Source organism: Lutra lutra, chromosome 18, assembly GCF_902655055.1.
Source record: "Lutra lutra chromosome 18, mLutLut1.2, whole genome shotgun sequence".
In the NCBI taxonomy this organism is placed as follows: domain Eukaryota; kingdom Metazoa; phylum Chordata; class Mammalia; order Carnivora; family Mustelidae; genus Lutra; species Lutra lutra.
The window spans coordinates 22570679-22632812 of record NC_062295.1 but is presented as its reverse complement, the minus strand read 5'-3'; the positions used below and the strand labels follow the sequence as shown (position 1 = coordinate 22632812).

The 62134-nt window shown below is 55.8% G+C and overlaps 4 protein-coding genes and 1 long non-coding RNA gene across 17 annotated transcripts; 3 read left to right on the top strand and 2 right to left on the bottom strand.

Annotated features, from left to right (window-relative positions):
• The first annotated feature begins 10112 nt into the window (after positions 1 to 10112).
• On the top strand, positions 10113 to 18520 carry SH2B1 (SH2B adaptor protein 1). 8 transcript variants are annotated; one of them, XM_047712625.1, is made up of 10 exons: positions 10179 to 10239; positions 11965 to 12041; positions 12224 to 13251; positions 13550 to 13651; positions 13902 to 13993; positions 14104 to 14279; positions 16073 to 16285; positions 16471 to 16682; positions 16819 to 16990; positions 17738 to 18520. In XM_047712625.1, exons 3-10 carry the CDS (start codon positions 12313 to 12315, stop codon positions 18112 to 18114), a joined length of 2283 nt encoding a protein of 760 aa, XP_047568581.1. In that variant the 5' UTR covers positions 10179 to 10239; positions 11965 to 12041; positions 12224 to 12312; the 3' UTR covers positions 18115 to 18520. The 8 variants fall into 8 exon arrangements, with proteins under 8 accessions (XP_047568579.1, XP_047568586.1, XP_047568581.1 ...); XM_047712627.1 differs by lacking the exon at positions 10179 to 10239 and adding an exon at positions 17457 to 17556 and having other exon boundaries at positions 10262 to 12041; positions 16819 to 17046; positions 17738 to 17936; XM_047712628.1 differs by lacking the exon at positions 10179 to 10239 and adding an exon at positions 17457 to 17556 and having other exon boundaries at positions 10263 to 12041; positions 17738 to 17936.
• LOC125090157 (uncharacterized) lies at positions 18496 to 23213 on the bottom strand. The gene is made up of 2 exons (XR_007124222.1): positions 23094 to 23213; positions 18496 to 19219 (listed from the first exon to the last, which is right to left on the bottom strand). It is a non-coding gene; the product is annotated as an uncharacterized LOC125090157 (long non-coding RNA).
• Positions 22515 to 37571, top strand: ATP2A1 (ATPase sarcoplasmic/endoplasmic reticulum Ca2+ transporting 1). 2 transcript variants are annotated; one of them, XM_047712622.1, is made up of 23 exons: positions 22515 to 22829; positions 23177 to 23194; positions 23601 to 23683; positions 25096 to 25200; positions 25891 to 26029; positions 27920 to 28000; positions 28871 to 28956; positions 29112 to 29409; positions 29526 to 29692; positions 31196 to 31284; positions 31555 to 31657; positions 31871 to 32002; positions 33375 to 33497; positions 33607 to 33825; positions 34531 to 34866; positions 35006 to 35226; positions 35328 to 35530; positions 35726 to 35811; positions 35904 to 36037; positions 36152 to 36269; positions 36434 to 36551; positions 36803 to 36847; positions 37278 to 37571. In XM_047712622.1, exons 1-22 carry the CDS (start codon positions 22712 to 22714, stop codon positions 36805 to 36807), a joined length of 2982 nt encoding a protein of 993 aa, XP_047568578.1. In that variant the 5' UTR covers positions 22515 to 22711; the 3' UTR covers positions 36808 to 36847; positions 37278 to 37571. The 2 variants fall into 2 exon arrangements, with proteins under 2 accessions (XP_047568578.1, XP_047568577.1); XM_047712621.1 differs by lacking the exon at positions 36803 to 36847.
• Positions 37525 to 49390, bottom strand: RABEP2 (rabaptin, RAB GTPase binding effector protein 2). The gene is made up of 13 exons (XM_047712631.1): positions 48774 to 49390; positions 48102 to 48311; positions 44466 to 44623; positions 42187 to 42297; positions 41752 to 42099; positions 41435 to 41530; positions 41223 to 41321; positions 40225 to 40380; positions 39287 to 39464; positions 39121 to 39132; positions 38982 to 39037; positions 38635 to 38751; positions 37525 to 38207 (listed from the first exon to the last, which is right to left on the bottom strand). The coding sequence occupies exons 1-13, from the start codon at positions 48832 to 48834 to the stop codon at positions 38106 to 38108; spliced, it is 1704 nt and encodes a 567-aa protein (XP_047568587.1). The 5' UTR covers positions 48835 to 49390; the 3' UTR covers positions 37525 to 38105.
• Positions 49391 to 53396: 4006 nt separating this feature from the next.
• On the top strand, positions 53397 to 59384 carry CD19 (CD19 molecule). Of its 5 annotated transcripts, none has more exons than XM_047714493.1 (15): positions 53397 to 53528; positions 53773 to 54021; positions 54319 to 54522; positions 54652 to 54945; positions 55967 to 56077; positions 56309 to 56357; positions 56618 to 56706; positions 57140 to 57253; positions 57389 to 57493; positions 57582 to 57650; positions 57760 to 57816; positions 57912 to 57968; positions 58728 to 58820; positions 58922 to 59029; positions 59186 to 59384. In XM_047714493.1, the coding sequence occupies exons 1-14, from the start codon at positions 53441 to 53443 to the stop codon at positions 59017 to 59019; spliced, it is 1677 nt and encodes a 558-aa protein (XP_047570449.1). In that variant the 5' UTR covers positions 53397 to 53440; the 3' UTR covers positions 59020 to 59029; positions 59186 to 59384. The 5 variants fall into 5 exon arrangements, with proteins under 5 accessions (XP_047570449.1, XP_047570448.1, XP_047570447.1 ...); XM_047714492.1 differs by having other exon boundaries at positions 57757 to 57816; XM_047714491.1 differs by having other exon boundaries at positions 54631 to 54945; positions 55970 to 56077; positions 57757 to 57816.
• Positions 59385 to 62134: the final 2750 nt, after the last annotated feature.

Genomic DNA, 62134 nt, shown 5'->3' with positions numbered 1-62134 from the left:
ATTTATTGGAATGTGTATTGTTTGAAACAGAAAACTGGGGTGGCAAATACTGAGATTAAACAATGAGTCAACTTAGGGGCACTTGGGTGCCTCGGTTAAGCAGCAGCCTTCTGCTCAGGTCATGATCTCAGGGGCCTGAGATGGAGCCCCACATCAGGCTTCCTGCTCAGTGGGGAGTCTTCTTCTCCCTCTCCCTCTGCTTCTCCTCCTGCCTCTGCTATCTTGCTTGTGCGCACTCCCTCTCAAGTAAATAAAATCTTCTTTAAAATATTAATAAATAAAAAGTAAGTCCATTTAAGAAGCAGTATGTGGTAGATAATATTACGGGAAGTATAAACATGGCAGATTTGGGGGCAGGTGGTACACGAATGACTGAAGTTGGAGAAACATAGCACTCAGAAGAGTCTGAAGGGAGAAGATTTTTTGTAGAGCTGTTGACTGTTTCTTGTAGAGCTATTGCTGTTGACTGTAGTATCATCTGTAATCGAAGTCTTATTTTTTTTTAAAGATTTTATTTATTTATTTGACAGATCACGAGTGTGCAGAGAAGCAGGTGGGCGGGGGGTGGGGGGAAGCAGGCTCCCTGCTGAGCAGAGAGCCCAATGTGGGGCTCCATCCCAGGACCCTGAGATCATGACCTGAGCTGAAGGTAGAGGCTTAGCCCACTGAGCCACCCAGGCGCCCCAGTGGTTGGAATTCTTGATTTCCAGACAACAGAATTTCCATTGGCTGGTTTACGCAGAAGAAGGATTTGTTGAAGGGTTTGAGTTAGCTTACAGAACTGTGGGACCAGCCAGACAAACAGCTCCCAAGCCATGGAACTGATCTGATATGGGAAGAAAAGTGGGGTTCCCGCCACCGCCACCACCACCAAACACTAAGGGCCAGGCCTTAGACTCATCCGCGACACCTACTGCTCATGGCACTGAAGCTGCTTCTGCCTCCAAAAGGTGGCCTTCCCTCCCTCCCAACCCTCCGGCCCCCAAAGCCAGGTCGATTCAAAGCCTCCCTTGAATGCATCTGATTGGAGAAGCCTAGATCGTCCTGTGTCCATATCAGTATCAGAGGAGCCTAAGAGAGGCCGCATAACTTTAACTTTGGGAGAGCAGACGTGCTAGCGGGGATTCTCCCTGGAGGTCCAGCCACAGGGAATACAGACATCCAGCATGTGGCTATGGGAGCATCAGTTTGGCACGGCTGCTAGTGAGGTAGTAATAGGGTGGGCTCAGAGTTGCCGAGACTTGTGGGCAGTGCCAGATGAAAAAGGAAGGCTGGCTGCCAGAGAAACATAGCAGGTGGGGTGGCGGGCGGACGACAAAGGAAGTGGAAAACAATCAGGACTTTAGGAGGCTGTGAATTTGCTTGGAGAAAGGTTTTTCTCTTTCAGACATGCATTTTGAGTGACTGTAGTTAAAGACATGTTCTTGGTGCAGAATCTGGAACTCTTTTTATTTTTATTTTTTTTTATTTCTTTGTTTGACCGACAGATTACAAGTAGGCAGAGAGGCAGGCAGAGAGAGAGAGAGGAGGAAGCAGGCTCCCTGCTGAGCAGGGAGCCCAATGTGGGGCTCAATCCCAGGACCCTGGGACCATGACCTGAACTGAAGGCAGAGGCCTTAACCCACTGCCACCCAGGTGCCCCTGGAACTCTTTTTAAAAAGATGCTCTTGAAATCAAATGGGTCCCCCCCCCCCAAGCAGTCTGTGAGCTCCTGCTTAACACCCATGTTTCCATCTTCCTACAGACAGGGCCCTGATTTTGTTCAAGGTGGTCCTTTCCCCAGTTCCGGGAATAAATCCTGACAGGCCTCATCCACTTCTGGTGGGCCTATTCTCCTTGCCAGGGGCTTTGTTTAGGGTTGAGTGTGTGACTTCTTTGGGGCCCGTGATGGGTCAGTGGTGATCTGCTTTGGGGGGGCTTCCAGGAAAGGGTCTCTCACCCTCCAGGAGACACCAGAGAGATGGACTGCCTTCTGACTCTGGGTGTGGCTGGGTCTGGATGCAAAGCCTGGAGCTTCTGCCTGTCATATCTGATCAGTGATGAAGCCAAAATCCAGAAGAGGGCAAAACAGAGGAGTTTAGAAGACTGGACTCCTTACGCCAGACTGTCACAGTTGTCTGTTTGCATCCAGATACCTCCTAAAAGAGAACCTGTCCCATAGCACTTAATACCCTAAGACATATTTCTTGGTTTCACTTGTCTGAGACCGAGTGGTCTGAGTGGGACCAGGACTGGACTTCCTTTATGTCTGTACCCTCTGCCTGGGCCACTGTCGGGCTCTGTATGATTGTGCCTGAACTACTAATGAGCCTTCCAAATTGAAGGGTACCGCCAAGTGGTGTTACAGACCTAACGTGTCCAAAACAGGACCCTCATTCTCTTCCAGGCTCTGCTTCCACCTCTGAATAAGCAATGCTGCCTTTCTCCCTTCCCCTCAACCCTGGTGTCTAATCCACTTACCCAGTCCTGCTGGTTTTCTGTCCAAAATATGTCTTGGATGTCATCATTTGTCTTCACTGCTGACCCTGTGGTTCAGTCTGGGATCTTCTATCACCTAGGCTAGCTCACAACCTCTACAATGGCTCTCCCAGCTCCTGTTCTTCTCAATACCTGGCAAACCCATGCCCACACAGTAGTCAAGATCAGCCCTGAAAATGTGGATCAGAGGGGCACCTGGCCGGCTCAGTCTGTAGAGCATGCAACTTTTTTTTTTTTTTAAGATTTTTAATTTTTATTTATTTGAGAGCAAGAGAGCATGAGCCAGGGGATTGGAGGGAGGAAGGAGCAGAAGGAGTGGGAGAAGCAGGGTCCTCACTCGATTCCGGGACTCTGGGATCATGACCTGAGCCAAAGGCAGACACTTAACCAACAGAGCCACCCAAGCACCCCAAGCATGTGACTCTTGATCTTAGGGTTATGAAATTGAGGTTCTCATTGGGTGTAGAGATTAATGAAATAAATAGATAAATAAAAATAAAGATTACCTTTCAATTTTTAATTAGTTAAGCTTGAATCAGAAATTAACACACACACACACACACACACACACACACACACACACACACACACACACACCACCCCTCCCGTGACTCCTTACTACACTTAGAATAAAATCCCAACTCCTACTTTAAATGGGCAAACTGTATGGCAGGGGAATGATACCTTGTAAAGCTGTTACATAAAAATCCAAACTCCTCCCTGTGGCCCACCTCTTTGACCCCATCTAGCATGATTCTCCTCTTAACTCGCTGCCAACCATGCCGGCCATTGTGGTCTGCAGACATTCCCCCAGTGGTTTCTACCTCAGGATCTTTGTAGATGCTCTTCCCTCTCCCTGGCATGTTCTTCCTTGTAGCTTTCCCCAGGGCTGTTTGTCCCCTCATTCAGCCCCACCTCCGATATCCATGTCACCTCTTCTATCTAAAGTAGCCGCCCCATCACCCTCTCCTCACTGGTCCTCTTTGGTTTTCCTCATAGCACCTAAAACAATTTTTTTAGGGTCGCCTGGGTGGCTCAGTGGGTTAAGCCTCTGCCTTCGGCTCAGGTCATGATCTCAGGGTCCTGGGATCAAGTCCCGCATGGGTCCCTCTGCTCAGCGGGGAGCCTGCTTCCCCTGCTCTCTCTCTCCCTCTCTCTGCCTGCCTCTGCCTACTTGTGATCTCTGCCTGTCAAATAAATAAATAAATAATAAATAAATAAAATCTTTTAAAAATTTTTTTTAAGATTTTATTTATTTATTTGACAGAGAGAGGCAGGCAGAGAGAGAGAGAGAGGCGGAAGCAGGCTCCCTGTTGAGCAGAGGGACCCATGCGGGACTCGATCCCAGGACCCTGAGATCATGACCTGAGCCGAAGGCAGAGGCTTAACCCATTGAGCCACCCAGGTGCCCCGATAGCACCTAAATTTCTAAAATTATCTTATTTGTTTGCTTGTTGGCTGGTTTGTGAGTTGTTGATGTTCCCTGTCTCACCAGGTCATGACAGTAAGAGGTTGTTTTTGTAACTCTGAGCAGTGCCTAACCGACACTCAGGTGAAGAAGTATTTGTTGAAGGAATTATGTGTTGAATTATCTCAGTTGAGCATATGTGTCGGGCTTGTTAAGTATCCTGATGTTTTCAGTGGAAAGCAAATTTCGTATTCACAATCACGTTGAAAATAAAGGTGAACCACCGTAACTTTTGAGGTCTCTGCTTTATTTTCTTTCTTTTTTTTTTAAGATTTTATTTATTCATTTTACAGACAGAGATCACAAGTAGGCAGAGAGGCAGGCAGAGAGAGAGGAGGAAGCAGGCTCCCTGGTGAGCAGAGAGCCCGACGTGGGGCTCGATCCCAGGACCCCGGGACCATGACCCGAGCCGAAGGCAGCGGCTTTAACCCACTGAGCCACCCAGGCGCCCCAAACACAGAGAGGGGTGCTTGGCTGGCGTGGTCAGTAGAGCAGGCAACTCTTTTTTATTTTATTTATTTATTTGACAGACAGAGATCACAAGTAGGCAGAGAGGCAGGCAGAGAGAGAGGAGGACTCAGGCTCCCTGCTGAGCAGAGAGCCTGTCTGCTTTATTTTCTATAAAATGGGGATTGGAGTGAGGAAGTTAAACTTTATGATTTCTAAGATTTCTTGCCGCTCTTTAGAGGATGGGGTCTGGTGTCGTTGAAATGAGTACTAGGCTGGTCAGCAACTTAGTAGATGGGGCACTAGGGCTCAGAACTTTGTCCTCAATGCCCCTCAACAGATGTACTGGAAGCTCAAGGGCATTCTTCACTCTTCCCCCACAAGCCAACCTTGGCAGTGTCTTCTCAGAAATCTCACCAGCTATTGTCCTTGCTACTAACCCCACCGTACTGCCCGGGCCAGGTCAGCATCAGCCCCTCCTGGACCACAACCCCAGTCTCTTCTCTGCTGCCTGTCCCCACCCGCCCCCATACCAGCCCCGGATTTGGGGTAGGGGATCCTGACCAAAGCACCAAAGCTGGATTTGACATCCCAGAAGACAAAAGAGGAGAAATCCCCATCTCTTGGGGATGGAGTAGGGTGAGCCTTCAGTAGAATCCCACAAGCAACCACTTCCCCTTCTGTCAGAGACCCTGGTTATCCTCTGAAGAGCTGCCTGTGCTGTGCTCCGCCCATCCCGGTCTCAGACGTCAGGTCTCTGAGCCAGTGTTTACCAGTCAGCAAAATCTATCCCTTGTGATCACACTTGTTGAGTACTAGTGTACTCAAGTTCAGTTCTGGCACTAAGTGCCTGAAGTTAACTCAGACCCCACAGATTAAGGGCTCAGTCCTCCCCAGACTGCTCCCATTTCAGATGAGAGATGCAAGTGGGGTCCCCCAGTCATTTTCACTTCTGACCAACCTGCTTCAGATCAGGGAGTTTCCCATGAGCCCCCAACCCCCTCAGGTGTGATAATTTGCTAGAACAACTCACAGAATGCAGGATAATACTATACTTAGGATTACAGTTAGAGTAGAGAATACAAGTCAGGAACAGCTAAACGAAGAGAGACACAGAGTGAGGTTCGGGAGACCTGGTTTCATGTTTTAGGTGTGATTGATTAAGTCATTGCCATGTGACTGAACTCAATCTCTAGATCCCCCTCCTCTCCTGGACATCCAGCTGCTTCAAGATCCCAACCCTCGGGGGTGCCTGGCTGGCTCAGTCAGGAGAACATGTGACTTTTGGTCTCAGGGGTTGTGAGTTCAAGCCCCGTGATAGGTGCAGAGATTAACATACATGCATACATAAATCTTTTTAAAAATCCCAACCCTCTGTATTATGCCGAGCATAGTAAGTCAATCAGAGAAAGACAATTATCATATGATCTCCCTGATATGAAGAATTTGAGAGGCAATGTGGGGGGTTTGGGGGGTAGGGAAGGAAAAAATGAAACAAGATGGGATCGGGAGGGAGACAAACCATAAGAGACTCTTAATCTCACAAAACAAACTGAGGGTTGCTGGGGATGGGGGGAGGATAAGGTGGCTGGGTGATGGACATTGGGGAGGGTATGTGCTATGGGGAGTGCTGTGAAATGTATAGACCTGGCGATTCACAGACCTGTACCCCTCGGGCTAATGATACATTATATGTCAATAAATAAATCAGTAAAATAAAAATCGCAACCCTCTAGTCACCAGGATAGTCTTTCTGGTGACCAGCCCTTATCCTGAAGCTATCTACAGGCTTGCCATTAGTAACCTCATTAGCTAAAACTTCGGTGGGATCTAAAGGGCACTTTTCTATTACTTGGTAAATTCCAAGTACTTTTAAAGTTCTGTGCCAGGAAGTTGGGACAAAACCCAAATTCTTCATTATACCTGGTGACCCAGGCAGAGCTGATGAGACTCAGTCCTGTTGTGTTTGCCAGAGCCATTGGGAAAGCTATGATCTTTTTCCACTACGACTGTGAAGCTAGTAGGATGTATGCTTGGGGCTGCTGGTAGCCATCTTGCCACCTGTGAGGGGACAATCTGGAAAGCAGAAGAAAGCAGAGCTTAGAGACGGGGACCAAGTTCAAATGCTCGAAGTCATTCTACCCCTGATTTTTCAATTCTGTGAGCCAGAAAACGCCCCCTCTTTTCACGCTGAAGCTCCCTTACATTGGGAGTGGTTTGAGGGTTTCATTACTGATAGCTAAAAGCATCCTGACTGTCACATACCCTGTTCCTGAGAAGCAAGTATTTCTCCCTTTTATGTTAATACCTTGGCTTAATGTGGGCCCTGGATCCTACCATTCCCACCTTCCCCAAACCTCACTCCTTCAAATACTATCCTCTGTACTGGCTCCTTTCCCTTTAGGCTTTCCTCATGATCAGGTCCCCCTCAGGCCAGCACTCCATACTCCTCCTCCCGTTTCTTCACCTTCCATTTATTCCGCAGCCCACTACCATTTGGCTTCTGCTTCTACCACTTCCTTATTTTTTTTTAAAGATTTTATTTATTTATCTGACAGACAGAGATCACAAGTAGGTAGAGAGGCAGGCAGAGAGAGAGGAAGGGAAGCAGGCCTCCTGCTGAGCAGAGAGCCTGATGCGGGGCTTGATCCCAGGACCCTGGGACCATGACCCGAGCTGAAGGTAGAGGGTTTAACCCACCGAGTCACCCAGGCGCCCCTTCTACCACTTCCTTAAAATCACTCTCACCATAGGGCGCCTGGGTGGCTCAACTGGTTAAGCATCTGCTTTTGGCTCAGGTCATGGTCCCAGGGTCCTGGCATCAAGCCCCGCATCGGGCTCCCTGCTCAGCAGGGAGCCTGCTTCTCCCTCTCCCACTCCCCTTGTGTTCCCTCTCTCGCTGTGTCTGTCAAATAAACAAAATCTTTAAACAGCTACTCTCACGAAAGTCCCTAAACAGTATTAGTTGATAGGGATAGAAGCAGAAAAATATTCACCTTTAGCCCAGAAAACTGACCTAAATCCTGCATAGCTCTGATAAGGATCAAATACGTGCTGGCTGCTACACTGTAAAGCATCTCATGACTGTCTGTACGTGTCACCAATAGTTAACATCCAACTGAATGATAAGCACCAGAGAAATCTTGCGAAAGTAGTTTTACAGGCAGAAATTCGAAGAAAACATCTATGATCTAATATTCCCCGCACGTCCCCTCCACTTTGAACACGATGCATATAACCACCAGCTTCATACAGCAAAGTTAAGGCTCTTTCTGCTCATGAGTCTTGTCGCCATGCAACAATAAATGCACTTCTTGGCACGAAAAACATCTCAAGAATTTTTTTTTGAACGTCCACTCGCGACCCCACAGCATCAGTCACCGATGTTTTAAACAGGAGACAATGGCAATGCCATGGATCCCTTTTTAATCATTTGCTCGTGAGGTGTCTGACCAAGTGCCCCCACGCGCATGTTCTATAGTCCCATACCCCATTGTCTTTGTTGTGTGGTTCCTCTTCCAACGCAGTGTCCAGATTTTTTTTTTTTTTTTTCTGGTTTGGAGGGATGCCCTCAGGCTACAGGAGGCTTTGCCTTGATGAACTGACATCTCCAGGAGTGTCGCTTGGTGAACAGCTTGTAGGTATAGGGAATGCCCCGCTCCCTTGTTTCTGGGCAAATCTGACACATATCTTTCATCCAGAGCTCCCCTGTAGGATCAAGATGAACTTCTCTCTGCCTGAGATCACTCGTTTGTTTGGTTTTCTCTCCTTCCCTCTCCTGCTTCTCCCACTCTCTTACCGATTTCTTCTGGTAGCACTGTTTGACGAAGTCACTTGCACACACATCATCTCAAGGTCTGCTTCTGGGAAACCTGACCCAAGACATCATCTCAGCACTTTCTACTCCTCTTTTGCTGCCTACCTGATAAGTGTGGATTGTTTTCTAGAATTAGGTCCTGGGCCCTATTCCCTCTACAGATAATTGCCTGGACAATCTCGTTCATGTCCATGGTTTCAACCAGTAGCTTCAATTCTCACTTCTGATAATCCCCAAACTGTTTTATGCAGCTCAGACTGCAGCTCTCTCTGCTGGACAGCTCCAGCTAGCTGTCCACAGACAACCCCTGCACTAACACAATAGTCACTAGCCACATGTGGCTATTTTAATTAATTAAAATTTAAATCCCTAGTCCCACCAGCACATTTCAAGTGCCCAGGAGCTACCTATAGCTAGTGGCTACCACCCTGGATAGTGTCAATATAGAACATCTGTTTTATTGGACAGCTTAGACACATTTCCAAACCTAACTCATCATCCCCAGAATGTTGCCTTTCTATAGTCCTCACTGTGTCTCTCTCTTAGAAACAGTGGGCAGAAATTATAGAAACTAGAAACTACAGAGAAAGGGTGTGTAAGGGCTTCAGGGAGGAGGGAGGGGACTACAGAATTAGAGTCTTTTACATGTATATCTTCCCTGGAACTGGGAAGATGGATGGACAAAGATGTTGACGAAGACCTTAACAAAGGCCATCTGTGAGTGATCTTAGATTGGTTAGAACAGGGGGAGAGCTGGGGAGGAGGGCTGGCTAGGCCAGAACTTGCCCTCCTCAATGAAGTTTTCAAACTCCACCTGGCAGCCTCAGCCTTGAATAAACGTTCTTGTGTGAGTCAGGGCATTTATCCATCTCCAGTCAATAGTGTTCCAGGATGAGTATTTGCTTGAAGCCAACCAGTCGGGGTCAGTTCTGGAAATTTTACTGCAAATCTCAGAAAAGAAGCAGGTTCCTTCTTGAATTCTAAGCTGTTAGGACTTCAGTTTGGCGCCATGGAAAGCCATTTTGCCACTGAGATGGGCCTACCTGCAAGTGAAGCCAAATGCATGGGGAAAGAAGAGGCTAGAGAAGGTGAGCCAGAGGTTCCTCACAGCTTTTGGCTTTTTATTCACCTGTTCCTGAAAAAGCTCGATCCGTTTTTTCCAACTGCTTCAGCCAAGATTCCCCTATTCCTTAGGGCGGTTGGAGTTGGGTCACTGACAGACCTTACTGATCTCATCGTGCTAATGATTTCAACGACTCTCTATACCTTAACGATTCCCAATGTCTGTATCTGGCCTTGATGCCTTTACTGAGCTCCACCCGTGTGTCCACCTGCCCCCTGACGTCCCACAGGCACGTCCAAAGTGATCTCCTTATTTCTGCCCTCTTGTCTTTATTTCCCGTCTCAGACGAAACCTCCTGGACCTCCAGTCCCTTTGCTCAGAGACGCCAAGGTCGTAAGTTCTGGCTCCGCCTCTTCGCGGGGCCTCAACCAAGGTCATCCGCGTCTTCCCTCGCGCGGCTCGTTGGGGGCGGTGTCCCGCGAACCCCACGGCCGCAGGGCCAGGCGCTCTAGGCGGCGGCGGGCCCCGCAAAGAGCCTCATCTCGCTGGTTTCCGGTACCCGGTGGCTACTCTAGCCTACAACGGGGGGGCCTCGGGACTCTATCCCCTAAGCGGGCTTCTCTTCGCCAGGTTTTCTCCGGGAGGGCACCTGGGGGAACCCCTTGCCACGGTGGCTTCTGCGGTCTCTTTTAGGTGCAACCGGAGAAACCCCTGAGCCCCCAGAGACTCCCCGCCTCTGGGCGCTCCAAGGGTTTGCACGGACTAGGAGGATGGCGGAAGTGAGTGTGTAGGCGCCCTTCTCTCTCACCGCTCTTCTCTATGGTCGCTTCCTTCGGTGACGGGAAAAGGGGTACCGGCGCCTGCGCAGAAGACGGTCTGGGAGGTAGTCGCGGAGTGCCGGGGGGGAGGGGCAGGGAGCGGGAGCTGCCGCCGCCGCCGGAGCAAACCGCGGGGACCGAGATGCAGGTGGGACCGGAACCGGAACCCCCCTCTTCAAGTACCTCTTCCCTCTTCGCGACCCGGCCCCGGCGCCTGAGAGGAGCCCTGGGTGGGGGTGGGCGTAGTGGGGGCAGAGGCAGGAGCGGTGCTCGGCCCCGCAGAGTGCAGCCGACCGGGCTGGTCCCGAGGCGGTTGCGGCCCCGGGGAATGGGCGGGTCGAGGGTGTCCAGGGAGTAGGGTCGGGTCGGAGTGCATTGACCACCGGGCCCAGAGGGTCCGAGCCGGGAGCGGAGCCTGCACCCTCCACCACCCGCCCTTCGGGAAATTTCAGAACTGAGCCAAGAGGCAGGTGCATCGGGAAAATGTGTCTGAGTCCTGCTTGGCAGAAGAGAAACTGAGTCACCAGCTCAGGAGCCGCAGGGTCAGCGGGCCAGGAGGGGGCTGGGTTTGCCTGTGGTGCAGAGGGGTGGGTGGGCCTGTGTGAGCCAAGGTGGCCTCTGCCTGGAGATTGGTCTCTCTGCTGTGTCTGCACCTCTTGGCTCGGTTCCCCTGTGTTCCATGACTCTTGCATCTCTTGGCTTCTTCTCTTTGGTTTGGAATTGTCCCTGCGGTGGGAGCCATCTGAATGTGTAGGGTCTAGGCCAGGAAGGAAGGGGAGGGGTCGCTGATTGTCAGTCTGAGCAGGAGTCTGAGGTTTGGGGAGACTTCCCTGAGCTGCCCTCTCCCCCATCCCCCCCGCCCAGTCCGGGTGCCAGTCATCTTCCAGTATACTATGGGGGAGGAACACTAACAAAAGAGCCATGGGTTGTAAATGTCATGCTCAGCTCTGCCACTTGCTAGTTGTAAGATCTTGGGAAGCCTTCTATTTTTTCATTGCTTTCTCAGAAGAATCGGAACCCATAAAGATAGTATTAATGGCGGTGGTTTATTGTGTGCTTACTTTGTGTCGAGCCCTGACATGTTCCATTTAATTCTCCCAATGATTCTATGGGTTAGGGATCATTAGCTCCGCTTTATAGCTACAAATCTGCACTTCAGAGAGGACATATAGTCTGTTCCAGATCACCCAGCTAATAGGTGGCAGAGCAGGGATTTCATCCCAAGTCCGACTCCAGATCCCATAGCCTTAACCATCAGGCTAACCAGCCTTTAGGGCACACTCCCCAGTGAAAGAAGAGGAAGTGAAAAAGCTCCCTGTTATGTTTTATTTATTTTGTGGCCAACAGAGACTTGCTCTAACCCAGCCCATAGACTTTCCCCGCCTGGTGCTGCTGCCTCTGGGCCCCAGGCTGAAGGGTCCCCAAAGAATTGGACTGTGGCCATTCCGAGCCTCTGTCACATCGTGTAGGGGTCCTGGGCCCTGGGGTCTGCCTTCAGGACAAGTGCGGTTTCAATCCATCACCCATTCATCCTCCTTCCTGAGCAGCCTCCCTCCTCAGAGCTGGACCTCAGGACCCATGAGGCAGGGTCTGTAAGCACTACAGGCCTAGCTCCCCTGAGAGCTGGGTCAGTGAGGGCCTGTGCCTGAGGCCGGGGCAGCCAGGCCCTGGGGACGAGCGCTATGCAGTGGGCAAAACCATAGGCTTGGAGTTCGGAAACTGTTCTGGGCTTCGGTTTCCTCATCTATTGTCAAGGTTATTAAAGCCTGTTGCAGGGAAAGGTAAGAACAGCACATGGGAAGCATGTGATAGATCTTGAAGGACCTGTTTTAGAGAAGGGAGGGTGGCGTGAGTGATAAAGGTTCCTTTTTAGAGGAAAGTGCTCCACGGCTGGCCATCTGTCACTCCTGGAACCAGAACCAGGGGGAGTGGGGTTGGGAAGGCAGCAGGGTAGGTGCTGACCGGGGCGTGTGGGTCGTGAGGATCTGGGAAAGGGAAGGGGGGGCGGTGTGGTGTTCCCCATGGCTCTTCAACGAGTCTGACTAGAGTGGGGAGTCTGGCTGGGGGTGGGGCTCGGCCCCCGGTCCCACCTCAGCAGTGACTCGGTATATGTGCCTCTCTTCCTTCTGCAGCTGCTGCCGTTCACCCCGTGTCTTCTGGTCGCTTCCCTCTTTGCTGCCCCTCCCCACAGGCTCCCCCTCTCCACCTCCTGGGGACCATCATGAATGGTTCCCCTTCCCCGGAGGATGGGGCCTCCCCCTCTCCTCCCCCTTTGCCACCACCCCCTCCTCCTAGTTGGCGGGAATTCTGCGAGTCCCATGCCCGGGCTGCTGCCCTGGATTTTGCCCGCCGTTTTCGCCTCTACCTGGCTTCCCACCCTCAGTATGCAGGGCCAGGGGCTGAGGCTGCCTTCTCCCGTCGTTTTGCTGAGCTCTTCCTGCAGCACTTTGAAGCTGAGGTGGCCCGGGCCTCCGGCTCCCTCTCGCCACCCATCCTGGCTCCCCTGAGTCCTGGTGTGGAGATCCCGCCACATGACCTGTCCCTTGAGAGCTGCAGGGTGGGTGGGCCCTTGGCTGTGTTGGGCCCTTCTCGATCATCTGAGGACCTGGCCGGCCCCCTCCCTTCCTCAGTCTCTTCCTCTTCTACGACCTCCTCGAAGCCGAAGCTCAAGAAACGCTTCTCCCTCCGCTCAGTGGGTCGCTCCGTCCGCGGTTCAGTCCGTGGCATCCTGCAGTGGCGGGGGACTGTTGACCCTCCCTCCCCAGCGGGGCCCCTCGAGACCTCATCGGGCCCCCCAGTCCTGGGTGGAAACAGCAACTCCAACTCCTCTGGGGGGGCCGGGACCATTGGCAGGGGACTGGTTAGTGACGGAACATCCCCTGGGGACAGATGGACTCACCGATTTGAGCGGCTGAGACTCAGTCGGGGCGGGGGGGCCTTGAAGGACGGAGCAGGGATGGTGCAGAGGGAAGAGCTGCTGAGTTTCATGGGGGCTGAAGAGGCAGCCCCTGACCCAGCTGGAGTAGGCCGGGGAGGAGGGGCAGCTGGGCCAACCTCAGGGGGAGGAGGGCAGCCTCAGTGGCAGAAGTGTCGCTTACTGCTCCGAAGTGAAGGAGAAGGAGGAGGAGGAAGTCGTCTGGAGTTCTTTGTGCCGCCCAAGGTGAGGCCCCAAGGAGGGTGGGTGACTGGGAGCAGGCGACCGAGCCACCAGAGTGGAACAGCCTCCGGGCTTAGCTTTGTTCGCTCTGGTGTGGTTGGGTTTAGTTCTGTGTCGGTACTCACTTTGGTTTTTAGAGCTAGCTCCTGACTCTCGGGTGGGTGGGATTGAAAAAGTAGCGTTGTGACCCTTGGTCCGACTCCCTCAGGGCATAGAAGGAAAGATGCTGCGTCTCCGGAGGGAAGTGTCAGGTGGTCCCTGCTCACCAGCAGTTTGGATCTTGTTCTCCTTCCCCACCCAGGCGTCTCGGCCTCGACTCAGCATTCCCTGCTCTACCATCACGGACGTGCGGACAACCACGGCCCTGGAGATGCCTGACCGGGAGAACACATTTGTGGTTAAGGTAGGGGCTCTGGGCTCCTGCCCGCCCCCCCGGGAGCGCTCTCTTCTGGGGAGGAAGCTCCTGGAGCACGTGGAAGCCAAGGACCTCACAGAAGGAGGTGCCTGTGGGTCCACTGCCTTGAGAGTGTGTCCCTGGGGCTGTAGCTTCCCTGGGAGGAGGGAAGAGGGGGAGGATGTTCTTGTTCTCATCAGGGGTGGCTTCTGGCCTCTGGACCTGGACGTGGCCTGCGGGCTTCCTCTTGGCCTCGTAGGTGGAAGGCCCCTCGGAATATATCCTGGAGACAGCCGATGCTTTACACGTGAAGGCCTGGGTGTCTGACATCCAGGAATGCCTGAGTCCGGGGTGAGGAGCCTGCCTGCTGTCACCGAGGGGACCAGGTGGGGCTGGGGAGCAGCCCTGGGCTGTTCACCTGCTGAGTTTCCTCACAGCACCCTTCCCCCGCCCCTCCACAGACCCTGCCCTGCCACCAGTCCCCGCCCCATGACCCTCCCCCTGGCCCCTGGGACCTCATTCCTTACAAGGGAGAACACTGACAGCCTGGAGCTGCCGTGCCTGAATCACTCAGAGAGTCTGCCCAGCCAGGATCTGCTGCTGGGAGCCAGTGAGAGCAATGACCGCCTGTCACAGGGTAAGGATGGAACTTTGGAGGGCTGTGGACCTCAGAGCCCCCCACGCCATGGTCAGGCCCTCTCTCCCGACTTCAACCGTGCCCCCCATTCCTGCCCTTCAGCTGCCCACCCCTTCCCACGGAATGTCTCACTTTGGTCCCAGAACGTGCTACGCCACAGTCGGCCGCTCAGAACTATCCCCGTCCCCACCTTGCACGAGCCCCACGCCAATGTCCGTCCAGCCTTCCGTGCCCTGCCTTTCCTCCTTTTCCGTAAGCCTCGCGCAGACCTCCATTCTGGCTGGAGAGAACGGCTCTCTTCCCCAAGCTTCTGGAACACTTCGTTCACATCTTTGTTTTGCTTTTACTCTGAGTCTCTGTACGTATGTCGATGCTATTAGGTTTTTTTTTTTTAATTTTTTTGAAATTTTTTGGTCTTTTTTTTAAAAGATTTTTATTTATTTATTTGACAGAGCTCACAAGCAGGCAGAGAGGCAGGCAGAGAGAGAAGGAGGGGAAGCAGGCTCCCCACTGAGCAGAGAGCCCGATGCGGGGCTCCATCCCAGGACTCTGGGATCATGACCTGAGCCAAAGGCAGAGGCTTTAAGCCACCCAGGCGCCCGCTATTAGATGTTTTTTACTCTTTACGTCTTGGCCTGACTAACATATACGGGCCCAATCACACACAACACGCCCAGAGACATGCGTCCACCTGGCCCAGCTCACCTTCCCAGATGCCAGTATCCCGTTTGTCCTGCTCTGTTCTAGTTTCGATTTCTTGGTGCTTGGCACCTTGGTCGTACTCACCGAGTAAACAGATGGACTGAAGGATCTTGGAGCTAGGATGGACCTCACAGGTCATGGGCTCCAGTCCCCTCGTTTCCAGGCCCCTCAGGCAGCTAAGACCAGGGAGGGGCAATGGCTTTTCAGCAGTCCCTGACAAAGACCGGGACTGTGCCACTCTGCTCCCTACCCCACGTTTGCTCTGTGTACCCCACGTGTAGCTACGCCATCCTTGTGGGCTCAGGCCTGCCACACAGCAGACATTCAGGAATGCCCAAGTGCATTCCCAACCCTGTGCTAGGTTCTGAGGCAGGATGGAGGAACCCAAAGCCACCCAAGACGCACTTTTTGCCCCCTCTGCGGGCTCCCAGTCTAGCTGAGTTGACAAGCTCTCACTCCCTCTGAAAAGCAGGACTCCGCAGTGGAGAGCCTGTGCCTGGGGTCCTCTGAGCAGCACAAGCAGGAAGCACCTTGGGAGCTCAGAGGGGGAGGAGAATCGGGGGAAGGTGAGATAGGCTCCACCCAGGGGAGGTGAGAGAAAAGAACAGGGCTTGGAGGATGCAAATGGTGAGGTGCGGAGAGCCCCGGAGCTTTGGGAGAGCAGGACAGGATGATCAGGCCAGCGCGGAGGCTCTGGGAATACAGACTAATTGAGGTGGTCGGGGTGGTTGACTTGGGCCACTTAATAGGAGGAGGGTCTTTGATGCCTTTGAGCATTGGGGGCTTTGTCCTGTAGGCCAAAAAAGGATGCTTTTTAATATAAGAATCCTTGAGGGACTGTCCACACCCCCTGCAACAGTTGCTATCATTTCAGCTGATTCAGAAAGGATAGGGGCACATTCGGAGCCCAGGATGTCCTTGCAGTCACTCCACAGCCCCTCAGTGCCTGGAGCCTGTCAGGGGTCGTGGGTCGGACTGACGGGCCCCTGGCCGAGGAAGGAGGCAGGCGCCTCAGCTCCCTGACTGCCAGCGCACACAGGGTAGTCTCTCCAGTTCTCAACTCTGCCCTCCTCCCTTTTTTTTTTTTCCAGGGGCCTATGGGGGCCTTTCAGACCGCCCCTCAGCGTCCATCTCCCCCAGTTCCGCCTCCATTGCTGCCTCCCATTTTGACTCAATGGAACTGCTTCCCCCAGAATTGCCCCCCCGCATCCCCATTGAAGAGGGGCCCCCAGCGGGCACCGTTCATCCCCTCTCAGCCCCCTACCCACCCCTGGACACTCCGGAAACGGCCACAGGTACCAGAGGTGAGAGCACGTGTCTGCCTCCAGGCCCAGTGGCCTGCCTTCCCGAAACTCTGGTCTCAGGATCCTGAGGGATCGGACCCAGGGGAAAGGAAGTGACAGGTGGAGGGAAAGCAAGGCTTCTTCTCTCCCAGGACGGGGGAGGCTTCCCTGACACCCCGGTTTCCCTCCCTCTCTCCTTCCTGAAGGATCATTCCTGTTCCAGGGGGAGTCAGAGGGAGGTGAAGGGGACCAGCCCCTCTCAGGGTACCCTTGGTTCCACGGGATGCTCTCTCGACTCAAGGCCGCGCAGCTAGTGCTGGCAGGAGGTGCTGGCTCCCATGGTGTTTTCCTGGTACGGCAGAGTGAGACGAGGAGGGGCGAGTACGTCCTCACTTTCAACTTCCAGGGCAAGGCCAAGGTGAGTGAGGGAAAGGCTGTGTTCCATGCCCAGAGCTTGCGAGTGGGGCGGGGGGAACGGGGCCGTCCAGGGGAGGAGGCTTCTGGAAGGGGCAGGGGCGCGGGCTCCTGCTTCACCTTGCTCGCCCTGCCCTCAGCACCTGCGCCTGTCGCTGAACGAGGAGGGTCAGTGCCGGGTCCAGCACTTGTGGTTCCAGTCCATTTTCGATATGCTCGAGCATTTCCGGGTGCACCCCATCCCTCTGGAGTCTGGAGGCTCCAGTGACGTTGTTCTTGTCAGCTATGTCGTGTCCTCCCAGCGACAGCAGGGTGAGCAGAGCAGGTCTGCAGGGGAGGAGGTGCCCGTGCACCCAAGAAGTGAGGAGGTGTGTGTGCCAGAAAGACGGGGCGGGGGGCTGTGAGGAGGAGAAGCCTCGTAAGGGAGAGTAGGGTAGTGAAGGCTCCTGGGGGTGGGGCTTTCAAAGGGGAAGCAGGACACTGAGCACGTAGGGAGGCAGAGGCTCCATGCTGGAGCCGGGAGGAAGTTGGGTTGGTGCATTGCCATTCCATCGGACCCCTGTGTTCCATCACTCGTGTGTCTCCTGGATTCATCTTCCTTGGCCTTGTCTTTGCCCTTTGTCGCAGTCTTGCCTTGGGCCTGTCCTTCTTGGGGATGCTTGGTTTGATCCCCCACCCCCCTCCTCCCTTGACGTCTGATGTCCCTGTCTGATCTCTCCCTTTTCCCCACCCCAACGTCCTATCTGTCCCCACGTTGCCCCTCCCCCCCCCCCCCCAGGCCGGGAGCAGGCCGGGAGCCATGCAGGGGTGTGCGAGGGAGATCGATGCTACCCCGATGCCTCCTCCACCCTCATGCCCTTCGGAGCGAGTGACTGTGTGTAAGTGTGGTCCTCCTCTCACCGCCGCCCATGATCCATCTTCCATGGACTGGGGGGGGTGCTCAGGAGATGGGATGTGGGGGAGATAGCACATGGCTCCTGGGGGGACAAGTGCAGGGGAGGCCAATCGCAAGAGCTGGCCTCCCTCCACAGTCTGTCTTCTTACCATTCCTATCTCCAGAACCGAACACCTCCCATGACCCACCCCAGCCCCCTGAACCCCCTTCATGGACAGATCCCCCACATCCTGGGGCAGAAGAGGCGTCGGGGGCGCCAGAAGTGGCGGCAGCAGCAGCCGCAGCAGCCAAAGAGAGGCAAGAGAAAGAGAAAGCGGGCAGTGGAGGGGTCCAGGAAGAGCTGGTCCCCGTGGTTGAGCTGGTCCCCGTGGTTGAATTGGAAGAGGCCGTAGCACCAGGCACGGAGGCCCAGGGAGGCGCTGGATCTGGTGGGGACCCCGGGGCCACCCCGATGGTGCAACTCCAACAGTTACCACTAGGGGGCGACGGAGAAGAAGGGGGCCATCCCAGAGCCATTAATAACCAGTACTCCTTCGTGTGAGATACCCTACCCCGCTCTTTCTCCACTCTTCTTGCTCCCCAGCTCTTAGTTGGTGAGATGGCGCTGGGTGGGGACGTAGAGGAGCGGTAGGAATCCCCTCCCCACGTGCTTCCTGACCCCTGACGGCCAAGGGCATCTGCATTGGTACAAGAAGAGGTTCGAGAGCCCTGTTAACTCCCCAGTTCATACACTACAGGTGCCCCATCCCCTGGGCAGGGGATTTGGGCTCCATTACCTCCCTGAGGGGCTCTTATGGTCAGCCCCACCCCTGGGGGCCATTTCCCCACTAACCACCCCCCAGCCCGAAGAAGGGTGAGGGGGAAGGGCTGTCAGTTACTTTAAGGTGGTTGTTGTTGTTGTTTTAAACAAAATGGAGAAGCATAAATAAATAAAAGGGTTTATCTCAGTTCCATCGTGATGGCTGTGGCCAGTGTCTGCAGTGGGGTCTGGGACAGGCGGGTCAGGAAGGCAGCCCACTCAGTGTTGCCCGCTCGGGAGCGGAGAGGCTGGAAGGCTGTGTCAGGTCAAATCCCTGTTGCCCTCCAGCGCTGTGCTCTCAGCTCGCGGCTCTCCTGCGGGCTGTGCTGTTGGTTGAGCGGTAAGTGCAGAGCCGAATGAACAGTGCTTCCCAGGGTCTCCAGCCAAGTTCTCTTAATGGGACAGAGCAGTGAGCAGCAGGATGGACCACGTCTAAGGCCCCTTCCTGCTCGGAATTCTTCAGTGAAGGCTTCCTACTTTAGGCAGAAAGCAGGCAGAGAGACACTGTGGGGCCAGGGCTGCGGCGCAGTGGCTGTATTGGGAGAGATTGAATGCAGTGGCCACAGAGCCTGACTGCAGAGGGGCCCTAGGGCAGTCTGGCTGCCCCCCTTCTTGGGGCCAAGCTGGGAAGCTGGAGGGTAGATAACGGAAGATGCTGGCTTCCATGCCTGGCTTTTCCTCTGCTTTGCTGTTTGGCCTCAGCAAGGTATTAGCCTCTCTAGGCCTCAGTTGTCCTCATCTGTCAAGTGGGAAGTTTTATCTGGGTTGGAACTGCATACATGATTTGCTTGGCCTGGATAGTGTTTCCACTGGGATTTCACACAGAAGTTCAGATGACCGGCTTCTCCTGAAAACCCAAAGATCCAGCCTCACGCGCTCCGCCTTCCACATTCCACATCTGCTCCATCCCCACTGGCCCACTGCACTCACATGACCCTCCCAGCCCCGTGGGAATGAGTTTGCAACATCTCTCCCTCCTTGCAGCAGCCCTGTTCAGCCCCAGCTTCGCTCTCTGAACTGACCTGCAGCCATGCCCTCTTCCAACGGAGGGCACCCTTGGGTTTCCCAGCTCTATGGGTGGTGGGTGCCCACAAGGAGGGGCCGGGTTCTAAAGGATCCCTTTTCCCTTGACCCTCCCCCTTTCTAACCTCCACCCACTGCTGCCTCTCAGTTTCCTTCTCGTGCAGCGTGGAGCCTATATTCTCAAGCCCCTCAGCCACTGTCCCCACCTCCAGGAGGGCCCTAGCCATGCTTATGACCTTGCTATTCTGGGCCTTGCGTCCTGTTGGGAGATGGACAGGAGACAGCTGGGCTCACAGGCCACCCAGGCTGGGGGCTAGCTGGGGGAAGCCTGCTGGCTCTCTCAGTTTTGTCTAATCCCTGGGGCTCCCTCAAACCATGATCTCAGGAGACTGGGGATAGAATTGGCCTTGCAAAAGAGGGGATGGTTTGGGGAGCTGGGTGCTGTGTTCTGGAAAAGGAGGTGGTGAGTGAAGGCTGTGGCACCCCAGGGTAAGCAGGACCTGATCCCCTCCTAATCTAGCAGCAACTGGTGCTGTGAGGCTCCCCTTCCCCCTAAACCCTGCCAGCTTCAGGGAGTTGACTTCTGAAGGTGGGGGGGAGGGGACCGAGGAGCACCCCCCACCCCAAGATTTGCCTGTCTTGGCCAGAGAAGCCTGAGACTGTTTCCTTCTAAGCCTCTCTTTAAGGATGGTTGAGCTGAAGTTTGGGACCCGTCAGGTCCAGCCAGGCTCTGTGTCCCCATCCTTCAGAACCAGGCTTCTATTCCTAGCTTCAGGCCTCCTAGGAAGGGAGGAACACCTTCCAACTGTGGGCTTGGAGACCCCCGGGGAGGGATCCAAGAGAACCAGTGCCTTCCTCCATCCCAGTCCACACCCTCAGCCTCCCTGGTGGCCAGCCTTCTGCAGGTCTTGTGGGGTGGCTGTCCCTCTCTGGCTTCAGCTTTCCCACTGGGAAGTTGGGGGAGGTGGGAGGGGTCACCTTAAAGGGCCCCCGCTGGCAGCAGCGTCCTGTAAAGCCTGCCTCCTGTCCTCAGCCTCCTGCTCTCAGCTCCCCTGAAGCCTGGATCCCTCCAGTCTTCTCCCCCTTCTCCATGTTTGGGCATTCCTGCTCCTTTCGGTGCCCCTGTCAATCCTCCAGGTGGTGGCAGGGAGAAGGCAGGGAGCACCAAAAGGCTTGGCAGATGCTGAGTCTGACTCTGGCCTAAGAAGGTGGGTGCTGGGCCACATGGAGGTGCCTGTGGACATGACCCCCATTGTCTGAGCCCCTCTCCTCAGGTCACAGCTCAAGGAAGAGATTCCTGGGAACCATGAAAAGGAGGAGGGATGGAGCACCATGTCCCCAACTTACCCCAGAAGCTCCCCTCCCCGCCAAGTCCAGGCAGAGGAGGGAACAATTATGGGGGGGCTAAATCCTTAAGTGCCATCTACCCCCTGCGGGCCTGGCCTGCCTGCTAGCCAAAAGTGAGGCTTCCCCTTCCTTCTCTTGCTGTCTCCCCTGCCATCATCTGCTTAGGAACCTGAGCACCAGTGGGGGAAGCAGCCCGGAGAACCCTTTCAGTGGCCCATACTCCTCTGACTGTCCATCTTGGAAGCTGAAGGCCTAGACGCAGGAAGGACTTGAGGCTCCCTCTTCCCCTCCCTGACCTTCCACTATTAACTCTCACCGAAACTCTCTCCTCTCTCTACCCTCCTTCCCTCCCCTGCCCAACAGCCCAGGCCACCCTCTGTCTGCTCCTCCAGCAGCTGCCCTGGTAGCAACCAAAAGACGCCCCCATCTAGGAGCAGGGGTGGGGGGCTCAGAGCAGCTGCTTCGACCAGGAAGCTGACACCAGGGCCAGCCGCTCAGCAACAACTCGTGGCTTTGCACCCAGCCCTGGGCCCCCACCCACCTGGCCGCTGCAGGCCGGCTCCCTGCTGTCCCTTTTCCCCACTGCTCCTCAGACTTCCCTCTGACACTGGCGGCCCCGTCTCTGTCTCCCCAGCTCTGTTCTGTCCTTATTTCCCCCTAGACCTGTCCCCATCAATCTGCCCCCTCCCCATTCCTTTGGTCTGGAGCCTCTGCTCTATCCAGCTTCCCAGCCCCCTTTCCTCGACACCCCTCCTTCCCTCACGCTTCTTCCTGTGGGATATGCCCAACACCTGAGCATGCAGCCTCTGAGCCTCACTCCCCTGGAGGAGAAGAGTTCAGGGCCAGGGCAGAGTGTGGACTACATACCTTCTAGGATCTGCCATGTGAACCCCTTGACTTAAAGAACACAGTGTGGAATGGGGGACCCTCATTCCAGGACTTGGGGTGACAGCCCCCATCCTGAAACACTGATCCCTCCCCCTCCATCATCAGCACATTCTGTAGCCTCTTGGATTACCTGACTGCCTGGGTGTCCTATTTTCTTGGGGAGGGGATTCCCTGCCAGGGATGGGTAGGCCCCCCAAAGGCTACATTTCCAGAGGCCGAGTTAGAGCGATGGAGAGGGGGGAGTTTGGGGGAGAGACAGGCAGTCCTGGCTTTGCTCACCAGGGCTTGGACACTAAATCCCTTGTTGATGGCTGCAGCAACCCCTCCCGAGGGTAGGGTTACCGTCTTCTGCCCTGTCCCCTTGACCCTCTCCCCTCCCTATTTCCCCTTGTCCCTCTAGAGCCATTTCCTTTGGCCCCAAAGGATGTTGTCCCCCTCTCCCATCCCCTGAAGGTTGGAGTATCTGCCGCCCTTTCAGCAAACTGGGTGAGGAAGGAGACCGTGGCAATAGAAAGAGGTTGGGTGGGAGAAGAGGGAGTCAGGGAAGGAGAAAGGTGGAGGCCCCGGAGTAGGAGGGGAAGAACTGCAGGGAGGACTTTGGAACAGGAAATTCGGTACAACTGAGGAAGTTCAGGCAACTGAGGGAGGGGTCAGCAAAACACAGACAGTGAAGTCTCTCCCTGCCCCCCCCTTCCCTGGGGCTGGGGCCACCTTAGCTTCCCTCATGAGTGACATCTCAGGCTGCAGCCCCACTGTTCCCCCTCTGTCAGCAGAAATATCTTTCTTCTGACCCCTCCTGCCAGAGTCTTAGCCAGCCAATCCCTGATCTGGGGGGGGGGGGGAGAGCCCGGCCCCCCCCTACTCCCTCATAAGGACCAGCTGGGGGTTGGGGGGGTGGCCGGCTGCTGCAAGTGGGACGGGGGTCAGAGCTTCGTGGAAGGAAGAGAAACGTGGGGGGGGCAGGAGAGAAAAAGCAAAAACCCAAGACAAATAGGCAGGTGGACACCGAGGAAGGCCCCCGAAGCGTGAGAACACCCCCAGAAGGAACACACCGCCCCCTGGGCCCCAGGAAGGGAGCACAATGGAGGCTGCACACTCCAAGACCACAGAAGAATGTTTGGCCTATTTTGGGGTGAGCGAGACTACAGGCCTTAGCCCGGACCAAGTGAAGCGGCATCTGGAGAAATACGGCCCCAATGGTAAGTGTCCCCTGGAGGAGAGAGAGGCTGGTAACGCCCTCCTGTCCCCCCCACAACACAGACACATACACACACTCACACACTTACACACACTGGAGTCTCTCCCTCCAGAGTACTTTAGGGAAGAGCTGGGCCATGGTCCAGTGACTTCAGGGGGTAAGAGGAGACTAACAAGACAGGGTCCCTGAGACTAGAGTTTTGGGAGGATTTATGGGATGACCTTGGTGAACCTCAGATGCCCTTTTGGTGGCCCGGTTCTCTTACCTTAGCCAGAATCCTGGATGTAGGAGACATTAGACTGAACCCCAAATGAATATGTCCTTTTCTTCTTTTTTTCCCCTGGATAGAGCTCCCTGCTGAAGAAGGTAAGTTACTGGAATCCCTGAGCTCTGTTAATGACCGTCCCCCATCCCACAACCGTGCCCCTCTCCCTTCTCCCCACCTTCTCCCTACTGACTCCTGGGGCAAATACCCTCCCCAGAGGTTAGAATCTGGTTAGGGACAGGAGTTTCCACGCACTTTCTCCATGAGGCCTCCAGCCCTTGAGCAACTAACTGCCCACCACCACTATGAGGGGCCTGTGTCTGGACTCCTGGCGAGCTCCCTCAGTCCCCTCTCAGTACCAAGCAGCCTGCTCATCGGCCCAGAACCTTCCTGCTCAGGCTGGAAGGCCACTCTCAGTCCCTGGATCCCAGCCTGCACTTAGAGTCCCAGCCATCATCTACCAGACCTTAACCCGAGGGGGCCGCCCTCCTCTGCCTCTCCTCCCAGGGAAGTCCCTGTGGGAGTTGGTGGTAGAGCAGTTTGAAGACCTCCTGGTGCGGATCCTTCTTCTGGCCGCCTGCATTTCCTTCGTAAGTGTGGGCAGGCATCTGGGGGCTGGCCCGGGTGTGGGTTGGGGGTCTGAAGCATCTATGGGCGCGGGGGCTCCGGCTCCTCGGCTCCAATGGTCCAAGCCCTCAGCATCCTCTTCCCGAGACCAGAACTGAGGGGGCTGGGGGAGGGGGGCGCTGATGCGCATATGCCTTGGTCCTCCTCCACACCCCACAGGCAGGTTTTATTTTAAGCTTTAAGGGTGTTCTCAGCCAAAACACTGAAACTAAGCCACCCCCGCAGCTTCAAGGGCTTCAAGGGCTCGGGTTACCCCCCAAGCGCCGGTCTCCCCAGCTCAGCTCAGGGTCGGACTCGGCTGAGCTCTGGCCACCACTACTCCCGGCATGCCCCGGGGCGCGCAGCCGCTCCACCAATCCCCGAGCCTCCCGGAGCCCCCGCCCCGCCCTCCTGACGCTGATTGGTCGCGGCAAAGACTCCCTCCCAGAGGCGGGAAAGAGCTGCTGGTGTGAGGGTTCCTCCAAGTGCGCCCGAAGCGCAGCCAGACCCCTCACCTGTCCCCGGGCTTCGCTGCCCACCGCCCATCAGGCCTAGAACTCCTGGGGGCCCCCTCCTCACCCGCCCGGCCTGACCTTGCCCGCCCTCTCCCGGGCCCCTCACAGCCTCAGGGCTGCCACCTCTCTGGCCCCGGAGCTCCCACCACCCCACCCCAGCACCCACCACCCAGCAGCCTGCTTGCCTCTTGGAGCTTCTTCCTTAACATCTTAGCCCCGCCGGAAGACAAGACTGGGGGCAAAGAATTCCCCCCTGTGCCCTGGTCTCCTTCATGGAGGCCCTGTGGGTCCCTGAGTACTAGCTGGCAGGGCCTCCCTTCTCCCTTCTCAGATTTGCTCCTTGACATTTGCCTGTGGCTGTTGCCTGGCAGTGGCAACAGCTGGGGTGGGGTGTGTACTGGAGGCCCCGTAACACTATCCCCCCTCCTGCTCCCTCATGAAATTGGAGCTTCCTTGCCTTGGGCTGTTGGGGAGGGCTGTAGGCCCCCTTCCCCCCTACAGTGTCTGCAAGGACCACAGGGTTTTCCCTATGGAGTTCTGGCTCCCATGGGATGGATGTGGCTGTTGGGGGTCGTTGGTCTGTGTGTCCTGTGAGCTTTGCTTACAGGCCAACAGCCCGGCCAGGGAAACCCAAAAGCATTCCCAGTTAAACCCCGATCTGTGCATGTCTACACCCTCTGGTTCCCGCTGCACGAGAGCAGTGGCAGCGCCCGTGTGAGTCTGCGCTTTGGAGCCTGTAGGACCTCAGACCAATGAGGGGCTGCAGTATCCCCGCGATGCCCAGCCCGGTCTGCTCCTGCGCACGTTCCGGTCCTCATCGCCCCATCCTTATGTGTTGGAAGGGCTTTATCACTGTTAGTCTCCCTTCCCCCTCTCCACAGGTGCTGGCCTGGTTCGAGGAAGGCGAAGAGACCATCACCGCCTTTGTGGAACCCTTTGTCATCCTCTTGATCCTCATTGCTAATGCCATCGTGGGGGTTTGGCAGGTTAGCCATGACCCCGCCTCACTCCTTCCCATCCTGACCCTAAACGTGAAGCCAGCCTCCCTCCCAGTCTCCTCCTCCTCCGTCACTTCCTTTGGGAAGTGTTCTCTGTTCCTAATGCCCAGTTTGGAAAGGGGACGGAGTGCGGGAAAGAGACAGGAGACTGGTGTTGCCACTGTCACTAGCTGGCTCTGTAATCCAGGAAGTTTCCTTCCCCCTCTCAGCCTCAGTGTCCTCCCTCATAAAATGGGGCTAATCATCCTGCCCCTGGGTTGTGCTGAGATGGAAAAAGATGATGTTTGTGGAGTTACTAGCCCTGTATGCCTGGCATATAGTAGCAGGTCTATCAATGCCAGCTTGATTTTCCTTCTCGTCCTTTATCACCCTCTACTTTTCCTGCCCCTTGATTTCTGATTTTCTTTGATTCTCTTTTTTTGTCTCCCCTGAACCTCCTTGCCTGTCTTAGGTCATAAATGACAGTTTCCTCAGCACACACACCTACCCTCCTGCGGGGTTTGTCTACTCCCTGATGCCAGGAGCCAGGACTGTGTGACCGGCTCTTTCCTCTATCATGTCCCTGTTTCCCCCAGGACTCTGGCCCCTGGCCGTCCTGATCCTCCCTGGCCAGTCCCCTCCCATTCCACAACCTTCCTCCCTTTGCTGATTCCCCTCTCCTCCACCCTGTCCTTCCAGGAGCGTAATGCAGAGAACGCCATCGAGGCCCTGAAGGAATATGAACCCGAGATGGGGAAAGTCTACCGGGCTGACCGCAAGTCAGTACAAAGGATCAAGGCTCGGGATATTGTACCCGGGGACATCGTGGAGGTGGCCGGTGAGTGATGGGAGTGAGTGGTCCAGGTAGGGAGGCCTTGACCTCGAGGCCAAAAGGATGTGTACGGGGAGGGTGGGGGCCCTCTGCTGTCTGGGAGGTAGCCGGGATGGCGAAGCCTTTGCTTTTCCTTCTCAGACTCCTCAGGAGGTCACCCCAGGGCACTGTGGCCAGAGAAGCCCTCCCTGTCAGAGTCTCAGCAGGAACAGCCAGTCCTGTCCCTGACACTCCAGGCGGACCCCCTGCTCCCCCTCCTCTCACCCAGCACTTGCAAGCAACAGGTGGAGCCTAGTCCCTGCCAATGGCACCGTCTCCACCCCCCTCCCGAGGCCTGGCTTCTCTCTCCTTCCACCCACCCCAAGCTTGGTCAGCTTTAAATCTTGACCTCTTGGTGCCCTTGAGGCCTCTTGAAGGGGAAGGAGTGAGGGTAGAAGGGAGGAGGGGGGCCAAAGGCTCAAGCCCCCAACCATGTAAGGGAAACTCAGGCCCTAGCAGGGAGCACGGGACCTGGGAGGAGGAGAGCTCAAGGAGGGGCCCCGCCTCTCCGGTGAGGGACACTTAATGCCTAACCGGGGAGGGGTGGGGGCCGGGTGGCTAAGATTACTGGGATTCTGCCCCCTTCAGCGGTTTTCATATTTGCCCTGCGCAGGCCTTCCCTCATCTCCAGGCCCCTGGCAGAGGGGAAAGTATCTAGGCCCGCTTGCCTCCACTAGACGCCCCAGTTGCCACCACGGGAGGCCTAGGGAGAGGGAGGGAGGGCGGGCTGAAGACCCCAGGGCACCATCACAGGCCCGTCCGGCCACAGTGACAGTTCAGAGTCAGCGCCATGAATGTCTATAAATATCGCTTGGGCTTGGGTGACAGGGTGTCCCGCCCAACTCTGTCTCCGACCTCCTCTCTCCTCCCTCTCCGTCAGCTTCCTCTGGCACAGGAGGAGGAACCTTAGAAACAGGGAAAGGAAAGCAGCCCAATGAACCCCAGCCCCAGTACCATCCATGGGATTGGGAGAGATGAGCAGAGGCCCTGGGAGGCCATTAGCCTCTACAAAGGCCCTGAAGTCTGGTGGGGGAGGCAGACGTCATCAGCCTTGTCAGCCTACCTACAAGGTGGTTTCCTGGACTGACCCCTCCTGGGCATCTCCTGTGGCCTGCTCGGCCGTTCCTTCTCTCCTGCCAATCTCCCCAACTCACTCACCTCACCCACCGTGGCTTCATGCCTTCCCTCGGGTGTGCAACCCAGGGCCTGGCACGTTTCTGCTGGGCGGTCTCTGCCAGGCCCTGCAGGACCTCTTCCCCCAGTGCCCCTGCAGCTTCTCCCTCTCCTCCTGCCTTCTCATCCTTCCTTCAGGCTCTACCTCTTGTCCTGCTCTGCACAGATTTTTCTCCATTCTTGTATTTTCTCCTGTTTCTTCCTGTTCCCCTACCCCTGTCCCCGCTGTGACTCCGTGGCCTCCTCTCCCCTCTGAGGTGTGTCTCTCAAATTCACCCACTTTCTTTTAGTTTTTTTCTTGCCCTCCTCTCCCCACCTTTCTCCCTCTTGTTTCCGTCTCTATTTTGCTGTCTCATTACACAACTGGATGGTTCCTAATCTTCCCTTCAGCGGCTCAGCGTAACTGTTTATTGAGCATGTGCTATGTGCCGTGCACTAGGCCCTCTCACGGGCTCACAGCTGAGGGAGGAGAGAAAGGCAACAGGGGCAGTTGGAATGAGTGTTGATGGGGGATGCTTGCTGGGGCTATGGGAGCCTACGCCAAGGGCCTGACTCAAGCCTGGGGAGGGCACCCTGCCCCGGTGGCCCGAGGAACCAGGTGAGGTAGTCAAAGATCGGGCTTTCCTCGGGAAGGAAGAAAACTCCTTTCTCGACTGACTTCACTCTCATCTACTCTCTCCACAGTGGGGGACAAAGTCCCCGCCGATATCCGCATCCTCGCCATCAAATCCACTACGCTCCGGGTTGACCAGTCCATCCTGACAGGTTTGGCGGGCCAGGTGGGAGGATGCTTGAAGGGGGCGTGGGGAAGAGGTGGGGAGTTCAGGGGACACACAGGGATGAAGCTCCAGGTGGATGAAAGAGAACAGCCAGCCCCCTCCTGGCTCTCTGGCGCCCGTGACGTCAGCACAGCCCAACTTGGTTTACCATCATAAGCCTGAAACACAAGGGGTCATGGGAGAGGGCGGGACGTTTGTGCCTGTTCTCCAGATGGTCATCGACCCCGTCTTTCCACATGGACATTCAGACACCCAGAGAGCTGTCTTGTTGCCTCAAAACCACACCACCCCCCTCCTGCCCTGAGTGAGGACCCATAGGTTCTAGAATAAACTGGAGGGTCTGGATGCACTTACAACCACAGGTGCTTCGGTTTCTTCACTGCAAGAGAGAAGGTGAAGAGCCAGCGAGCCTTCCCTGTAGTCCAAGGAGGCAAGGCCGGGGTGGTCCCCTGACCCCCTGCCCAGTGGCGACAGGAAGGCATCTCCTTCCCTGGAAGGTGCTCTGTCGTTGACTGTGCCCCTTGCCATGAAAAAGCTTCTTTTGCTTTCGCCAAGACCTGGTTCTGAAGTCTATGTATTATCGTCTCCATTTTACAGCGAACAGAGGTTAAGTGATCCCAAATTATGCAGCTTATAAAAGTGGTCGAGCTGGGGCTCAGGTCAAGGTCTTCTTACTCCAAGTGCGTTGGATTTCCCTGCCTCCAGTGGCTTTGGCCAGAGTTCAGCTTCCTCCAGAACGGTTGCTAGGTCCTTACCAGGCCCTGTCCTACCAAGCAGGGCCAGAGTTAGGGGCAGAAAGGATGGGAGGAGGGAGGCCATGATGTCATCTGAAAACCTCTTGGCTCCTTCTCGGCAGGCGAGTCCGTATCTGTCATCAAGCACACAGACCCTGTTCCTGACCCCCGAGCTGTCAACCAGGATAAGAAGAACATGCTTTTCTCGGTGAGCCATGCCGGGCCGGCTGTCACGCGCCCGAGCCAGAGGCCCCTGTGGGGGAGAGACACGGCTGCGCGAGGCGAGATGAGGACCGCCGCTGGGAGGGTGCCGTGGGGGGGTCGCCTCTCGCCTGACTGCTCGCCTCTCGGCCGCCCTCCCAGGGTACCAACATTGCCGCTGGCAAGGCCTTGGGCATCGTGGCCGCCACGGGTGTGAGCACTGAGATTGGGAAGATCCGTGACCAAATGGCCGCTACGGAGCAGGACAAGACCCCCCTGCAGCAGAAGCTGGATGAGTTCGGGGAGCAGCTCTCCAAGGTCATCTCCCTCATCTGCGTGGCCGTCTGGCTCATCAACATCGGCCACTTCAACGATCCTGTCCACGGCGGCTCCTGGTTCCGGGGGGCCATCTACTACTTTAAGATCGCCGTGGCTCTGGCTGTGGCTGCGATCCCAGAAGGTGTAGCAGGCTCTCTTTCTCCTCCCATGGGCTGATCGAATCCGCAGAGGCCCCCTCTCCCAGTCAGGTAACATTCGCTGGCTCCAGGCCTCACGTCCTCCCCTTCCTCCCCACAGGCCTTCCTGCAGTCATCACCACCTGCCTGGCCTTGGGCACCCGGCGGATGGCAAAGAAGAATGCCATTGTGAGGAGCCTGCCCTCCGTAGAGACTCTGGGCTGCACCTCCGTCATCTGTTCTGACAAGACGGGCACCCTCACCACCAACCAGATGTCTGTGTGCAAGGTCAGGGAAGGATGGGGGTCTCCCACTCCCAAGACGGCCTTTGGGGTGACATAAGCCCTCCAAAGATGGGGTCAGGCCTTCATCCCTGGCAGCTTCTCCCCCTGGCCAGGAAAGGAAATGCGCAGAGGGCCAGTATAGGTCGCCACCCTTCCAGCCATGAAAAGGATGAGCGAGGGCCCCTCCGGCTCCCCCCGACCCCCGGACTAGTCCTCCGTGGCAGGGCCTGGGCGGCGCGGGCACACTGATCTTGAATAGCATTTCCTAAACCGGGGCACTTAACCCCTTTGGCAGTCTGGACCTCCTCTCAGGATGATAGTTTAGATGTAAAAAATAAAACACACAGGGTTCTTGTTTAAAAACTACACTGGGCTACGGAGGAAACCAACGACAAATACGGTCAGCCAAATATCTTAAAAACACATTGGCGATGCGTTCGCACTTCTGCTTCGGGACAAACGCATTCCGCAGCAGGCCCAGCAGTGGGTGCCCAAGCAGTCATGAGCCTGCTGGCTATTTTGAGGGCTCTGAGTGCGATCTGATGGGGGGAAGGAGCTGTGGGCCTGTTGCTGGCAGTCATAGGCGTTGCTAATATCGATGTGGTCTGCTGACTGCGTTCGTGACTGAGAGGAAATGCTCAATGTCAGAGAGAAAATAAGAGCTGTCATTTCTCCCCCCCCCAAAGTTTCCAGACATCTTGGCAGGGGGATTGGGGTTGGGGGGGTCATTCAGGGACCCCAGGCAAAGAACCCCTGCCGTAAACCGAGTTCAGTGAAACAGCACGTCCTGCATCAATTGCTGTTCTGAGACTCAGGGCTGGCGGCCAGAGAGGGCGAAAAGGGCTGTACCATGCGCTCCCTGGGGAGACCTCCGCGCTTGCTTGCACTTGAAAGCCTCAGAGCAGGCTGACCGTCAAGGCGGTGGGGAGGGGGGGTGCCCCTTCATTTAAGCCAGGGTTTTTGTGCACTTACTTGACCACAGAACCTTTGTCTGTCGGAGCTCTTCTGAAGCCCCATCCCTCCCCTGCTGGGTGTAGTTCAGGGTGGGCGGCTCCTCTCCAGGACCTTCCAAAGCCCAGGCTTCCAAGCCAGACCACAGGCTCCTGCTCTGTTCCCTAAAAATGAGTTGATGGCCCTCATTCGAAAGTCAAGAGATTGCACAGGAAAATAACCTGGATTTCTGGCTCTTCCTGCAAAACGGGAAGATCTGGCCGTGAGCGGCTGGAACGACAGCTGGGCCACAGGCTCTCCTGCACCTCGCCATGCATGCCTCCTTTCACTGACTCATCCAAGGGGGGCCTCCAGGGTGGCCTGCAGAAACTAGGGACTTTCGTTCGGGGGCCATAAGCACCGAATATGGAGGATGATGGCAAGGGAGTGGCAGGAGTCTCTCTTTGTCTCTGAGGGCAGCTGGGAGAGAGATGGGGCACCTGCCTCCCCTCGGTGCCGACTGCCTTTGGGGATGCTGAGAGCTGGACATCTGTGCCCATGGCCCCTCTCCCTGCAGATGTTTATCATCGACAAGGTGGACGGAAACGTCTGTGTCCTGAACGAGTTCTCCATCACTGGTTCCACTTACGCTCCAGAAGGAGAGGTGTAAGTTCCCTGAAGTCCTTTCCTTATCTCCTCGTGCCCCCTGCAGACACCTCCCCCCAACACCTCTCTCCCGGGGGCCTCCCTCTAGTTTTATCTTCCTTTCTCTCTCCTCTTCCTTCCCTGACCTTGTTCTCTCTCCCGCCTGATTGAGCTCCACATTGGTAGCCATGTCCCCAGCTGTCCCTCGCCACTTTCCCCATGTTCTCTCTGCATCTCGGTCCCTATTCTCCTCTGTCTCTTTTCCTTCCTTCCTCCCCACCCTGCTGCCAGCTTGAAGAATGATAAGCCCATCCGCTCAGGGCAGTATGATGGGCTGGTGGAACTGGCCACCATCTGTGCCCTCTGCAATGACTCCGCCTTGGACTTCAATGAGGTAACCTCTCCTTTCCTGACACAGTCCCCTTCCAACCAGCCGAGGCAGGGCCTCCTCGCCAGGCCCCGTGGGAAGGGGATGCTTTTTACCGAGGCCTCTCCTAGGTGGGAAGGGGAGGGAGTGGCCGGCCCCCTTCCCGTTCTAGGAGGAAGGTGGAAGCAAGGGGCTGGCAGTGCCCAGCACTTACTTCCTCTTCCTCCTCTGTCCTCTCAGACCAAAGGTGTTTACGAGAAGGTGGGTGAGGCCACCGAGACGGCGCTCACCACCCTGGTGGAGAAGATGAATGTATTCAACACTGAAGTGAGAAGCCTCTCAAAGGTGGAGAGGGCCAATGCCTGCAACTCGGTGAGCCTGGGCGCTCCCTCCCATGGGGGTCCTTCTTCGTCCCGGGTCACACAGGCTAGGACCCAGGGAACCTCGGGGGGCAGAGGCCGCCCGTCCGGCTGGGCAGGGCTCCGTGCCCCATGCCAGGACCCTAGCCAGTATGGGCAGCCGGCCTCAGCTGTTCTTGGCCAGGCCGACTTTGGGTAGGCCCTCTTGCCCCTGGACCGATGCACCCTCGCCACCATCTCGCCACAGTCCGCCTCTATGATACTGCCTCCTGATGTGTCCCTGGCTGGAGGGAAGGCATTGGGCACAGGCCTTGGCCACCCATTGTGGTGCTTCCCTTGTCCAGATGAACAAACCCCACTCTGTTCCTCTCTGAGACTTTGCTATTAATGTTTCTTCAACGTGTATATTGCGCTCCTCTTGCATATTTTGTTCTCCACATCGCTCATTCTTTTGTTTTGTTTTTTTTTGTATATACAAGATGCTCATTGCTGCCTTTTTTTTTTTTTTAAGATTTTATTTATTTATTTGACAGACAGAGATCACAAGTAGGCAGAAAGGCAGAGAGAGGAGGAAGAGAAGCAGGCTCCTGCTGAGCAGAGAGCCCGATGCGGGGCTTGATCCCAGGGTCCTGGGATCATGACCTGAGCCGAAGGCAGAGGCTTTAACCCACAAGCCACCCAGGTGCCCCTAGTTGCTGCTTTACTTAATAGGACAAGAATAATGAAAACACATAAATATCTCTCATTAGAGAGCGTGTAAGAAATTTACAAATGCTAATATAAACATCACCTTATCTCTTATTCATTGTTACTTTTACACTTGTTTTCTCTTGAAGTCTCTATGACGCATTGGGTGGAAAAGGGCTTGCGTTCAATTTCGTGGCATGTTTGTTACTACGTGCCAGGCACTGGGTCTGTATTGTCCAATAGCATGTCCCTAGGAGCCCACATGTAGTTACTGCAATTTAAATTAATTAAGACGAGATAAAAGTAAAAACTCACCTCTTCGGCTGCACCAGCCACATTTTTCCATGCTGAATAACCGTGCTCAGTGGCACCATATTGGATGGTTCTGATTACAGAACATTCCCATCACCACCGAAAGTTCTAGATGGTGCCATACTGTGCCATCCTGTTTTAGTTGTGCTTTAAACTGGACACTGTAAGAAAGCCACAGCATCGGTCTTGAAGCTCTCTCCGTTTGTGCTATAGGTACCAGATGGAGCCCCAGTCTGAGACTCGGCTTGTGGTCTGCTCTGACCTCCAGATCCTTTTTGACTATGTTTTACGGGGTCTGGGACTCTGCCCTTCTATGATGCAGCATCATCATTCTTATCCCACCAGTCTCATGTCTGGCCTCTCCCTCTCCGTCTCCTCTTTCCCAGGTGATCCGCCAGCTAATGAAGAAGGAATTCACCCTGGAGTTCTCCCGGGACAGGAAGTCCATGTCTGTCTACTGCTCCCCAGCCAAATCCCGGGCTGCTGTGGGCAACAAGATGTTTGTTAAGGTCAGAAGTCAGAAATCTTCTTCCCAGTCCTGGAGCCCTCTCCTATCCCTGCCCTCCATCATTGTGCCCTGAAAGAAAGGGGTCCCTGAAACCTTGCCTGGTCTCCTAGGGTGCCCCTGAGGGGGTCATTGACCGCTGTAACTATGTGCGAGTTGGCACCACCCGGGTGCCCATGACGGGGCCGGTGAAGGACAAGATCATGTCAGTGATCAAGGAGTGGGGCACTGGCCGGGACACGCTGCGCTGCCTGGCCCTGGCTACCCGAGACAGCCCCCCAAAGCGAGAAGAGATGATCCTAGATGACTCTGCCAGGTTCATGGAATATGAGGTGAGTGGACAGAAGCCCCCCTTGCCCCAGAGTCATCTGCCTCCCCTGGCTCTGCCCACATCGTGTCCTGCTGCATCACAGGCCCTAGAGTCACAGGGAAGAACCTAGAATCTGGAAGGACCATAGAAACCATCTAGTGAGTCCAGGGCTGCTCTGCCGGTGGCCGTGAACCTGTCCCAGATGAGGCGAGGCACTTGCCTCCAGACCAGAGACCCATGTGGTCCCCGGGCATCCTCAGTTCTGTCCCATGTTTCCCTGATAAGATATTCCCAATGCAAGAGCGGGACTAGACCTGCACTCTGGTACATGGGCCTTACCTTGCTGCAGACCAGCTCTCCGAAGGGCACCCGAGTCCATTCTTTCGTTTTCTTGTCGGGACCCAGTGGCCCGGCAGGTAGCCTGGATTTGCTTAGGCCGATAGACCCAGCGAGTGGCCCCTCCAAAAGCAGAAACCACTGCCCTAACTCCCGGTTCTAGCTCTTTCCTTGAAATATCCACGGGCGGCCACCTCTGCTGGGCCGGGCAGTGCCACATCCCCAGGCACACACATGAGCAAGGTACATCTCCCACCCCTGGGCTTACGAGGCCCCACTGAGATTTGCACACCCGGCCCCATCTCCCATCATCACTCAGGCCCCCCAGCTTCCTCCCTGGCTCATTTCCCAAGTCCCTCCCTGACCCTGTTGCTCTCTGGTGTCTCCCCAGACGGACCTGACATTCGTCGGCGTGGTGGGCATGCTGGACCCACCCCGCAAGGAGGTCACAGGCTCTATTCAGCTGTGCCGGGACGCCGGAATCCGAGTCATCATGATCACTGGGGACAACAAGGGCACGGCCATTGCCATCTGCCGGCGCATCGGCATCTTCGGGGAGAATGAAGAGGTGACTGACAGAGCCTACACCGGCCGGGAGTTTGACGACCTGCCCCTGGCCGAGCAGCGGGAGGCCTGCCGCCGTGCCTGTTGCTTCGCCCGCGTGGAGCCGTCCCACAAGTCGAAGATCGTGGAGTTTCTGCAGTCCTTTGATGAGATCACAGCCATGGTGAGCGGACGGTGGGGCTGTACTGCTGGGGGGCACGTTGGGGGGCGCCCTGGGCACCTGAGCAGCACGAGGGAGGTTCAGCCCACCAGGAAGGGCTATGTGCAAGGGTTTGCATCCCACCTTCTCGTTCTGCCCTCAGACAGGTGATGGGGTCAACGACGCACCTGCCCTGAAGAAGGCCGAGATCGGCATTGCCATGGGATCTGGCACTGCCGTGGCCAAGACGGCGTCCGAGATGGTGCTGGCTGACGACAACTTCTCCACCATCGTGGCCGCGGTGGAGGAGGGCCGCGCCATCTACAACAACATGAAGCAGTTTATCCGCTATCTCATTTCCTCCAACGTGGGCGAGGTGGTCTGGTGAGTGGCCAGGGTGGGAGGCTGGCCCTGGGGACCGGTGGGGGTGGTGCTGCCCATGGGTCAGGAGGCAGGACAGACATGTGACCACCTCCTTCTGGCAGCATCTTCCTGACCGCCGCCTTGGGGCTGCCCGAGGCCCTGATCCCCGTGCAGCTGCTCTGGGTGAACTTGGTGACTGACGGGCTCCCGGCCACAGCCCTGGGCTTCAACCCGCCAGACCTGGACATCATGGACCGGCCCCCCCGGAGCCCCAAGGAGCCCCTCATCAGTGGCTGGCTCTTCTTCCGCTACATGGCGATTGGGGGTGAGCAAGATGGATGGAGGACCCCCTACTCTTTCCCAACCCTTGGGACTAACTCCCAGGGTGGCACACCCACTTCCCTAGCATGGCCACCCCAGTGGGCCCTCTTCCCCAACGAGCCGTTCGTGGCCATGAGCCCTCTTGACACCTCCCGTCTCCCCAGCCGTGACCCCAACTCCCATCTTCTGTCTACTGCAGGCTACGTGGGTGCAGCCACCGTGGGAGCGGCCGCCTGGTGGTTCCTGTATGCAGATGATGGGCCTCACGTCACCTACAGCCAGCTGGTAGGGAGGACAGAAGAGGGAGGAGGGTGGGGAGCAGGGAGGAGGGGTGGAGACGCCTGTGGGATCCCAGCTCCTCACCCCTCCCCCTGCAGACTCACTTCATGCAATGCAACGAGGAAAACCCTGACTTTGAGGGCCTGGACTGTGAGGTCTTTGAGGCTCCCGAGCCCATGACCATGGCCCTGTCCGTGCTGGTTACCATTGAGATGTGCAACGCTCTCAACAGGTGAGGGCTGCATGCCCGCCCCTGCCGCTGCTGTGCCCTCCGCCTTCCTCTCTGTGCTCACTACTGCTTTCTACTGTCCCCCACCCCGGGCTCCACTCGGCCTCCCCTTCGCAGCCTGTCTGAGAACCAGTCCCTCCTGCGGATGCCCCCCTGGGTGAACATCTGGCTGGTGGGCTCCATCTGCCTCTCCATGTCCCTCCACTTCCTCATCCTCTACGTCGACCCTCTGCCGGTGAGCCCTCTGGGGCCGGGACCCACCATTCTGTGCCCCCCCAGGACCCTCTCTGGGCTGCAGTGCAGAGGGAGGAGGGAGTCAGGCTGGGGTGGTCTGGGGCTCCTGCCTGGCCCCTCCTGAGAGGGACACCAGTCCTCACCACCCTCCACCCACCCTCCCAGATGATCTTCAAGCTCCGGGCCCTGGACCTCACCCAGTGGCTCATGGTCCTGAAGATCTCATTTCCAGTCATTGGGCTCGATGAGCTCCTCAAGTTCATTGCTCGGAACTACCTGGAGGGTAAGTCACAGCCCTCCTCCGAGCCCTGTTTGCCCCCGGCCCCCCCATAAGCCCTCCTTCTGCGCTGCGAAGGCGCCCGCCCCCCCTTCCTTTTCAGCGGGGGGCCCTGGCCCCTAGAGGATCAGCGTCCCTTCCCTGAGCCCCCATGCCTCTGAGCCTGGGCAGGCGCCCGCAGCCTCCTCAACCCTCTTGGCCCTCCACGGCTGCCTCCACCCTTCGTGACTCTGTCTCTCTGTCCTCTCTGGCCATAGGATAACCCGTTTCCCCTTCCTCCATCTCTTTGAACCGTGTCACAGGTATCACCCTCTTCTCGCCCTCGCCCCAGCTGCTGTGCCCGCCCCCACGCACTCCCCTCTCCTCCTCGGTGGCACCCGAGGTCACTAGCGCTCGCTGTCCCCCCCCACCCAGTATTCCTCCCCCCCTGCTGCCGCTGCCACTGCCACGGCCAAGCTTCCTGGCGGGGCGGGCCGCTGTCCTGACTCTGTGGGTCCGCCCAGCGGCCGCGGGGCTGCGCTGCGCTGCGCTGGGCGCTGGGCTGTCCGCTGCAGCGGGGGGCTGCAGGGCTGGGGAGGAGTGGGGCCCGGACACCGGTGAGTCTGGGAGCTGGAGGGGGGCTGCACTGACCCTCCAGGTGAGTGTGTGGGCGTGGAGGCCTGGAGAGCCCGGGAGGGACTCTTCCTCTCCCCTCCTGCCCTCCTGCCCTCACTCTTCCCTTTCTCCTTCCAGATCCCGAAGATGAAAGAAGGAAGTAACCAGTCCTTCTGCCCCTTCTTCCCCGCCCCAATAGTGACGCATCTTCAGCCAGAGCTGTGGCACAGACTCCCACGTCCCCTCCACTCCCCGACATTTTTCTGTTTATAAACACGAGGGTCCCTCTCCCTCCTCCAACCTCCTCCCCAGCCCGTCTTCCCTTCTGCTCTTGAAAAATCTCCCCTCCCCGACCCCATGGGGCTTGCAGGGACAAGGCGACGGATTGAGCTGAGCTGCTTATTTATTGAAAATAAATGACAGAAAAGTCTGGTCTTGCCTCCGTGCACATCTTGGGGCCTGGGTCAGGCCCCTGGGGACAAGCGTCTTAGTGTCATGCAGTCCAGAAAGCAGCAGCCTGTCCCAGGTTGCGCATGTGGAGGGACTGGCTGCCACAGGCTGGAGGCTCCCAGCCACCACCCGCAGCTCAGCTGTGCCTCAGGGAAGGGACGGCGCCCTAAGAGGCACAGCCATTAGTCTGGCTCGGGGGACAGCGGCAGGAGGGTTGGGACCCAAGAGGCAGCATGGCAGCCAGAAAGCCGCAGGGCGAAGTCTACACCTTTGGTTCCTGGAGGGGGCTGGGACTCCCAGCCAGGTGTCCTCCTTGGGAGCAGAAGGCCAGACACCCTGGGAGGAGGAGCTGGAGAGACAGCACAGTGGTGGCCCCATCCTCTTAACCCCAGGCTTGGAGGGGACAAAGACTCTATCCTGAGACACCCCACCCCACCCCACCCCCCCAAAGCCCAGGCTTCTTATTTCCGGGGCGGGGAAAGGCAGTCTCCACAAGGATGGGCGGCTTCCAGCCCCTCAGGTGTCCTTGACGTCCCTGATATCCCTGAGGGGCGCCTCACCCAGGATACTACGCACTTGCTCCAGACTTTCTGCCTGGCGGATCTGCTCCAGGCGCACCTGTGGGGTCCGGTGAGGGAGGAAGAGGGCCCTTGGTGGGGAAATGTAGCCTCCATCCCCACCTGCCAGTCCTGCCAAGGGCAAGGGCCTGGGACCAGTCTACCCAGGGGCTCCACCTTCCCCAGCTCAGAGTGAAACCAGGATTCAAGGGAAGAAACGGGTCCTAAGAGAGCAGCCTGACCAGTGTGGGCAGGGGCAGGCAGTGGCTGACCCAACCAGCTGAAGGCCAGGCTCGGGGCCGAGGGCTCCACACGTCCCACAGAGATGGGCATGTGGTCCCTAAATGCTTCTGAGCAACAGCCTAGGGAGAAGGAGGATGCCAGCCTCGGGAAGTGGACGAGGACCCCCTGATTGGGGGCTGTCCTTGTAGGGCCTAGGCTGAGCCACCTGGATCACGGCTGCCGGAGGGGAAGGGGACACACCGTACCTGCAGGGCCTGGGACAGTCGTACAAAATCCCTCTGGACCTGTTCACTGGTCTCCAGCTCTGCCTGCAGCCGCAGTACCTTTGCCCTCTGTTCTGAGAGCAGGTCTGTGAGCTGGGCCTGGGGGGACAGGACACAGGGCTGGGGCCTTGCACTGCATGGGAGGGTGTGTGGCTGGGGACACGCCACGTCTGCACGGGGGAGCTCCTTCCACACCACCCCAACTCGGACCTCCTGTGAGGCTGGGCTTCCTGCCACCAGGCGTCATGGGGACAGCAAGGGCAGGAGGAGGCCTCTGTGCTGCCACTCCTCCCGCCATCGGGGCCTCTGGCCCCGGAGTCCGGCCTCACCTTGCTCTGCTCCTGCTGGACCCGCTCCATCTCCGTCCTCAGGCTGCACAGGGAGGCTGGGAAGTCAGGGGCCAGCTGTCAGGCACATAGCCTCCCTCCTTCCCGACCCCCCATGGCTGGGCTCCAGCCCTGTACTCACCCTCTAACACCTCTGCGTGGAAAGGAAAAAAAGGAAAAAGAGAGAGGTCAGGGCTCTTCCTTCCTATACCAGCTCCCCGCTCCCGGTGCCCCAGCGGTGCTCCCCCCAGGGGAGGTCAGTCTCCCCGGGAGCAAGGCCAGGGGTGGCTCCGCTCCCTGTCCCTCACCTGTCTCCTCCCGCTGCACCCTTAGCTGCCCCTCCAGGCTGGCCCTGGCCGCCGTCTCCTCCTCCAGCGCCTCCCGCAGCGTCACGATCTCGATCCGGAGGCGCTCGGCCTCGTGCTCCCGGGCCTGCTGCTGGGCCCGCGCCTCCTGCCTCGTGTGACGTACCAGCTGCTGCAGCTCCTGGAGAGGAGGCCGGTCACTGCTAGGGGGCGGGCAGGAGACCACAGGGGCCACCATCCCGGTGGGGGTTGGGAGGTCACATAAAAGGGAAACCACCTAAGTGCCCAGCATGAGGAGTGGGGGGGACGCACAGAGACAGCAATGGAGCGTTTCCGGCAGCCAAGCCACCGGGCCTGGAGGACCCCTGGGCACAGCGCCGAGGGAGGGTCCCCCCCAGCATGCCCAGGGCAGGACACCCCTTTGTAAAGCTCAAACAACCCAAGTTAGCTCTCCGTTGTCAAGGCAGGCGTGTCTGTGCAATAAAAAAGACACCAAAATCGAGCAAGGGAACGACAAAGGTCAGGACAGCAGCCTGTCAGGGAGCATGGGGAGCGTGCATCAGGGGGCAGCCATCGTGGCTCTCGGGGGCGGGCAAGGGGCCTGGGGTCTGGGCTTCATGCTTCTAATGAACTCAGTCAACAAACGCCACACCCAGATCCCTGCCGACAGCTCCTTATAAACCAAGACAACGATCAGTTCAATTTTGTGGATCGCTTAAAGTCGCCGCTTCCTTCGCGTCGCACATCCTGCTAACTCCTGTTCTCTGCACGCCCAGGCCGGGAGGGCAGTGTGCTCCCAGTTTTTCAGACGAGGAGTCAAGGGAGCTGGCCAAGGGGATGCAGCGAATACACAGCAGCCCGGGTCTGTCCCAAGGTCCCTTGGCCTTGCCGCGTGTGGAGGGAAAGGGCCAGCACGCTTTCAGCACCCACACGCCCCTTACCGGCACCAAGCTGGGCAGCGACTCCTCAGGGCCCTCCTCCTGCTCTAGATGCCGGGGGGCTGAAGACGGCAGCTTCTCGGCCCGGAGCCCCTGGTTTTCCTCAGTCAGCCGCTTCACCTCGTGGCTCAGGCACTTGTGTGACGTGGCCAGCTCTGCCTGTGGACGGACATTCAGTAGGAGGGGATGAGGGGGACAGGGCGTCGTCAGTGCCCTATGAGGCCAAACCCTGAACCCTCCTCCCGACGGCGCTGATGGCCAGAAAGCCCACACCCTCCTCTGCGGAGAAAGAAAGAAGCATCTTTGACCCCCAGGCTCTTTTTCTTCTTTAAGAAAGCTCCGTGCCCAGTGTGGGGCTCGAACTTGACACCGAGATCAAGAGTCGCATGCTCCACCAGCTAGCCAGCCAGACATCCCTGACCCCCAAGCTCTTTATACACTCTGCTCAATGGCTCAGAGGTCATAAGGGGCAGGCCACCTCGAGCGTTCTATTGGGTCCATACGGTCTTAGTTACCAACTTTAAAAGCTTGGTGACCTGCAGAAGCACCCGGGTTCCTGGCCTCTTGACAAATCAGAAAACATGGCAACATGGAGCTTTGCACTCCCGTGGGGGGCTCTCATCACAGAGCCGAAGGGCAGCAGAGCCCTGGGCGGGCCTCCAGGCTTGCCACGCTGCTCCCTCCGGTCTACACCTGGCCCGGCTGAATCATCTCCACTTCCCGTCCCGGCTTGGGAAGCACCTGAATTTGCAAGCCTCGCTTTTAAGCATCACTCATGACGCTGTGAGTGAGGTCCTCCCACCTGGATTTCAAAGAGGCCAGGCAAGGGCTCTGAACTTGTGGGCCCTGGAAACCTTTTGTGCACCCGGCCTGAATCCAGGGCGCAGCTGGAGTGACTGGGCTAGGGTGGGGCAGGACAGGTGCCTTGACCTCTCTTCGGGCCCCTCTCAGCCAGTTCCCATCACATGCCTGTTCCTCAGGCCCCGGCCCCGAGCCCTCACCATCTGCAGCTGAACCCGCTCCTGGGCCTGGCTCACAGTCCCCTGCAGGGTCCGCAGCAGCTGCTCTGAGTTCTGGACCTGGGCCAGGAGCACTTGCATCTGTGGGTGGAAGGAGGTGAGGCTGAGGTTGGGGCCAGGAGGCAGGTGGCCAGGGGCCCTGCCGGGGACAGGGAAGGGGAGGGGGGTGGCGGGGGTGGCAGAGCGGGCCCCACCTGCTTGGCACAGTCCTCGTTGCTCTGTCTCAGACCCTCCTGCAGCTCGTCCCGCTCCCGGCTGACGCTCTCCAGGTCCTTCTGCAGCTGCCGCCCCTGCCACAGATGCTGGCCTCAGTCTTGGCCTCCGAGTGGAGGCCTGCCTTCTGCACCTGGGGGCCGAGGGTGGGCAGCTCCCAGCTGGCTGCCCTGCTTCTGTTGCCTGATCCCCAGTTCTAGCTCTAGGCGTGCACACAGTAGGGGCTCAGTGAGCATTTCTGGGGAGGAAGAGAAGGATGCGAGCGCCCCCGGCAGGCTGCTCCCCCACCTCTGCTCACCTCCATTTGGAGCTGTTCCCACTGGGTGTCTGGGACAAGCTGGTAACCGGGAGGCGGCAGGTAGATGCCCTCAGGGACCAGGGTGCCCGTGGACACCAGAGAAGCTGTCTCTTCCTGCTCGGGGCTCAGGGCCTGGCGGCTGCGGGGCAGAGACATGCTACCGGCCCCGCCGCCAAGGGAGAAGGAAGAGATGGAGGCACCGTCATCACAGTTGTGGGCGAAGGCTTCGGCCGCTGCACCCCCGTCTGCACTCAGGTCCTCGAGAGGCTCCAGTGGGGGCGATGGGTCCCGGGACCGGGGCAGCAACTCCGTGGAGCCGTGCAGGGAAGGGGGATGCCGGGGACGTCTCTAGGGGAAGGGGCAGGGAAGAGGCTGGGGGGCCAGGGTCCTGTGGCGCCCCCTCTCCCCACAGCCACCCCCTGGCCGCCCCCTCACCTGGATCTCTTGAATCAGCTCCTCTGCCCTGAGCAGTTTCGCCTTCAGCTCCTCTATCTCCTGCTCCATGGGCAGCACGATCTCCCGAAGCTTCTCCGAGTCCTCGTGGGCCTACAGGAAGGGGGTCAGGCAGCAGCAGCCCCCCTCCCAACAGCTGGACACCTCAGGTCTGTTCCAAGCCTTCTCTCTAAGCACATCAGCCCTGTAATCCTCCCAAGAAGGTACTATCCATCCCCATTTTAAAGATAAGAACACAGAGGCTCTGAGCCTTGCCCAGGTCCCCCAGGAGGCAAAGGGGCCAGGGTCACAATGATCTGCCTGGTGCCCACTCACTCCTCATCCCTTTCTTCCCCAACATCCACTTTCACTTGTTTCTTTTATCACAGACGCTCACATTTGTAGTTGGACACATGCCCTAAAATCTACAACACCATCTACATTTCTTCCTATAACTCCCTATTCCCCCCTATAACTAAGCATGGCCGCATGACTAAGTTCTAGCTAATGAGATGTTAATGCAAATTTCCAGGACAACTCCTTAAAGGGAAAGGGTGTGCTTTACTCCTCTTCCTTTTTTGACTGTTAGACTGTGGACATGATGGCTGGCACAGTGGCAGCCATCTTGGACCATAAGGCAAAGAGCTACCTATGGCAAAACAGTGCCATAAGAGGAACCTGGGTTCCTAAGGACTTGTTGAGCTGGTATCGGTCCCAGAATGTCTATCTGCGGACTTTAAAAAAAAAAAATAAACTTCTATCTTATTTAAGCTACTGTTGATTTGGGTTTTTAAATCTCATCTTAATATGTCCTTTACTTCCCTCCCTGCCACACTGCTGACCATTTCTTTTTGGTCTGTTTTCAGGTCTGGGACCCTGCTGAACACGCAGAGCCAATGGCCTCTGGCCATCTCCACCTGGTTGTCACACAGGCCCCTCTATTCCAAGTATGGCCAAATCTGAACCATTCATAGCACCCGTTTCCCCTCCTGTGGGTGTTAGGTCACCAACCCCGCTATCCAAGGCCACAACCTGCCAGTCTCCCATTTTCTTCTGATCCATGCTGTTTCTACCTCTTGAATCACTCAAAAACCCATCTCAAGCAGGCTCAGTTTCTAGCCCTCCAGATCCCTATGTGAACAGTTGCAACAGGCCCAAACAAAACAAACATCTCCGGTCCCATCTGAAGCCCCGAAAGACACACAGTGCAGAGGCCCATACGTTGGGTGGCCAATGGCCGAACACAGGAGGCGGGCCAGGACCGAACTGCCTGACTCCAGGCCTGCTGTCCTTCTGCTTGCTGCACCGGGCTACTGCTCGGCAGGCCCCTCTCCCTCACCCCACTGTGGCCCTGCTCCCAAGGACCGCTGGGAATGCAAGCAGCTGCCTCTGCTGGGAATGCGGGCCGCCAGCCTCCTTTCTTGGGCTATTTTGATCTTTGTCTTTCTACCCAAGGTCTTCTTCCAGAGCCTGTTTCCTCCTGCATGGATGCACCTACCCTACCTCACAGGGCTGCGGTAAGGATCAGACGAGGTAATGACGTGAACTTGCTTTGAAAGACGGAGTTCGGCAAATTAGCTGCCTCCCACGGTCAAGGACACCAGTAATGAAGGGGTGATAAGCCACAGACATTAAGAACAAGAATTTTAGGGGCACCTGGGTGGTTCAGTGGGTTAAAGCCTCTGCCTTCGGCTCAGGTCATGATCCCAGGGTCCTGGGATCGAGCCCCGCATCACTCTCTGCTCAGCAGGGAGCGCAGGCTTCCACCTGCTTCCACCTCTCTCTCTCTCTGCCTGCCTCTCTGCCTACTTGTGATCGCTGCCTGTCAAATAAATAAATAAATAAATAAATAAATAATTTAAAAAAAAAAAAAAAAAAAGAACAAGAATTTCAGAACCAGGCTGCCTCAATATTTAAATCCCTCCTCTGCTTTCTTCTGCGCGTAACTTGGGGCGATTTCCTGAACCTCTCTGAACCTCGCCTTCCTCATCTGTGAAATGGGTCTAATGGGGAAAGACGGGAGAGACAGACTCTGTCAAGCAGTGCTCTCAGTGCCTAGAGCATGAGTGCTGTCCTCAAGTGTCAGCTCCCCTCCCCCTGCATCATCTCCTTCACTTTGGAGGCAAACAAACCCAGCCATCCTGCCAGCGAGTGGGAGAGCCAGGACTCTGCCAAGTACAGAGCTACTATGAGCTACACCTATAATTTTTACTGGGTTCCCAGTATTTTTACCAGTGCCCCATGGTCCCCCTGGCTGCCTCAACGTCTTTCCAAACCCCAACCTTTTCCATCTCCTTCTCCAAGGAGTCCAGGGGGTGAGCCCGGGACAGCAGCTGCTTCAGGCGCCCCAGCTCCCTGTCCTTCTCCTCACAGTCCTGCTGCTGCTGCTGCCGCTCCTGCTTCAGGGAAGTGATCTGGGCTTCGTAGCTGCTGATGGAGTCTGGAGAGGCGGGAAAGGGAGAGGAGAGGGAAGGTCAGGCCGCTGGCTCTACCCACAGGTGACGAGTGGGGCTCGCTATCATGGAGAAATGAATCAAACATGAACGCTGACATGAGAAGCCCCCATTCTGATGGGGAAGGCAGCTGTGGAAACAGTTACAATGCAGCAGGCCCCAAGAGGACCATTCCTGGGGCTTCTGGGTCCCAGAAGAAGGAAATCTTCGCTCTGCCTGCCTGGCCATGAGGACACCACCAGGCAGTGGAGGAGACAAAGGACAGACAGAGTCACGGAGCAGAGGAAAAGGCTCAGAGCTGGGAAAGGGGACGGTGGGTGGGTGGCAGGCTGGGCACGCAGCAAGGCTGGAGTGAAGGTGCCCGAGGAGAGATGCCAGAAAGCGGGGACAGGGTGGCAGTGGACGCCTCCCGAGGCCATGAATGTCACACCAAGGAGTTTGGAATTTATCCTACAGGTAAATGAGAGGTGGAGATGATGCTGGGTGGAACAGGGCCACTTTTTTCTTTTTTTTTTTAAAGATTTTTATCTATTTATTTGACAGAGAGAAATCACAAGTAGGCAGAGAGGCAGGCAGAGAGAGAGGAGGAAGCAGGCTCCCCGCTGAGCAGAAAGCCCGATGTGGGGCTCGAACCCAGGACCTGGGATCATGACCCGAGCCGAAGGCAGCGGCTTAACCCACTGAGCCACCCAGACGCCCCCAGGGCTACTTTTTTCTTAAAAAAAAATTTTTTTCGAGAGGGAGTGTGCATACGTGAGTTGGGGCGGGGGTGGAGAGGAAGAGAGAGACTCTTAAGCAGGCTCCACGCCCAGAACTGAGCACACTGTGGAGCCTGACGAAGGGTTCGATCTCACAACCCTGAGATCATGACCTCGCCGAAATCAAGAGTCAGACGCTTAACTGATTGAGCACCCCAGGCTTAAAGATTGTTTTTTTTTTTTTAATTTTAAGGGGTTTCTACACCCAACGTGGGGCTCAAACTCAACCCCGAGATCAAGAGTCACATGCTCCACCAACTGAGCCAGCCAAGAGCCCCAACAGTGTTTATTTGCAGTTATTTATTTTAACATGTACCAACATTAGAACCAAAGGTCTTTTTCCAGACTTCCTGGAAAGACTGCCTGTTTTCTTAGCTCTGTGACCTTAGGCAAGTTATCTAACCTCTCTGGTCCTCATAGCCTCCTCGGCAAAATGGAAACAGATCCTGATTCCAACCTCATGGAGACTGTTATAGAGATTAAATACTCATAAATTGGGGCGCCTGACTGGTTCAGTCAGAAGAGCACGCAACTCTTGATTTTGGGATTGTGAGTTTGAGTCCTATGTTGGGTATAGAGATGACTTAAATAAATACTCATGAAGTATTTAACTCAGAGCCTGGCACATAGTAAGCGCTCAATAAATGTTAACTATTGGAGTACCTGGGTGGCAGAGCCGGTTGAGCTTCTGGCTTCAGCTCAGGTCACGATCTCAAGGTCATGAGATCAAGCCCTGCATGGGACTCTGTGCTCAACTCAGTCTGCTTGAGATTCTCCCTCTGCCCCCCTCCCGCTCTCTCTCTCAAATAAAAATACATTAAAATAAACATTAAAGTTTATTTACTGGGTGGCTCAGTCAGTTAAGTGTCTGCCTTCAGTTCAGCTCATGGTTCCAGGGTTCTGGGATGGAGCCCCACATCAGGCTCCTAGCTCAGCGGGGAGCCTGCTTCTCCCTCTGTTTGTGTGCGCTCTCTGACAAATAAATAACATTTTTTAAAAAAATAAAATAAATGGGGCGCCTGGGTGGCTCAGTGGGTTAAGCCACTGCCTTCGGCTCAGGTCATGATCTCAGGGTCCTGGGATCGAGTCCCGCATCGGGCTCTCTGCTCAGCAGGGAGCCTGCTTCCCTCTCTCTCTCTCTCTGCCTGCCTCTCTGTCTACTTGTGATCTCTCTCTGTCAAATAAATAAATAAAAATCTTTAAAAAAAAAAAAATAAAAAAATAAAAAAATAAAATAAATGTACGTGAGGTTTTTTTTGGGTCTATTTATTTAAAAAATTTTTTTTATTATTATTTATTTATTTGTAAGAGAGAGAGAGAGCGAGAGCACAGGCAGAGAGAGTGGTAGGCAGAGGCAGAGGGAGAAGCAGGCTCCCTGCCAAGCAAGGAGCCCGATGTGGGACTCGATCCCAGGATGCTGGGATCATGACCTGAGCCGAAGGCAGCCGCTTAACCAACTGAGCCACCCAGGCGTCCCTATTTATTTATTTTTTTTTAAGGGAGGGGCAGCGGGAGAGAGGCAGAGAGAATCTTAAGTAGGTTCCACACCCAGTGCAGTGCCCAGTATGGGGTTTGATGTTATGACCCTGAGATCATGACCTGAGCTGAAATCAAGAGTCGGACACTTAACTTAATGAGCCACCCAGGTGCTCCCCGCCCTCCAAATTGGATCTATTTAAAGAACAAATACTGAGGGGCGTCTGGATGGCTCAGTTGTTAGGTGTCTGCCTTCAGCTCAGGTCATGATCCCAGGCTCTTGGGATCAAGCCCTGCGTCGGGCTCCCTGCTCAGTGGGAAGCCGCTTCTCCCTCTCCCGCTCACCCTGCCTGTGTTCCCTCTCTCTCTCAAAAAAATTAATCTTAGAAAAAAAAAAAAAAAGAAGAAGAACAAACACTGGGTAGATAACAGAGTAAGTTGAACAAGGAGACAACCATGACTCACAGGTGGTATGTGGATGCCTGAAATGTGGGAAATATGGCCCCAGAGAAGCCTGGAGCCAACAGTGGTTGTTAGAAAAGGAAATAAGATGGTGAGCTGGGAGTTTTAGGAAGTTCATTCTGGAAGCCAATGTCAAGGCCAGACTACAGAGTCAGACTTGTGAGAAGGCTGGGGCACAGTCCAGGAGAGTTGTCACTCCCACAGGGGACACAGAAGCAGAGGGGTAGGACAGGGCTGGAAGCTATTTCAGAGACTCTGGCCTCTGACTGGAGAAAGGGGAAATTAGAGCAGAGGCTGGGGGGTCTGGGGCTTGGGGAGCTGGTGCATCTCAAGGACAGAGAGTGGAAGGGAAGTCTGAACATGTACCGGGCAGGCCAATGTACAGGTGCTTGGGGAAGGCAGGAAACCAGAGGGTCAGACTCACAGAGATGGAGGCTTACATGAGGCTGGTTCCAGGAACTGAAAAGTTGTTCATCTTTCAGGCTTGATCGGTCATCAGTGAGGGACAAGAAATGACATGTGGCAAGGGAACAGGCAGAAGCTGGGAGCTAAACTTAGTTGGAATGCACAGAGCTGCTTCTAGCACGGGCAGCACCTCTATGCAAATCAGAAAAGGGCACCCCTTTCTCTGGGCCCTGAGGCCTGCCCTGTGCTAGGCAGCCCAGCTAACCTACCCTACAGCCTATTGGTGGCCCCTGACCCCTTGCTTGTCACGCATTTTGCTCTTATGGGGCCGCGGGGGAGTCTGGGAAGACGCTCTCTGCCTCACCTTTCAGGATGGCCTGCAGCGAAGCCACCTCCTCTTGGCACTGCCGCTGCACTGCAGCCACGGCCTCGGCTTTCGTGCTCTCGCTCACCTCCGCCACAGCCTTCATGGTCTCCATTTCCGCCAGGGCGCCTGCCAGCTCAGCCCGCAGCCGGCCTAGCTCCTCTGACTCAGCCTCAACCTTCGCCCCTTCCTGGGGCTGGGGGTCCAGAGCTGTGGGGGACGGGGATCAACCTCTTTTCCCATCACTCCCGGGTCCCCTGTACCCGAAACCATCAAATCTAGGAGTCCACAATCTAGGACTGCACCGGCGATCCTCACACCTTCACCTGGCCCCGCCCCGCTCACCTGACCCCGCCTCCTTCTCACCTCGCGCTGCCACGTGCTGCCTGGAGCCCCGCCTTCCCCCCTTCTTTCCCAGACTAGACCCCGCCTTTCCAATGGTCCCGCCCCTTCCCTCACTGGACCACCTCTCACCTGCCACTGGCCCTTCCCCTCGACCCCCGGACCACGCCCCCTCCTCCGGGGACTGCTGGCCCCGCCCCCTCTCTCCAGACGGCATGGCCCCGCCCCTTTCTCCAGTCTCCCCTCACCATCCCCCTGTCCGCCGGCTCCGAGCTCGGCCCCGCCTCCGGCTCGGCCGCCCCCTGCGTGCATGGACGCGCCTTCACTTACCGGCCCCCGGCTGCCGTCGCCGGCCATCCTCGCCCGCGGCCGCCGGCACAGCTGCCGCCATCGCCTCCGCGCAAACGGCGGGTTCCAGCACTCCCTGGTGACGGTGCTCACCCCTTCCGGGTCCCCTCGGCTGTTTCCGGATCCGCTCGGCTGTTTCCGGATCGGCCCCTGGCTCGAGGCCCAGGCCGGAGTTGGAGACTGATTTCCGAGCCCGGACCGAAGATTTCCGAATCCGAGCCGGTCCGCGGGCCCGCGCCCCGCCCCTCCCCGCCTTCTTTCCGGGGCAGCGCGGTTGTTTGAAGGACGCTTGTCCTTTAAACCTTGAAGAAGTTCTTTCATCAAAGGCCTTCTGGCGGTTCCGCGTGACCTTGGAAGGTCTGCTCAAGTTGCACCTCCTCCGAGACGCCTGCCGGCCTCAGCCTAAAGAAGGGCGAAGCTCTCGCGGTCTCTTCCGAGCACCGCAGCAAGCTCCTGCGCGGTCCCCTGACCCCCTTCTGCCGGAGCCTGGCTCACATTACAGAGAGCTGTGGCCGGGCCTGCCAGCACCTCCGCCCTGGTGGAGCGTTCCTCGGGGCCGGGCTTCGTCGGCTTCGCTTTTCAGGGCGCAGGAGTCCCGCGTAGTCCGTCGGAGAAATCAGAAACTTCGGCGTCCCCACCCCCACCTTGATACTCAACCAGTCAGAGTTTGCTGCTTATCCCCCCGCCCCCTCCCTGTGCCTCTCAAATCCCTCCTCTCCTCCCTGGGCCACTGCCCTAAATCGAGGTCTCATTATCTGTGAGCCGTCCGACGGGCGACCCGACATCTTCCTTTGGAGGGTGACGGGCAGCCCAAACTCAAGTCCAGAATCTTGATTCCCATTCTCCCAAATCCGTTCCTACCACTGTGAAGTACATTCCAGCAGCCTTTATGTCCTGTAAGCTCTACCTCCAAAGAACTGAATATTCCAGAAGGTGTCCGTCTTTCTTTTTCTCCTGCAGTAACACAATCTCTGTCTCCTGAGCTTCCACAACACCTCCTTAGTGCTCCCCTGTGGCGCCTTTTGGCTCCTTTAATTCTCAAAGCAACTAGAGTGATCTTTGCAAAAACATGTGTCAGCTTGAAATCTTCCAGTTCAATCCAGTTTTGAAAATGGGCAAAGGACAGGAATAGACAATTGACTGATGTCACAGATGGCAAATATGCCCACGAAAAATTGTTCACCATCATCAGCCATTAGGGAAGTGCAAATTAAAACTACAAGGAGATACCATTACAGACCTACCCGGATGGCTAAAATTTAAAAAGAATGATGATACCAAATGCTGGTTGGTATGGGGAAAAACTGGAGTTCTCTTATATTCCTGATGGTAAATGTAAATGTTATAGTCACTCTGGAACAGAATATGATAGTTTCTGGGGTTCCTGGTGGCTTAGTTGGAAGAGCATGTAACTCTTGGTCCCAAGTTTGAGCCCCACGTTGGGTATTTATTACTTAAATAAATAAACTTTAAAAAAAAAAGTGTGACAGTTCCTAACAAAACTGAGCATGACCTTATTTGAACATACTAAGCTTTTCCCCACCTCCTCAATGAGGCCTTCCCTGACCATCCTGTTTCAAGTAGCTAGCTACCTCTATCACCTGTCCACTATTAGATGACTCCTTGCCATCTGAAATTGTTTATTGATTAACTTGTTTACCTGTCACCCTTTCCCGTTCCAAGTTCCCAAAACTTGAGTCAAAGCTCCATGAGGTGTCCTATCCCCTGCTGTTTCCTCAGCACTAAGCACAGTGCCTGATTAAAAAAAAAAAAAAAAGTAAATAAACATTTGGTGAATAAAAGAATGAACGAAGGAAGGAACACTTTCCTTACTGATCTCTCTGGCCTCCCTCTAATCTCCCCTCCACACTGCATCCATCAGGAGTTTTAGAAAATGCAAACCTGGCCAGATGAGGGCCCCTGGATGGCTCAGTCCAAGGAACAAGTGACTCTTAATCTCAGGATCCAGGTCATGAGTTCAAACCCCAGGATGGGTGTAGCGATCACTAAAGCAAATAAATAAACTTTAAAAAATCTGGCCAGGTTAACTCTTGCGTATAAATCCCAATCAGCTTACTGCCCTCAGTAGCTGACTGCCCTAAGATTAAGATTCTCTGTGTGTGAGGCAGAGTTTCTTGAGAAGAAGATGAAATGATGGGGCGCTTGGGTGGCTCAGTGGGTTAAAGCCTCTGCCTTTGGCTCAGGTCATGATCGCAGGGTCCTGGGATGGAGCCCCTCATCAGGCTCTCTGCTCAGTGGGAAGCCTTCTTCCTCCTCTCTCTCTCTCTGCCTGCCTCTCTGCCTACTTGTGATCTGTCTGTCAAATAAATAAATTAAATCTTTAAAAAACATATTTAAAAAAAAGATGAAATGATGACGATAAGGTTCCAGTCAGCTATCAGGCTTGGAGTTTATCCTGAGACCCTGGGAGCCTTTGAAGGCTGTTGAGCAGGAGATACACATGACTAATACCAAGGGAAGTTCTTTCTCTGTAGAGTGTAGGTAGAAAGCAAAAGGGACAAAAGACACCTCACAAAAGAGGCTGATGAAGGTTGGGAAGGGAAGAGTCCAAAAAGAGGAGGAAGTGGATCCTAGAAATATTGAGGATGAAAATTGGACTAGCCTTGGTGACTTGAGTGCATGTGAGGGAAGTGAAGAGAACGTTTTCTTTTGCTCTTCCTAATTTCCTTCCTTTTGTGGACCTTAAAAATAAAAGGTACTTTCGTGGCAATAACTGAGTTGATTTCAGAATAGCAATTCAGGATAAGCAAGCTACAGCAAAACTATAGGCTGGCCCCACCAACAAGGGAGAGGAATGTTATTTTAGGGAAAAGAAGGAGAAAGTTGGGAGGAGTTGTTTGGAAGAAAGTCCATTGGAGAAAAGCAGTTCAGGGTGATGATGGTTTCTCATTGGCTGAGTTGCAGGGGTGATCAATTTCTCGTAGGACATGCAACCACAGATGTACATCTTTTCCTGTTGGGGCCTGTAATTGACAACTCTTTCCTATGAGGGGTTTTCTGTTGGGTCTGCAACTGACCTAGCTTCTTATATTTGGGGAAGTGGTTCAGCATGAGAGCTCCCCCTCCTGGCCTAGTTTCCCTTTATGAACCTTTCCACTAGATCCAACAAATACTTACTGAGCACCTACTAGATGCCAGAGAACAAGACAGGAAAGATCCCTGGTGTGGAAGAGCCAGCGAACATTCTGGGGCAGGAAGCAGATGAGAGATCAACAAAGAAGCAAGCATGTTTGGGAATTGGGCAAATGCTGGGAAGGAAATAAAACAGGGGTGTGAAATCAAAAGTACCAAGGGGGTCAGGAAAGGCCTCTCTGAGGAAGTAACATTTGAATGGAGGCCTGAGGGATGAAAAGGAGCCAGGGGAGCAAAGAGCCAAGGAGGGATCCAGGAGGAAGAGAAGCAAGCGCGAAGGTTTTGTGTGGAGTGAGGGGCAGAGCAGTGGAGGACTGAGGTGGGAATTGTAGTTCACGGCAGCCTCACTCAGGCTTTTGGAGGCCATGGTTTGCAGTGTTTATCTGAAGCACGGAAAAAGCCACCACAGCATTCAGAGCTGGGGACTGATCCGCTCCAGTCAGGAAACTGGCCCCCAGGCCACCTAAAAGTTAAGGAAGGGGACTGGAGAGGTTTTGTTGAAAGGCAAACGGGGTCCTGCCACTTAACCCTCTGCATTCCCCAATGCCTCACTCTCCCCCTCCAAGCCACCCCAACCCAACCAAGGGAAGTGGGGGCCCTGCCAGCTGGAGGGTCCCCTGGGGTTTGCCTAGAGCAAACAGGAAGCTGCAGCCTAGCGAGCTGGGCCTGGGAACCGGCAACCGAGTGAGCAGGTCTCCTGGGTCTCTGGACCCCTTTCCCTGAGTGACAGCAGAGTGAAAGATGGACATAACATCCACACAGGCAGAGAGAGAGAGCTAGAGGAGGAAGGAGGAGAGAGACTGGGGCGGTGAGGGGTGGAAGCACAGATTTCAGAGTCAGGACCCCTGAGTTCTAGTGCTTATTAGACCACCAGCTCATTGTGTGAGCTCAGGCAATACCCTGCCCTTTGGGGGGCCTCGATTTCCCCTCCAAATGGGTTCCTTCCATAACTGAAGCAGAGGCTTCCTGGAGAAGTGGGACACTAAAGGGCACTGATCATCTCAGGATGGCTGAGCACACAACCTGGCTTGTGCTCTCAGCCACTGGCTGGGACTGTCTCCCATTAACTGAAGGCCTACTGTGTGCAGCCACTCAATTCAACAAATATTTATTGGGTGCCTGTGATGCCCCAAGAACCATCCCAGAGCTATGATGTGTACAGTGTTGAGCACGACCAAGGCTCTGCCCCGAAGGGCTTACATTCTAGTGGGAGGAACAGAAAGTGAACCAGCAGACACACAGCCAAGGTCATTTTCACACGGTGGTAAGCGTCCGGATGAAAATAAAAGTGTGGCAGGGAGGAGACAAGTTTTGTGGGTCTGGAGGCGTGCATGGAGAAGGGGACTGAAGGTGTGACCACCCCTTCCTCCCTCAGGGGACTGCCTGCCCGCCCGCCCGCCCCCACAGACACTCATGGTTCAGTGCCCCCCCAGGCCCCCGCCTGCCCCAGCATCCCCCGCGCGGCCAAGCTGGGTGCCCTGGGGAGTCTGGCCGCCATGCCACCTCCTCTCCTTCTCTTCTTCCTCCTCTTCCTTACCCCCGAGGGAGTCAGGCCCCAGAAAACACTGCTGGTGATGGCTAAAGGTATGTCCAGAAGGTACAGATGGAAAAGAGTTGGGGCTGGAAACTCCGGTCTGGCTGGGTGCCCTTGGCCAAGTCACTTACCCTCTCCGGGCCTTCATTTTGTTATCTGTAAAATTCAGGGAGGGGCTGGGAGGACTCTGAGAGCTCTTCCACTCGCAGCTGGTGGAGTCGTTGGGTAATAACCTGGTGTGAGGAATCAAGAGGGTGAAGATTTCCTCTCTTCCCTCCCTCTCTCTCTCCTCAGAGGGAGGCAAAGCTGAGCTACCATGTCTCAACCGTCCCTCAGATGGTCCCCCTGAGCGGGAGGCCTGGTTTCAGAGACCTCAGTCAGGTCTCAGGCCCCAAGACGTGGTCATCCAGAAGGGGTCCCTGGGGGTCCAGCTGCTTGTCTTCAACGTCTCCGACCAGATGGGGGGCTTCTACCTGTGCCAGCTGGGGCCCCCTTCCGAGCAGGCCTGGCAGTCTGGCTGGACAGTCAGCGTGGCAGGCAGTGGTGAGGTCTGGGCTGGGGCAGGGAGGGGTGGATGAGAAGAGGGAGGCCCAACGTAGATGGAGGCGGACCGGCAAAAACGGATTTGTAGGGAGGGTGTGGAAGGGCCGAGGGACAGGCATGCAGCTGTTCTAGGTGGCTCCTCAGAGCTCCTGCGGCTTCATGACTTCAACCCTGAGCTGTTCTGTGTTTCACTCTCGTCTCTCTCTGGGTCTTCGTCTCTGTCTCTGCTTTTCTGGGTCTCTGTATGTCTTCGCCTCTCCTGGATGTGTCCGTATCTGGTTCTGGGTCTTTTCCTAGGGGAGGTGTTCCGGTGGAATGCTTCGGCCCTAAATGACTCAGGCTGCAGCCTGGGGAACAGGTCCTCAGAGGGCCCCAAGCCGCCTTCTGGCTATCCCACAAGCTCCCAGCTGTACGTGTGGGCCCAAGACCACCCTGAGATCTGGGAGACCGACCCTGAATGTGCCCTGCCCAGGGACAGTCTGAATCAGAGCCTCAAGCAAGGTAGGGTGCCGGGAGGATGCCAGGAAGTAGGGATTCCAGGGATGGGGGACGGTGACTGGGAACTGGAGGGTTTGTGGGGAGGAGACCCCAAGGCTGACACTTTCCTAGCCTTGGCTCTCCCTGCCCCAGACCTCACCGTGGCCCCTGGCTCCACATTCTGGCTGCCCTGTGAGGTGCCCCCTGCCTCCGTGGCCAGAGGCCCCATCTCCTGGACCCACGTGCGCCCCAAGAAGCATAACATCTCCTTGCTGAGCTTAAACCTGAGGGAGGACGCCCCAGGCAGAGAGATGTGGGTCCTGGGCACCCTCAGGGGAGGGGCTGTTCTGTTGCTGCCCCAGGCCACTGTTCGAGATGCTGGCATCTATCGTTGTTACCACGGCAACATGACCACGGAGATGGAGCTGAAGGTCACTGCCCATTCAGGTAGAGTTTCTCTCAATTGTGGGGCACCTGGGTGGGGGCTACTGGGAAGAACTGGGAGTCGGTCAACCTTGGCACCCCCAAACTGAGAGCTAGTACCAGACCCACCCCAAATCCCGGCTTCTATACTGACCACTGACTCTACCTCTGTTCTCCCTTGTTTCCAAATCACTACTTTTCTGGGTCTTTTCCTACCACTGGTTGCTCCTTCCCATTCTCTAGGGTCTTCCTCCCTCCCCGACTTTTCACTGTTGGAGCTCTGAGGCATCATCTTATCCCTTCAGCACTTTCTCTTGTCTTTGTCTACACTCTCTTTCTGTCTGACCTCCTTAGGCCACCATGCCTTAGTGATTCAATTCCAGGCTCCATACACCTCAAGCCCGGCCATTTCCTGTCATCTGATGTCCCTGCTCAACATATACAAAACCAAAGGCGACATCGGTGACATCTTCCCCAAGCGTAGTGTTTTGGGTGTCTCTGAGTATATGAAAGCCACTACCACCTGCCCACGGGCCGAAGCCAGGAACCTGGGTATCCTTCCTTTTCCTCACCCATCTATCCATCAGACTGGTCACAGTGTGCTGCTCCTTCTGTCTCCCTTAACTCAATCCTCCCATGCTACCCTAACGACAGTTCTCAAACTCAACCTCGACTTTAACTCCACACTTCCCTCCAGGACATTGCTGCTTCCCACCTTTAATCTTGTGAACTTGACTCTGACCTTTACTTTGCACACGACTGTCCTCAATTGCAGCAGGAAGCTTATCATCACGCTCCCCTGAATCCTAACATAGAGTCTGACTATGGTCGTGGTTTGTTGCACAGATACTGCCCCAGGCCCCAGCTCAGGCTCTGGGGCGCAGTCCCTGACCTCAGAGGGAGGGAGGCCATTCCCCCTTGTAGCTTGTCATTTTGAGGATCTGTGTCTTGTCCATGTCTCCCAGACTTCTGGCCCTTTGAGGTCTTGAGGCTGGGAACCAACACGCCAGCCTGGGGTCCCCGTCTCATTGCTGCTTCTCCTCAGCAATACGGTACTGGCTGCTGGAGACTGGTGGCTGGAAGGTCCCTGTTGTGCCATTACTTTACCTGATCTTCTGCCTGGGTTCCCTGGTGAGCTTTCTTCGACTTCGAAGAGGTCAGTCATGTCCCCCAGCCCCTCTGCCCAACTTACCCATCTTCCCCAGTACAGCTCATAACCGCTACTCCAGCAACCACCTCTCTCCTCCCATACCTCTAACCGCCCTCCAAACTTACCGGGCCCCTTGGACTTTTAAGTCCCCTCCCCTCCATTGACCCAAGGGACCTCCCCAGAGCCCCGCCAATCCTCACCCTGCCTCCTCTGATCACGCCCCTTAACTCTCACCAGCCCTAATACTCAGGAGGAAAAGAAAGCGAATGACCGATCCCACCAGAAGGTAATGACGCCAGCGCCCCCGCAGTCTCCCATCCCTGCACTTTTGCTCAATGCTTTGCACTTACTGTTTCCTTTCCTTTACCGTTGAAATACCACCCAAGCTTCAAAGCCCAGCTCTAAAGCTACCTTCCCTTGTGAAGATCTCCTGGGAGTGATCCCAGAGCCCTCTGCAGGCTGAGGAAGAACAGAGGAGCTAAATACACATGACTATGTTTTAATCGAGGGCCAGGCCTCACAGTGCAACTCCGCTCTCTCCGCCAGGTTCTTCAAAGTGACGCCTCCCCCGGGAAGCGGGGCCCACAATCAGTACGGGAACGTGCTCTCGCTTCCCACGCCCACCTCTGGCACAGGTAGGAGGCACCGCCAGGTCTCTCTCCGAGCTAGAGCCCCACCCCTTTTCTCGTAACTCCAATCCCCGGAGCGCCCAGCCTCCCCAAGTTTGGAGCTCCGCCTTCAGAAAAAAAGAGCCCGCCCCTGGGACGCGGAGTCCCGCCCAGATTCGAGCCCCGCTCCTAGCACCTGAGCCCGCCCCCAGAGCTCAGTGCCCCGCCCCCAGGGCGCGGGACCTGAAGTCCGGCTCCGAGGGCCGCACTTCCCAGCCCGGAGACTGAGGCCGCGCCCCCAGGTGTAGATCCCGCCCTCCCCGCCCAGGGCGAGGGTTCGGGGCCCAGAGTCAAAGGCCCGGTTGGAGCCGGTAGTTTCCCGTCCCCTGCCCAGCCTCGCAGACCCTTAGCCGTGACCGCCCCCATCTCTTCTCTCCCGCTACAACCCTCCTTCCGCCAGGACGTGCCCTGAGATGGGCTGCAGGCCTGGGAGCCGCCGTCCAGTCTTACGCAAGCCCGCGCAGCGACGTCCCGGAGGTTGGAGCAGCGGGGTCCCGGAGCCCACCGCCGGCAGGTGATTGATTGGGGGCTGTGCGGGGGCAGTGTCCTCACGTGAGGGATGGTGGAGCCGTCTGCGGCAGGAATACTGGGCTGGGGCCTGAAGGAAGGGGGCGGTGACTCGGTTCCCACTCACATCCCCGAACCCCAGGCCCAGAAGAAGAGGAAGGGGAGGCCTACGAGGAGCCAGACAGTGAGGAGGGCTCCGAGTTCTACGAGAATGACTCCAACCGCGGGCAGGACCGACTCTCCCAGGGTAAGACTGCGTCCCCCCGCGGCTCCCCCACCTTCTCCCCAGTGGACTGTGGGCCCTCGCTGGACACCCCCCTCTCTTTCTCCACCAGATGGCAGCGGCTATGAGAACCCTGAGGAGGGAGCCTTGGGTCCTGAGGATGAAGACTCCTTTTCCAGCGGTAATTTAGGGTTCTTGCGGGGCCTCGGAGGCTTGGGAGGACCCAGACGGCTGTGGAGCGCCTAAGGCTCACGAATGGTCCCTGGAGTTCTCTTTTTTCCCTGCAGCAGCCGAGTCTTACGAGAACGAGGATGAAGAGCTGGCCCAGCCAGTCACCAGGACAGCAGGTATGTGTGAAGACAGTCCCATTAATGTGGGGGGTGGGGGGTGTGTGTATCGGGGACCTGGAGGCCAGGAGAAATAACTTCCCTCTCTTCTCTAGATTTCCTGAGCCCTCATGGGTCAGCCTGGGACCCCAGCAGGGAAGCAACCTCTCTTGGTGAGAAATGCTAAGAACCATCCTGTCTTGGGCAGATTGGGTTGACCTGGTGCTCAGCCCCGCCTCCAGGTTCAACCTCAACCTCAATCTTGACCTTGACTCTGACTTCTGGTGTAATTCTGGCCTTGAATCATATCCTAACACTAACCTCAACCCCAATCCTGATCCCAGTATTTACCCCACCCCTAACTATGAACATCAGCTCTGATCCCAGTGCAATTCCTACTTGGATTTTGACTTCCACCTCACCCCAGCCCCATACAAACCACAGCCTTGACCCCAGTTGTCTCTACAACCGCCTCACGACTCTGACTTTGACCTCTGCAGGTTCTCTTCTTTTTTTTTTTTTTTTAAGATTTTATTTATTTATTTGACAGACAGAGATCACAAGTAGGCAGAGAGGCAGGCAGAGATAGAGGGGAAAGCAGGCTCCCCGTCGAGCAGAGAGTCCGATGTGGGGCTCGATCCCAGGACCCCGGGATCATGACCTGAGCCTAAGGCAGAGGCTTTAACCCACTGAGCCACCCAGGCGCCCCTGCAGGTTCTCTTCTTGACTGTGGTCATAATCTAACCCACATCTGACCAGACCCTTAACAAGGGTCCTGAATCTGACGCCGACCCTACTCTCTCCTTCCTGGTACAGGCTGGTTCAAGCCCTCCACCTTCCTCTGTCCCTCAGATTCCCTCTGTGTCTTAGGCTGCATCTCCCTTCCCCGAGCCCAGCATGGCTCTAGGCCTCCAACTCTCTTGCCCAAGCAGGCTCCCAGTCCTATGAGGATATGAGAGGAATCCTGTATGCAGCCCCCCAAGTCCGTTCCGTTCGGGCCCAGCCTGGTCCCAATCATGAGGAAGGTGGGTGTTTCTGCTTCTGTCCCCTTTGTGCCCTGGGTCTCACCTCCCTCTCAGCCTCCTGCTGGCTCTAGTTGTATCATGCTGTTCCTGGTCCTAATCAGATGCAGACTCCTATGAGAACATGGACATGGATAATTCCAGTGGGCCAGAACCAGCCTGGAGAGGAGGAGGTCATATGGGCACCTGGAGCACTAGATGAGTCCCTCCAGGTGAGCTGGGAACTGCCCTTTAAGGAAGGAGGAGAAAGAGGGAGATGAGTAGGGGTGGGATTGGTTCTCGGGCAGGGAGAGGGGAAAGGGTTCCTAAGGCCTGGTGCTCAGGGTGCGGGCTTCTCGAACCTCCCCGTCACCATTTCTTCTCCATAGCCTGGGCCTCCTTAGGCCCCAGAGATCCATATCTGATTTTGAAATCTGGGACCCTGAGCAAGTCATCTGCTGGAGCAGCGATGCCTCAGATGTGTGTATCTCTCTGTGTGTGTGTGTGTGTGTGTGTGTGTGTGTGTGTGTACCAGTGAAACTTTGGCTCCCCTTGCACTCCCCCAATAAACTCAATGACTTCTTCCGATCCTTTGATGTAATGCCCTTGTATGGGAGGAGGAGGGAAGGGAGGATGCCTGTATTCCCATCTGCTTCTGGAATCCAGCAGAGGAGGGAGGGCTGCATCGTAGGTACAAAGGGGCCTTCTCCCTCCGATGGCTTGACCTGTGCCCATCTCCCTCACTTGTATATTAGCTCATTTTATCTTCATAAACAACCCTAGTTCAGAGCTGAGAATCAGAGGCTGAGAAGCTAAGGAATGTGTCCACGGCTTGCCTCACTGGGGTCCGCACTTGAACTCTTGACGGTTTAATCCCAGAGCCTATACTCAGTCTTGACACCCTCCCTTGTTGCAATTTTGTAGATGGGAAAATAAATGTCCGGCTGAGTGTCATGTCTGAGGCCACATGACTGGCGCTTCACAGCGCTAGTTGTGAATCCAGAAATCTGGCTGTAGTTCTAGCCATCGTGCCTACTCTATGATAAACTACATTTTTTTTTAAAAGATTTGATTTATTTATTTAACAGATAGAGATCACAAGTAGGCAGAGAGGCAGGCAGAGAGAGAGAGGGAAGAAGGCTCCCTGCTGAGCAGAGAGCCCGATGTGGGGCTCAATTCCAGGACCCTGGGATCATGACCTGAGCTGAAGGCAGAGGCTCAAACCACTGAGCCACCCAGGCACCCCTCTTTTTTTTTTTTTTTTTAAGATTTTATTTATTTGAGGGGGAGAGAGAGCATGAGCAGGGGTGGGGATTTGGGGGCAAATGGACAGATAGACTCCCCATGGAACACAGAGCCTGATGTGGGGCTCAATCTCAAAACCCTGAGATCACGACCTGAGCTGCAACCAGGAATCAACACTTAACTGACTTAGCCACGCAGGCGCCCCTCCAGAATTCTTTTTCTTAATGCACCAGTTTTTTCTTCATAATGTCCCATTTTTTTTAAGAGCCGCTCTTCCTTCTTTATCTCTGAACCTTTAAAACTTAACTTTCCCTGTATTAACACTATTATTACGTACCAGGCATTGTTCTAATAAGTGCTTTACAGGTCGTGTCTCATTTTATCTTTGCAACTCCTATGAGGGAGGGATGCTAAAATTATTCTCGTTCTCCATCTGAGAAGATGGAGTCACAGAGAAATGAAACACTTCGATTGCTAACTGACCTTAGGTAACTTGCATAACCCCCAGTTATAAAACAGCATGAGGGAGGGAGCACGGTGTGGTTACTATTATCTGTACAATGGGTTGGATTTACCCCTGGTGAGTTTCATTTCACCAGCGGAAGTTTTCTTGACCTCTTTGTGTTTCTCCTGCCTCCAGGAGTCCCCTGAACCCCCTGGGCTCCTCTGCCATCCCTGGGGGCCAGCTTGCTTTGGTTTCTGCCACCATCTTACATGCAACACAGGTTTCTGACCATTTTATTCACGAATCTCTCAGAGTAGGCGTTCATTCCAGAGGTTTGGTTGGAATCCAAGTCCATGCTTTGGAGAACCTTGGGGTTCCGATTTCCTGCTGTGGCTTTTCCCATCCTCTCCCTGTTGGGTGACTTGCTTCCGTACTGTATCCCAAGGTCTGTGGATGGATTTTTTTTTTTTTCTTGTTTTCTGCGCCCAGGACAGACAGCCCATTCTCAGCTCCTAGCTTTGTGCGAGGTGTGCGGTTTCCATTCTGGGCTGTTCCTGGGGCCTCCGCTTAACCTCTGTCCCCATGTGGGGCTTAAAACCCCAATCCTGGGATGCCTGGGTGGCTCAGTTGGTTAAGCATCTGCCTTCAGCTCAGGTCATGATTCCAGGGTCCTGGTATCGAGTCCCACATCAGGCTCTGCACTGGGCTCCTTGCTTGGCAGGGAGCCTGCTTCTTCCTCTGCCTGCCCCTCCCCCTGCTTGTATTCTTGTGCTCTCTCACTTTCTTTCTCTGGCAAATAAATAAAATCTTAAAAACAACGACACCCCAATCCTTGGGATCCCAGCATCCCTGATGGATTTTTGCCTTGAGCCTGCTTCTGCCTCTGCCTCTGCTTGCCACTCCCCCTGCTTGTACTCTGTCAAATAAATAAGATCTTTTTTTTTTTTTTTTTTTAAGGGAGAAGCAGGCTCCCTGCCAAACAGAGAGCCCAATGCAGAGCTCGATCCCAGGACCCTGAGATCATGACCTGAGCTGAAGGCAGATGCCTTTTTTTTTTTTTTTAGATTTTGTTTATTTTTAAATTTTTTTAAAAGATTTTATTTATTTATTTGACAGAGATCACAAGTAGGCAGAGAGGCAGGCAGGGGTGGGGTGGGGGGAGGCTCCCTGCTGAGCAGAGAGCCTGATGCAGGGCTCGATCCAAGGACCCCGTGACCTGAGCTGCAGGCAATGGCTTAACCACTGAGCCACCTAGGCACCCCTATTTTTTTAATTTTTTTTTAAAGATTTTATTTATTTATTTTACAGAGAGAGAGAGAGATCACAAGTAGGCAGAGAGGTAGGCAGAGAGAGAGGAGGAAGCAGGCTCCCTGCTGAGCAGAAAGCCCGATGCGGGGGCTCGAACCCAGGACCTGGGATCATGACCTGAGCCAAAGGCAGCGGCTTAACCCACTGAGCCACCCAGGCGCCCCTATTTTTTTAACCCACTGAGCCACCCAGGCGCCCCTAGGTGCCCCTATTTTTTTAATTTTTAAAATAAGATTTTATTTATTTGACAGAGACACAGCAAGAGAGGGAACACAAGCAGGGGGAGTGGGAGAGGGAGAATCAGACTTCCCACAGAGCAGGGAGCTGGGGCTCCATCCCA

Bases quoted from the DNA above. Each gene is read 5' to 3' on its own strand.
- SH2B1 (XM_047712623.1), top strand. From the start codon at position 12,313: ATGAATGGTTCCCCTTCCCCGGAGGATGGGGCCTCCCCCTCTCCTCCC. The intron at 13,652-13,901 runs GTAGGGGCTCTG...TTGGCCTCGTAG, and splicing joins AGAACACATTTGTGGTTAAG to GTGGAAGGCCCCTCGGAATA. The intron at 14,280-16,072 runs GTAAGGATGGAA...TTTTTTTTCCAG, and splicing joins CAATGACCGCCTGTCACAGG to GGGCCTATGGGGGCCTTTCA.
- ATP2A1 (XM_047712621.1), top strand. From the start codon at position 22,712: ATGGAGGCTGCACACTCCAAGACCACAGAAGAATGTTTGGCCTATTTT. The intron at 33,498-33,606 runs GTCAGAAGTCAG...CTGGTCTCCTAG, and splicing joins GCAACAAGATGTTTGTTAAG to GGTGCCCCTGAGGGGGTCAT. The intron at 36,270-36,433 runs GTGAGCCCTCTG...CCACCCTCCCAG, and splicing joins TCTACGTCGACCCTCTGCCG to ATGATCTTCAAGCTCCGGGC.
- RABEP2 (XM_047712631.1), bottom strand. From the start codon at position 48,834: ATGGCGGCAGCTGTGCCGGCGGCCGCGGGCGAGGATGGCCGGCGACGG. The intron at 41,322-41,434 runs GTGGGGCCCGCT...TTCCACCCACAG, and splicing joins ACGAGGACTGTGCCAAGCAG to ATGCAAGTGCTCCTGGCCCA. The intron at 38,752-38,981 runs GTGAGGCCGGAC...CTGTCCCCCCAG, and splicing joins TCCAGCAGGAGCAGAGCAAG to GCCCAGCTCACAGACCTGCT.
- CD19 (XM_047714489.1), top strand. From the start codon at position 53,441: ATGCCACCTCCTCTCCTTCTCTTCTTCCTCCTCTTCCTTACCCCCGAG. The intron at 54,022-54,318 runs GTGAGGTCTGGG...GTCTTTTCCTAG, and splicing joins AGTCAGCGTGGCAGGCAGTG to GGGAGGTGTTCCGGTGGAAT. The intron at 57,817-57,911 runs GTATGTGTGAAG...TCTCTTCTCTAG, and splicing joins GCCAGTCACCAGGACAGCAG to ATTTCCTGAGCCCTCATGGG.